The sequence below is a fragment of the Poeciliopsis prolifica genome, unplaced genomic scaffold (assembly GCF_027474105.1).
Source record: "Poeciliopsis prolifica strain line A6 unplaced genomic scaffold, Auburn_PproV2 SCAFFOLD251, whole genome shotgun sequence".
Classification (NCBI taxonomy): Eukaryota; Metazoa; Chordata; class Actinopteri; order Cyprinodontiformes; family Poeciliidae; genus Poeciliopsis; species Poeciliopsis prolifica.
The window spans coordinates 18,779-90,867 of NW_026562626.1; the positions used below are offsets into that span (position 1 = coordinate 18,779).

Here is a 72,089-nt window from a genome sequence, read left to right on the forward strand (position 1 = left end):
CTCCTGGGATTCTTTTCTTTCACAGACTCAACCTGACAAAATGCTGACATAAAAGGGAGGCATCTTTGTCTCCTTCACTGAATGTCTCAGTAACGGTCAAACAATAATAGGCACATTTTTTTACAAAGCTATGCGTTTACTGTCCATATTTCTGGTATTTTGGAACATTTGCAAAACACACTTTTATTATACATTTTATTAAAAGGATATCTGCTGCTAAAATTTCTAGTTCAAGAACCCAATTTGGGATGAGTCTTTTCCAAATTCATGCATGTGTAGGTGGACATTAACATTTCTTTCCCTGGGAAAAGAAGAGGCTAGCAGCCAGTCTTAAAGCCTTTACTTTATTTGTTAAGATTGCTTGAATGCTGCCTAAGTTATTGAAAGGAGCTTGAAAGCTAACATTTCAATTATTTTTTGTTGAATTTCCAAGACTGTTATTTTAAATGTCATGAAAATAATCTTTTGGATGGCCTTCATCACTTGTGCAGAGGCACTGTATGGTTGTTTAGCATAAATGTGTGTGCATGTCTGTTTGGCCATCGAATATCTCCAGAGTTCTGTCTACAGATCAGAATGTACTTCCTGTTTCCTGCTTTGTCGACCAGTGATAACCTGATACACCCTGGAGAAAACTGTGGTGGCAGGGTAGAGTTGAAGTGTGTGTGTGTGTGTGTGTGTGTGTGTGTGTGTGTGTGTGTGTGTGTGTGTGTGTGTGTGTGTGTGTGTGTGTGTGTGTGTGGGTGTGTGTGTGTGTGTGTGTGTGTGTGTGTGTGTGTGTGTGTGTGTGTGTGTGTGTGGGTGTGTGTGTGTGTGTGTGTGTGTGTATGCAAAGGGATGGGGTGCAAAAAGAAAAAAATGAATAAAACAAGCCATAACTGCTTGAGGTTCAAGCAAGCAAACATGTTCAAAGCACTCGCCCCCTTAGAGAGTTTTATAGACAGGAATGTTTTTGTTTAGCATTTTTGTCACACTTCATTGTTTTAGCTCATCAAACAAATTCTAATATCACACTGTTTCTAAGAGCGATTTTCATTAACAACACTCATCTGTATTTATTCTCCTTATCATCCATAATTAAACACATTTTTTGGGAAAGTTTAGTCAATTTTCTCCAGTGATGCCTGACCTTATCTATCCCTAGCTCTGTAAAATTAAATATTCACTGAAATACAACCCATCTGATAACATGAAATAAGCATAAAAATGAAAAAGGTCTGAACTAAAGAAATTCAAGAACAAAATCAAAAACAAACTCACTGACACATATCAGACTGGAAAGGTTTACAAAGCTAGCTCCAGCAAATCAGTCTGAAAACCATGACCCACAATGGTTAGACATGAAACAACAGTGCATGTTCCTGGAAATGCTCAGACAATCAAAATTAATCCAGTATTTACTCCAGTACTTGACAGTATTGCAGGCCTCACTTGTTGTAGTACAGTATTCAACAATAAGAAAGAGGTTAAAAGGGAAATTTATCGGAGATTTCTTACATTAAAGCTATTGCTAAAAACAGAAAGACCCGTCTCAATTTAGCCAAACAAAGCAGAACAAAAATAAATAAATTAGGGAGTGAATAGTTTTTTCATTGCTGTATGCACTATTGTACTTGAAAAAGGAGCAAATCAAGCAAGAACTCCTGGAATATCTTAATTTCCCTCTAAGAAAATAAATACCCATTCAGTCCCACCAGAAGTGTAAAACACGAGCATTAGATTCCATCTTGTTGGATAGAAGCATCTATCTCATGGATCCAGCTGCTGGACACAAAGCTGTTCGTTGTTCAATTCTCCTTAATTGGTGTCAAGTGTTCCTCATTTGCATATGCATGCCAGTAGGGCATCTCATTGGACGAGAGGTGGGAATGGAAACGGGCTGAAAAGCCGCCGAGAGGGAGGAAGAGAGTGTTGTTAAAAAGAGGGAGGCTAAATGGAGGAATGAATGAACAAACAAGTAAATAACAGACGGGATGTGAGTAAGTGCTTCTAGAAAAATCAGTCTCTTTGGTTGCCACGGCAACGAGAGGTGCAAGTTGGCTTTGCTCCCCGTGTAACCAATTATGCATGTGTGTGTGTGTGTGTGTGTGTGTGTGTGTGTGTGTACTGTCTATGACTATTGATATGCAAACGAGAAGGCGACTCCACGTCAGCTTGTAAAAATGTTTCCAGGTCGCTTGACTTTAACGTCGTGTGTTTGCATCTGCCGTTTGTGCCAAGCTGACTCCCGTCATTCTGTCATGAGCTGGCGCTTCTGCCATTTAATTGCACACGCAAGTGAACAAAGCCAATGATTTTGCACTGTTGGGTGACAGTTGACAAAAAGCCAGGCAAAGGGGCGCTTGAGAGCACAATCACAAGTGGCTCTCTGGCAGGAGACGCAATCCATTGTGTGACATGTTTACTTTAGGCATGGGGAGTTAAAAAAAAAAAAAAAAAAAAAAACTTCTTTCACGTCTGTCTTGCGGACACCTTGTGTCATATAATAAATACGTGGTTAATCTGTAATCCTTTTTAAAATTAGTTTAGGAAAACACTTTCAAGTATGAAACCTGTCAAAGTTCGATTAAATAAAATATTTATTTCTGTAAAAAAAAAAAAAATCCAAAGACAATGAGTTATTTACTTCAGTGTGCCACAAAATAACCACATTTTGGGTTGAGGGTGGTTTAGTTATGTTATTTGTAGAATAAAACATAAATAAGAAAAGCTAATTAGAAGGACTTTCTTGAAATATTAACCGTAAAGCATTTCCCCCTTTCATAAGTGTTGAAGAATTGTAAAAACCAACATGCTAAGGATGTAAGTATGTAGTATAAATGTGACACTTGTTAACCTGTTGAAAATATATCACTGCATCAGCGTTATGGACCACCCCAAAGTGACATGAGAGCTGCACCAAAAAAATTTAACACAAAACCTTATTACAATATAATTCTTTCCAAATTCTAAGAAAAAGAATACCTTTGTTTTTCTGACAGAAATGAGTAAGCTTTTTGACTTGCGATCCAGAGAAACTCACATTATAATTACTTGCTGGAGGCCATACTTGGCTTCCATATTAAGGCTTCATGCTGTTTGATTTGTATAGGAAATTGGTCTGAATATGATGTCACATCTCAGTTAAGCACAGTTCAGTTATGCAATCCATTGGAACTGCAAAATTGTATTTTTGCCAGTGGGAAATGCAACAAGAGTTTCCCTTGTAGTCAGGATTCTGACCTTACCAGACCTTTGACTGGCAAGGTCAAAGGTCTGCAGGCAGTTCCAAGTTTCATAACTCGTGTAGTTCTTTCACATATGAAACCACTGGGAAATACTACTAGTAATGACTATAGTGATCAGACTACATCTGCCACACAAGACAATAAGTTGCATGCATGTAACTGTGCCACTGCAAAAGGTCCCTTTGTTAGCACGTTCAGTTTTTTTTTTACATTTCGTTATGCTCTACAGTTTAATCATAGAACACTGGTGGTTCAAATTGTACTCTGATCCTATTATTTCTCTGTTTTATTGAATATTTAGCAAAACAATTAAAACATCAACTTATGTATTTCTTGGATATTATAGCGGTTGTGCATTTTTAAACAACAATATCAATCTTTCTGAACATTTTTGCTACAACTGAAACTAACTATATTCACATACATAAATAAAGTACAGTCTGTTTAAATTGGTGAATTTGATACACGTTTTTCTATCGTCAGTCATATTATAGCACATTTAATAAATATGACTGTCCCTTGCTGTTTTAAATACTGAGTAATTTGATAACTTGTTAATGAGCAGCTAATTTTTGTTAAAATCCTAGACATAAGATTTTTTTTTTTTTGAAAAGTTACGATGTCCACAAAAAACATGTATAGGAAAATGTTGCATTAATAATTCTTTATGTTGGTAATTTCACAAATAAAGTTCAAATATTTGAATCCAAAAACGTTGTTTTGTCATTTCATACATTTTTAATTTTTTGTGTTTTGCATGAAATGAAGCCGTTTGCTACCGAATGCTACGTACCACCCACCCATCATAACACCATGATTAGGACATTTTGTAGCCACTTTGACAATTAATAATTTAATTTCATACAATCTACTTAAAATCTTCTGCAAAGAAATAATGAAAGAGTTTGTTCAGTGTTGTATAGGTGTCCAGGTGAAATAGGTGTTCAGATGTTTGGTGGCTGTTTAAGCGTTTCTTTTCTTCATAATCTGCAGTGACTCCTCATTGAAGATTTCTGCACACAAATTACAATATTCAACATGCACACACACCCACATACACACACATGCAGCTATCCTTCCCTTGTGCTCTGCCATGACACGCAGCCTGTACACACAGGTCTTTGTTGGGCTGTTCTTTGTGAACTTGTACCTTTTCAGGGAGTCATTCTGTCCCTCTGCGGGACCACCAGTGAGTTAGAGAAGCTGCCAAGTCAGACTCCAGCACTAATTGGCTACACTATTAGACGCCCACAGAGCCACACTTTGACTACAGCAATGAGCTCATCAGTGTGAGGACGGAGATTGGGCAAAGTGCCTGCAAGAATGCATGAGACACAGAGAGGCAGAGGGGAGGGATTCCTAATTAGTGGTCTCCGCTGGACATGAGAAACCTGCAGCAGCACTTCAAACCATTCTACCCCTGCAGGACTCATACATTCATACGCATGCACTATATCCCCTCTTTTGACCAGTTCTCTTAATTGGTTGGATTGTGTTGATGTTTGTGGCAGTGGCTGGAGGAAAGAGGGCCGCCTTTGTGTGATGCTCTTGAGAAGCTGTGATTGACAGCTGGGACAGAAAGTGAGGGCGTGGGGCTTAAAGCGGAAAGCAGCTTTTCTCTCTGCGCTGCTTTTCCCAGATTAACATGCCTCTCCACCTCTTCAGATTCCTCTCGTCCCTCCTCTGTACTTTTGCTCTCGCTTTTCCCTCTCTGAGTCTTCCTGTCCACTTATATCCATTTACGTTGAGCATCACTCAGAGCTTATTTTCAGGACATTTGCAGAGGCTTTTTGTCACCCCCTCCTTGCCCTTGTCATTTCCTGAGAAGAAAAATATTATGTTACTCGTGCACTTAAGCAGCGGAGGTACACTGAACAAATGGTCGAACAACTGTGCCAATGAAATATAGTGATTGAGTATCTACTTATGCTCTATTAGCTGACAACAGGACTATGTAGACCCAAAAGTGCTAAATATATTCAGGAAGTTTAAAGGTTATTATAGTTTTGATACCAATGGTGCCTAATTAAAAATGACCCGCTAAAAAAGTCTTCAAAAATCCTCCTGTTTGCCTTAAAAAGGCTTTAGTGAAAACAAGAAGCTATATAAATATGGAGAATGTGACACTTTTTCAGACTAAATCAAACAAAATTCTTTGCGGTAGCAGATGCCATTTGTGAGCATAAAGTTTCAGGTTAAAAAAAAATGCTTTCATTTTGCAGTGACTTTTACTTTTATGTAAACTCTGTCAGTAAAAACTTTGTCATGCCTGGAGAAGCATTAAAACAATAAGCTTAGCTTAGCTTAGCTTGTCCTAACTGCTTAGCTCATTTTTCTCTGTGTCTGGGCAAAATGATGCAGTATGTCTGACAGATAAGCAATTATCTGTGCTTCCTTACATGAAAATTATATTTTAAATAACATATTGTGGGTAAACTAAATCCTGATAAGAGTTTCACTGAAAAATTCCTTGGAATAACAATTTAACCACCATATTAATTGAACTACCGTAGTTAAACTTTTGATAATAGACTGATTATTTGGCAAAAGGTGAGACTTGCACAATCTCTACGTGGAGGCCTTATTCTATTATGTACTGATGCACTAAGTTTAACAATGCAGAAGTAAATCAACCAATCAGAGAGCCAGCTACAACTTAAAATATTTAAAGACATCAAGTGGTTAAAACTTTGATTAAAGTTAAAATGCTATATAACTTCCTAAATCTCTAATATTGGCCTAAACGTTGTGTAAAACTTCCATATTTAAACAAAAGAAAAATTGTTTTTTATCTGTTCTAATCTTTGTTTTCATTATATATATTATTCTGTAAAAACCTCCTGATTTGACTGAAGGAGCAAAAAGGCAAATTTGAGAGAAGCATTCTTCAAAAGCTGAATTTTTAATCTTCATAGGTGTTTTTACATTGATATGCTGAGAGTCTCTTGAATGTCTGTGACCTGAAATCTGAGTTCTTACACATGTACCTGCAAGCTGGATCCTGACATTTAAATTAGTTCAAAAGCCAGATTTAGATCACCTTACTTTCCTGGAACTAGTTTAAAAATAGCATTGCACAAAAACAGAAGCATCTACTAGTGGTGTAGATTTCTTCTTATATCTTGCAATCCAAGATTTAAAAAAAAAAATGACCCAGTGTGGATATTCACAATTCTTTCTTGAGTGACCTTAGCAGAGGAGGCTCCTGGTGTAATTTTACACCTGAGGAACTGGCTAATTCTGCCAATTTGAGCAGATCTGCTGTAGCCACAAATTACAGCAGATTCTGTAAGCAACACAAACTATCTTTACAGCTGCTTGGAAGACATGTTTTATAACTGACAAGCTACAGTCATACCTGAGGCCCAGCACTGAATAACAAAAACAATACAATAGACAAATATCTCTAACTGTTGACATTTCGACTTACTTCAAGTCCTTTGTTTGTTTGTTTTTTTTTGTCTTCAAGTTACTTCTAACAACAAAACTGGGCGTCCACAGACCTGACCACAAGAAATTATTAAGATGACATTCAAATCTGGATTCCTATGGTAACATAGCAGCCAGACCATCGCGTCAGTCAATAACTGATCGCATAATGTTTACACAAGAAACCATACGTTTTTTCTCTCTGGCTGTAATAGCACTGTTTTTAAAGTATTAGTGACTGTAATAATATTATATTTTAAGCTGCAACAGCTGGTTAAACAAAAAGTTAAGCTAAATTTTGACCTTTGATATGTATCCTTAGCAAAAAAACATTCCCACCCTAGTTCTATTCAGTTTGCAGGGTTTGTTTAGATATTTAGAGTCGGTATTACATTCACATAATATTGTTCATATGTGTTCTCTAATTTACCTGAACTAAATTCAGATGTTAATTCAAAATTATTGTTTTGTTTTATTTTGTTGCAATTATTTATGTTGCAACTTACTATAATCAGGAGCTGAACATCAAAAAGTTTATATGCTTTATTAAGCGTTCATCATTTCTCTAGAACTGCTGTTTTGATAGGCAAATGCATTGAATTTTGTTAATCTAAAAACAGAGATGTTAATCAATCAGTATGCTGTTGAACCTTCTTAACTTGCAAAAACAATCCTATATCAAATAACAAGTACATTGTAGTTGGACAATATTGCTCTTAGTCTTTTGACACCATATTCAATCATGGTTGTTTTCCTTGTAACTCAATCTGTTGTAGCTATAAATTGAATACACAGGAATTTCATGGTAGCTCTCTTCTCCTCTTTCCCCCAGTTAAATAACTTTAATAAGCTGTCAAAGTTAAAATTGAAAATTGAGAAAAGAGCGTGTGAAGCAAAATTTTATCGTAATTTTTTAATGGTGGCTTTATTTATTGTAAACCATGATTTAGCTGGTCACCGTTCTACATGCTGTTGTAGTGATTAGTCTACAGAACTGAGTATTGGTCAGTGTGAATAATGCTGCCAAACAATGATTGTGTTTTTGAACTTCAGTGTAGCGTGCTTTTATTTTGTATAATGGCAGAAACTTCCCTGATCCATTTGTTGGGAGTACTGCTAAGATTCTGGATAACTCATCAACAAAGCATGACAAGGGCCTGGAATGGAAAGATTTTATTTTCAGGTTCCCATTATATTAAAATACCTGACCAAAGTTTTTAGACAATTTTGCGGTGCCAGTGGACTTTTCTTCCACACAATTTTTTGACAAAGAGGAGGGAAGAAATGCAGCAAGGGCCCCAGAATAGAAATCAAACCCTGAATGGCCCCTCAGCCTCTGCATTTGGAGCTCTGCTCTACCATTACACCTTCAATTGAAAACTGCTTTTTGATGCTTTTCTCCTTCAGACATTTTCCCTATTTGTACGCTTGTCTTTAGAGATAACCATTGCCAACACAAGCAAACTGTTTCGAGCATATCTTTCCCTGCAGCAAAGCTCGCTGATAAAATTACATTTTACTGCAGCTCATGAAGCAGCCTTTTTCAATTCACTAAAAGCTTGACATTTGTCCAACTCTTTGCAAAAATGTGTTAGTTCTAAAGATTTTGGACATGAATAAACTCATGATTTTAATAAAAAACCTGATTAAGAACAGAACATGCATAACTACCTTGACTGATCACTAATAACCTGACTACCTGAGCTAGTCTGGTCAAAATAAATGATCTAATTTCAAGGTTTATTCTAACAGGTCCAGAATTTTAGAATTTTATGTATATAGCAATAAAATATAAAATCATTATGATGATACCTGTTAAAATTATCTGAATTAAGTAGTTGGTAAGTGGAACAGTCTTATTCCATTATTTGAGTCTCATTTTCCTCTCACTATAATTCAGTCTATTCAAATAGGGCTGGTTCCCAAAGGATAAAAAGAAACTTTCCCAAGGACAAATCTTCGTGCTCATCTCGTTGATAATTCAAGAAGCAATATGTCACAATTGTATCACAATGTTGGTAACGTTAAGTTCACCAAGGCAAAAATAAAGAAATATACAACAGCTTTCCATGTTCACAATTTATTTCCTGATACTTGCCTTTTACCATCGATTTTATGCCACACTACTTAAATACACCATTTCTGCTCGTTTACAATCAAATAAAATACAGCCCACAAGGTGTAAACGTCAACTGTTCCAAACATAAATAAAATAGCACACAGTTTTACAATAAAATAAACTCACTCACACACACACACACACACACACTGTTCAGGGTTTTTAAGATGTTCATGAGTGAAACGTGAAAGGACGTTAAGTCCAAGGATAGAAGAGGATTACAGAGGTTAAGGATGGAAGAAAAGAGAGGAAATAAGATAGGCAAAAGAAAAACGACAGATCTGATAGAAGCACACTTTAAGAGCTGAGCAGAATAATGGGACAACTTAAAATCATGGGCACATTCATACACTAAAAATGAGTCATACAAACATGCAGGATGCATATGAAAGTCTTCATAAATTAAAAGTATTTCCAATAAAATATTTCAATAAGCCATGCACCATCTGTACAAATCCAAAAGAGACACATCCGCAAAAACAAAACCTCAAACTATTTCACAACTTAATAAGCAGCACCATCTGTTCTTACTGACAAGACATTCTGCAAATCAGCAAAACAAATACTCAAAAAAAAAAAAAAAAAAAAAGATAAAGTGGTGGCAAAATTCCAGTTTTATCTTTTCTTAATGTCACATCAATGTGAGCATCACCTTATACTGAGCTCAGAGATCTTCAGAGGTGATTATATGTAACACAAAACAAGTTTTTACTCTCAGGTTTGTTCTTTGTTTCAAGTGTTTACTGGTTGTAGAAACAGTGCAAATAAATGTTTTTGGTTTCTGACAATCATGCTTATTGTTCATACTGCTTTAGAATACTGTGGATTGTGAAAACAAACACTGACGGTATACATTCAGTCTAAATGTTTAGCTGCTGTGCGTGTTTGAGCTTGTGAAAGTTTGTGTGTAGATATCGTAATTCATTAGGAATAAGGTGCATTTTCATAAAGATGTGAATGTTGTACATTCATGTGATATAATACATTCACTATGGGAAAAATGTGAAGGGTTAAAAATTAAGAAAGGTGATTTTACAAACACAAGCACAGCTCACCAATCTTTCACAAAGAAGGCAGGGTGGTTCTCTCACTGGAAAGGAGTTTTTTTTTATTTTTTATCATACTGTTGCAGGGAGGAGTTTCATATACTATCACTCCGATTATGTACATGTGAATCTCAGAGGCTGTATGGTGTCTGAGGCTTCAGAGGGTTGTAATTTGGTGCTGAAACGGTGAAAACATTCAGTGAAATCCATCCTTATTCTTGCAGCTGCTAATGCTAATATAGCTGAAGAGAAAGGCAGATAGTGTATGCACCTTGAGGAGCAACAAGCTGCTAACGGAAGCCAGACCAAGACGAACCCATCACAGAATACAGGTGTGACTATTTATCTGCAGGACACAGTAGGAGGTGATGCATCTTTCTGTTTGAAAAGTGAAATCTTAAATTTGTTCAACTGATAACCCAAGCACTAATTGTCAAACCACCACATATGAGGGAGATTAACACTAGTTCCTGTGAATAGTTTCAGAGTCTGACAGCTGATCGAAATTCTCTAGGACGTCACCGCAGAGATCGCTTTCAGGCTCTCCGTCCTCGTCGTTGCTTTCCGCGCTGTAGTCGATAGCCTCCAGAAAGGATGGTTCATCCTCCTCCAACACATAGGTAGTGGTACAGCTGCTGCAGAAACAAAACAAAAAACAATTTAAATGATATAACAAAAAACTTTTGTTACAACCAGGACAAAGGGTATTCTTTCTTCTTTTAATTTCTTAAAGAAATTATTAACAATGAGCAATGACAATTATGCATAGACCAATATGCAATTCTCAAGATAATTGTGCCAAACATTTATTAAATTTCAAATTTCAAAAATAGCACAAAATGACCCCAGGCTACAGCAGTCTACCTTTCCATTTTCAGTTTTAAACTATGACCTTACAAGGTTAGTGGAGATTTTCTGAGGGAAGTTTTTAGGAAAATGCAATTAGTAAGGGTTTCTTTACCTAAAGCAGACAGGTATTATATTGCAGTGAGGTTGTAAAAACTGTTCCAGCAATTAAAAAAAAAAAAAAAAAAAAAAACAATTACCAATTTTTAAAACCTAAATTCTGAAAAGTTCAAACAACATAAAAATAAGACAAAAAAAAAACATACATATTAATGGTGTTTTAACTAAATTCATGTTGCTAACAAACGGTGCCTGTAAGCTCCCACCAATGAGGCTGTTTTTTTCCCTATGGGTCCTAATGGTTAAATGGTTGCTGGTTCTTTGAGGTTTTAGTGGCTTTAGTGGGTTTTTAATGGTGTTAATGGTCTGAAATGCGATCCTAGTGAGACAGTCGATCATATGGGTGGGAGGAGAGGGGTGTATAGACAATGAGCTCCCACTGAGCACCCCTTGGTGAGTGCATGAGATAGACAGAGATACAGAGAAACTGTGTGTCAGTAAATGTACAGTAAGTGTGTAATGACAGACAGAATATTATCGAATCGGATTGCAGAAGTTGTGGACCAACCATTAAAGCCATTACAAAAACTCCAGACGCCACTGACACTTTCAGAATTTGTCACGTGCTTTAAAACATCCAATTCAGATTAAAATCTCTGTATTTTTCCTTGCAACAAGACCTTGACATATTTCAACAGAAATAAATATGTCCTCATGTTTAGGGACTTTAGGGTAGACCTCCCAAAAGCTAAAGCCATTGTTTGTATGCCCTGATAAAATGGTAAGTGCTACCATTCAAAGACTTACACATAAAACTATAAATCAAGGATGAGAGCAACCATTTCCCAAAGGGTGCTCACACACACAAACACTTTTGGAGTCCCTTAATGATCAGCCGCTTAAATGATGAATGACTATATCAAAATGAGAGAAGAGTACTAAAGAGAGCAGGGAATGAAAACGTGAAGGAGATATAGAAATGGCAGTTTGGGTATAAACAGATTCTTTCAAATTAACAGAGTGGACAAATCCAAGAGAAGAAATGTTGGAAGTCAAGATATATAGATAACCTCAACCATGCTGAGTGAAGAATAATTCATCTGGTCTATGAGACTCTTTTCTTTCTACACAACATCTATCCATCTCTCTCTCTTTGGAGTTTTGCTGATTTATTGTCTAGTGAGCATGTAAAAAACATTGCAGTCATTTTGGAATTGTTAGAGGACCACATTGAAAAACTGTGAACACACTGGAGAATGTTTCTTCAGTGTGGTTTAAACATCTTTTTCAGCTTTGGAATGTCGGCACAGTCTGAAAAAAAGGTGTTCAAAATTATTTGAATTGGTAAAAATCTGACCTTCATTATCAATTCTGTCTGAAGAATCTGACGAAGCCTACAGAAAATCTGTCATTAATTATCCACACACTGATCGAGTTTCTTTCATAAACTGGGCAAATGTTCAGAGAAGAACTGCAGGTGTTTTGAAGATTTATCCTCTGTTCATTCACAACATTTTGTTACGTCAAGAAAAAACTTTTTATACTTTTTATTTCTAAATCCAGGTGCATTCATTTGCACCTGCTTTAAACTTTTGTATAGTACTATATGTATTACTTTCACATAGCAATGCATTCTTAACTAGAGCATTGCTGAGATTTCTATGGCAACACATCAAAACAACAAGAGAGCTTTCTATCTTCCACAAACAAAAACAAGTCTTTGTATCTGTAATTTCAAACAAGCAGATGAGATGTTTGAATATCTTTTATCTCCTCTCAGTCTCCACACAACGCTGTAGGTTTAGGAGAAAAGAAAAGTTATTCCTAAAACAAAGTCTACACTATAATTTGAACCTCCGCAAGCATCTTTGTTGAATGTCTTTCACAGAGCAAATCTAGTTTAAGAAGAAAACTGTATAAAGATGTAAGGTATGCTTGGATTGCTTAGGCGAGGCTTTATCATACAGCTATTTTATGAGGACTGCACAATTCCTTTTGAAAAGACTCCTACTTAAGTCCATAATAACATGCAAATGTATTCCGGTCGTGCAGAGGGGCTAGGCTAGTTTACATGTTCAATGTGCATTTAATCCACACTGTGCCACTGACTGCTCAATGTGGCCGTGGAAACCTCCGCTGGGAGACAGAATTGATAGAATTTCAATGATGGCCACGCCAGACCTGCATAAATGCATGTCTGTATTTGTATCTTGAGTAGTGCATCAGAGGGAAATGTAGTTTGTACTGACAAATCATAACGGCTTTTAGACTATGCTTAAAAAGCAGCCCCACTCAACCACAAAAGCAGCGCTTGTCCAGACTTGATGTTGGGAAAGTGATTATTTGATTGGAAGCCAGCATATAGGATTAGAATCAGCCTAAGAATATTCAGGATTTGACATTTTCAACAAAGACCATCCCATAATAACACATAATAACCTCAACAAGCATCTTTTCAAGGGACAGGGGACATGTGGAGAGTCTGATGTACTTCAGTTCACACCTGATCCAACAGTGTGTCTCGAGTGTCCACTTGTGATCAGACCTTCCCTCTTCAACATATATGAAAACATTTACTGAGGCTCCATGACATACAGCCACAGCCAGCTGCGGCCAAACACTAGGTAAGTAGAGCAGAGCTTTTAATGACCATTCACTGAAAAATAAAATACATTTAAGACCCCAGATGAAACTTTGCACTGAGACAATTTATGATTCAGATTTGGACAAACATTTCAAATCTGTTACCGATATAAAATGAGATTATGCATAATTTGTGATATTCTGGTCAGTACTTCTATAGATTTAACAGGAATTAGACATAAAATTTAACCAACAAAGGTAGTCGGCTGGCCAGTAGTTTTGCAGCCTCATTAAAAAAAACTGTCCACTGTGTATTCTGAGTCCTCAATCAGAACTGGCTTTAACTTCATTAGTATTTGAGCCAACAGAGGCTCACCTGTTGGATCAGAGCACATCAGCCTGTCTTTGCTCCCCATGTTCATGTGTGTGCCTTGTCTACTTTGGACCAATTTCAATAGATAAAGAGGACTGTAGACCAGAAACAGACCACGATAGCTATGGTTCTGGAGATCTGATCCAGTTATCTAATCATTATAATTGTATCTTTGTCAAATTTGCCCATTTTTTTCTCCTTCCAACACATCAACTTTGCGGACAAAATGTTCCTTCCAGTCTTATACTAATCAATAGCAGAAATATTTAGCCTTATTGTAGCATACAAGACAGACCTGACGTTTTTGGATTGTGTTCCAATGATATCGCTCTCCAAATCCAGCAAATTCTGGTGATTACGGAGACTCGTCAACCTCTTCAGCCTCAGCATGGCCATACAGAACTGGGCTCCCATCTCTTCAAGCTCTCTGGTGCTGATCTGAAGTCCCTGGAAGGAACATACACACCAAAGGTGCAATGATATTAGAACGAAGCAAGAGACAAACATACACAAATGCTGATATTAGCCTAAATATAGTTATTTTAAATTTTTTGGTGTTGATAAGTACGTCCAAAAAGCTTATTTTTTAATGATACAACATATTTTGTGGCAAAAACCTTGATGTAAAACCACAGAAGGACAGATTCATGCAGAGAAAATCTTCCCAGAGAGTGGGCAACACACACAAATCTAACCTCTCTCTTACCCAAAAAAAACTTCCAAGTTTCTTTTCTCCAGAGGAAAACTGGAAACATCTAAACTTGGCCTGAACACTGACGTACAAAGCCACAACTCAATAGACAATTGTTCCTGCACATCCTGCCAAATATTTTCACAGGGTATAAGAGAGACATCCTTGAACTTTAAATACATTAGATGTTGACATTGGCAAAATTCAGATGGAAAGAAATCAGCTGGGATGGGAAAACATGTAGGCAAAGAAATAAGATGGTAATGATTCCAGAAAAGATGGGAATTCATCAGAAGAAAATAGAACCAAAGCTCCCCCTGGTGGACACTTGGGATGTTCAAGTGATGCACTCAAAGCCCAGATAAGTACAGCCAAGATATTAACATTTAAAAACTAATTTTTTCTTAGTAAAGCATTAATGTATTTAAAAATGTACACTTGCAAAAAAAAATTATTGACTTATTTACAGAAGAAACTGGTCAAAAGAAAGTCATGAATTATAAGATTTAATCATCAAAGTCAGCTCTATTATTGACCCTTTCTATATAAAAATATAAAATTTATACCTTATATTTGCCCTGATCACAGCCACAGAGTGTGCTTTCCATGGTGTAACTGCGTTTTACTCCAATCTCTCTCCAAACAACAACTCGCGCGGTTGACTCTTTGGAGCGCTCCACAACAAAACTGGAAGCTAGCCATACTGAAGGCAGGAGCGATCTGGGACAGGATCTTGGGAAGTCTGTAAAATAAACCAATCATTGTCTCAGTTTTAAGCAAAAATAACTGTGTCCAAAATGCCTCCTTTAGCCCTTGATTATCTTAATTATTATCTAGTTATCATGGAAACTGAAGATGAACCAACACGGTGATGCCCATAGAGCTGCACTGATCTCAGTAAATTTGAGATATTCAAATCGTAGACATGGTTTGACAGAAAATTTTAGTGGTTTTGGGATTTAAACTTTTTAAAAACCTTGATATTTATACCTTTATACAGGTAAAAGGCCAATGCTTGATCATATAAAGGAGACAAATGAAATATTGGAATTGCTTATCTTAAATAGAAATAAGATGACCCATACAATTTCTCACTGCTGAAGGACAATTAAATTCCATAACACAATATGATTGTGTTATAATATAAATGAGCTACATGATAGCAGGTTTAAGGTAAAAGGTGGGACTCAGTACTTATAACCTTTTCTAGAGTTACATGCATGTATCCTGTCCTGTGTGCAAGTATTTCTTTACCCTGTATCCAAGGTCCTCTTGTAAGTCGCTCGAGGTTGCACTGATATTGGACTGCCAGACAGTCTCCTTCACGCTGCAGCCATACATGAATACATTTTTCTTTCTGGAATGACCATGGTAATCACAGAAGACCTGTGGATTTACAGACACAGAGGATGAACAGAGGTTCATGACGCATGATGTTACTTCTTCCGTAGAATAGAAGTAATAGCACTCAAGCAAATAATAAATAAAGACGGACTCTACTATAAAAATAAATTTTAATTCCTGAAAATAAAATAATTAGCCTCTTTTTAAACAATCATGCTTTGTAAACAAGTTTACACACACACAAAAAAACCAAAAATCAGAAAGTGTAGCACAAAAGGCCAGAAGAGTGAGTTGTTTGGAATGAATTCATAGATGACTTGTCACCAAGTTTTCTATACACTGTACATTTATGCTACACTGCTCAGTTACACTGTAGTGTGGCACTGAACTCAAGAACTGTTAAAGGAAAAAGGATGATGCAAAGTGCAAAATGCCCCAAAGTAATTCAAGTGCAAGTAATTAGTAATTAGTTAATTATAAGTCATACCAGAGGTGCTCTTTGTATGTATGCAAGATACTGCAGCAGGCCCTTTGTATGGTAGATGGTAGGGTGGAGCTCAGGGTCGGGGTTCTGCCACTGGCGATTCAAGTCCTCTCCACTCAGTGAACAACGGTGACTGCAGAAACGAGATTTGGAAAGGAAAAGAAGGATGCTGAGTGAAGATGTGGCTACAGGAAGAAGGCCACCGCTGCAGATTTCTTCCAGTAAAAGTTTATTATGTGCCGTAAACTAGCTATGACCACCCTGCAGGTGCAGCTACATCAGATGAGTGAATACTTTAAAGTTTAAAACGTTACTTTTATTCCATCTCTGTGTACTCACTTTCCGTTAACAACTCCGTCAGGGTTGAGCATTGGGACTATCTTGAAATGTAGGCCTCTCTCAGGTTTACTGCCAGTGGACTGGTCCCCATGAGGAACTCTAGCGTTCCCTTCATCACCCAACTGGCATTGGTCTCCCCAGGATGGACTCTGGCAGACAGGAAGATAAATGGCCGATTCCCTGGCGTAGGAGAAAAAAAATAAAGATAAAGAATAAACAATCTGAAAAATTGAATGTGCTCATATTACAAAATGCTAATTAATCCAACTATCTATGTTGACCTAAAAGCCTCTTTCCTGCAAAAGGTTACCTAGTTCACATTTCACAGTAACTTGGCATGACAAACAGCAAAAGGTGGAAGTTCGCTAGAGTGATTAATCTACTCGATTGATAGCACTAGATTAAACAAATGTAGTTTGTTTAATCTGTTTAATCTTTTCCTTGTTTGTCACTTCAAACAAGGAAAAAAAATCACTAGTTTTACCATCTTGCAGTAATTTATGTAGAATATTCTATGATCAAGAGTTCTATAACTATAACTAATAGACATGGGCAATGTACCAGAATTCATTCACTTACTGAACTGACAGATATGATCACTGGATTTGGACTCTGGCATGGCAGTGATGGTGAGAAGTGGACAGGTGTTTCCGCCAAGGGTTTCAGAAAGAACATCCTGCCTCAAGTAGATCTGAGGAGTCCTCATATCCTCCAGTTTGGACAGGTGCATCTGTAAGAGGTAAAAAAGTCCTTAGTTCTCTCTTTCTAAAAAAAAAAATTATGAATTTATTCTAACTCTGATTTAATCTGACTTTCTGAAATATGTTCGTGTACCATTGTATCAATTTTGACTGACTCATCTATGAAACTCTCCTAAGTTGCTCAATATAAATGGATATAGTTTAAAACATTGAATGCTGTACAAACTTAGTATGGAAAGGACAAAATAGTTTGATATTTAACAACATGAGCATAAAGTGATTCTAGCTGTTAGAACATATCAAAAAAGTACCAAAACAATATACATGTACTCATATTTCTCATGCAAAGTGTATGTTGACAAGCAAAACATTTAGTTGCGAGACTTCAAATGGGACTGAAGTAGTACCTTGAGTGTGGAGTATGTGTAAGGGTAATGATAGGCAAAGTAGCAGACATCATCCTTATGAATGAAGGTTACGCTAAAGGTCAGAGTATAATATGATTTTCCTTTTTGTCCCCCAGTTGCAATAGAACTTCTTGCAAAGTGATTCCTGTGGATATAAACATTTTAGATGAACAGTACAAAGGAAATCAATCTAAAAAAAAACTCAAAGCAGGTATTGATTAAAGTTATGTTGCATATTTCTGAAATAAAACAAATCATTGACAAAGTCTACTAAAGGATCACTTTCAGTTTTGGGAGATTAAGTGAGGTCAGCATAAACATCTAACAGTAAAAAATCTCCAACATCATACATGGATATTCTTTCTAAAACACTGGAGAAAGTGAAGCAGTGATACTCTTTCTAAAAGAGGCCTTTTAAAAATGGCTGAGCACTAAGCCGTTATTATGAGCTCATAATTTTTATTAATGCAGCAAGTATAAAATATAATATAGTCAAGTGTGTGCTCCACGGCTCAATGAAGTGTGTTACATTAAAGTGTAAAACTGCTGTGGTGTTATGGAACTCTAATACTAATTGCAAAGTTTCTTTAATGGCTTCTTTAAAAAAACATCCTCTGCATGGCCATTACAAATTGTTGATTTCACTTACTTATAATAACAAATGTCTGCTCCTGTCCTGACCCAGTGAGGCTTGCCGCTGATGGCCTCTTGGACAGAGTACATCAATGGTTGCATGCCTGTACACAGAAACATGTTTAAACAGAGTGATGCAGAAAGTTTCACTACACCATACTGCATCTCCTTTGCCAGAGTCTGTTTCTTTTTCTTCAGATGATGCTTCATGTCTCACCATAATTAAAACTGGCTGTTTGACTTCTCACAGTTGATGATGTTGAAGCGGTACGCAGTCCCGACTCGCATGCCACTCACTTCAAAGTAAAACCACTGGTGGTAGTGATTACTGTTGATATCCGCATTCAGAACAAGATCGTACTCGTATCTGGAGAAATGAAAGAGCAGAGACAATAAATATGAACCTAAATATCAACTACTAGAAAAAATACCATGCAATTAATTATATCAAATGTATTTATACAAAATATGTAAAAGAAAATGTACAAGGGGTCATACAGTCAAGCCCAAAATTATTCATCCTTCCTCAATCAAAAAAAAAAAAATGACTTTACTGTTTTAATTGAAACCACTCTTAAAACAACTTTTTTTTTTTAAATAATGAGCCCTGTCCCATTTGAAGGGCAAAGAAATATTTAGATTTGCCATTAGATTCCAGTCTGGATTCTAGCTGGGTCACTTCCAGTTGAAAAACCAAGTGGCCAAAACAGAAAGATTTCTATACACATATACCTGGCAGGGAGGTGAGTACTTTTAGGCATGCTTGTACCTTGTGCAAGTCTGTAAGGCTACACTGCTAATATTTATCATGAAAAGACAACTTACTTCCTAACTTGAATGGCTTTCCTGAGGTTTCCTGACTCAAACTGAGAGTTGAACTTCAGTGATTCGCTGTTTTCTTCAATTATAGGACTGAAACAAAAATGGTGGTCAGTTTCTTAATGCATGGATAATGGTCACAAAAAAAAATTGCTCTCTGATAATAATTCAATACAAACACTTAAGACACTGGATGGAAGTCTATTGAACTCTTTCACCTAAGAAGAAACCTTTCGCAGCCATGTAATAACTCACCTGGGATGATCAATGTCATAAACTGCTTTATCTAGGATATCATTAGGATGAATCAGTCGCTCAATGTCCTGAAATATCTTGGACCTACAGAAAGAGTGAACCACTTGCATTATTACAAGATAAATACATATTAAATTTAATACTCACGCTCAAGATAAAAAATATTTTGGTAATCATGCAATGGATTGACTTTTCGAGTAAACATTTCTTTTAGCCACTATTGCAGTTGTCTCACCTTTGTACACCATAAATTCTCTCCAGAAGAGGCTCCTTTAACATTGGAGCTACATGTCCAAAGTAGTCTGGGTAAGCCACTTCAGCGTACTGTGGGACTGACTGTGTCCCTTTCACCATTTCCACATAAAGGTCAGGGTCATGCAGTGGCAGGAGTCGAGCAGTGTCTGGCACCTCCAGAAGTGGAGCATCACCTCCTTCGTCTTCAGTACCTTCTGACCCACAATCTGAGCCCACGATGCTGCCTCCTCCACCTGTGCGACGTACTGGGAAACCCCCAAGGAGCAAAGGTGGTTGGATGTGTCTGAAGTTGTTAACTGGAGAGCCTTCGTGTTTGGCCTTCTCAGAACCAGCTTCTGCAATCTGATTCCCTTTGTCCTCAAGACAGACACCCTCCAGTGGAAGCGATAGTTCCTGCTCCATCATGTGAGCTTGAGAAAGAGACCTTGAAAAGGAGGTCGGAGCGGCGCGTCTATCTGGGGTTGGAATGTTGATGCCCTCTTGTTGATCTTTGTTCTTACTGAGGTGGATCGTGTCCAGGTCCAGAGGAGTTTGAGAACTAGTGAGGGAGGGAGACGACAGAGTCTGACGTTCTTTGACAGAGGTGCAAACGTTCTGAGAATCTGGTATTTGCTTTGGAGACAGGGTTTGAGCTGTGGGCACTTCAGCTGGCTGACTGAACCGAGCAGACGATGATGAGAAGAGATATGTTGATGAAGATGTTGTAGAGACGCTCTTTGAAAAGTCAAAGCTATACCTCTGTAAAAATTGAAGATACGTACATTTTATTCAAAGAAGTGTAAGTTTTGAGTGATCAAGTTGGAAAAATATGTTGGATTTTCTTGGGCACACAACAAATCTGCCAGTAACCCAATAATATTGCATTACATTTTTAAGGTTAAAATACCATGCTCAGTCAGTACAGTAGGGCTCACAAAACTTAACCAGTGGTTCAAAGACAAAGGCACCACTTGGCCTCTTCATAACTGAAATTATTGTAGTACTGCTGAGCATAGTGTTAAATACTGTCAAGAGACCAACTCATTGACATGTGGTTTCAATGAACGGAGGCTGAAGAGTTAGAGAGCTCTGAACATTAGTGGTGAAAGGAAAAGTTTGTAGAGGTTTCATTTTTAATGCACAACTATCACAGTCTGTTCTGTGAATTTTACTGCGTTCAGTTTCACTTAATCTTATGAAACACTTGACAAAATTATATATATTTCTAAAAATAGGACAGAAAAAATTATTTACCTTATTATTCATGATTATGAAATGAAAAAAATGCACTGCTAAAATATTTTCCAGTATACTTTAGCCATTTCTCATTTTTTGTAAGAACTTTAACAGCCTACAAAATAGTTATTTGTAGCATTTCTGAAGTGAGCTGAGCTGTTATCTTTTACATTTGAAACAGGAGTGATGTCACACACTATGTCAGAGCAAGCATAGTTGAAGAACAGGCATGGTTTCAAACTTTACACTGTTTTTAGAATCTTATATTAGTAATTAGCACAATTAGAGCAGCTAAAATACATCTGTCTCTGCATATTCCCTAAAGCCATGGTTTCAGACTGTTGCACAGGTACAGCTGGTTGAATTTGCACCAACTTCAGTCCTGCACAAATAAAATTTGGGTCAACAAGTTTTAGGCTTACTATTATCATATGAATGTAGAGTTTATGAGCTATGTAGCCGTGACAGTTTGGGTGTGACTCTTTAAAATTACAGTTAAAAGCAGACAACTGAGACATTTTAGCCAACTAGACCAACATTAACTACATTACATTTATTTTGTGAGAAAAAAAAAAGACCAGGGATCCTAAAATTAGACAATACCCACCTGAAAGTCTTCAGAAAGCTCAGAGAAAAACTTCTGATAGACCTTCAGCTCCTCAAACGGGCGTCCAATGTTCCTATCGGGATGTAGCTTGTTGAGATCTGTTTCTATGTCATCATTCTGATTGAGAGGAGACAGTAGTAAAATTATACCAGAAAACAACACAAATGGAAACAAACATAGTTGAAGAAAAAAGCTTCATGTTTATTTATTCAATTTAACTGAAGTGACTTCCATCTGCTGGAAACTAAAGGAACTGCAAATACAGGGAGTGGCATTTCACTAAAGTTTGGACTTCAAAAAGCTATTTCAGTTCAATTAGCATGAAAAACAAAAGGGAAAAATGAGACACTTCACCATTAAAATAATATATCAGATTGTCATATCAAAACTTTGTATATCAATTTGAAACGGGGTATCACCAGGCTGCACTGATCCTTATCTTCGTCGTTCTCAGTGTCTGTGTCTCCCTCGGCCTCCTCGTTGTCATCGCTTTCATCCACAACATCATCCACTGTGGAAAAAATGGAAAAATCAACACGTTTATTGTTGTTCTTTGTCCCAGCAAGTGTTTTACCAGTTTAATGTAAAAATAATTACTTACAAAAAGACAAAAAAATTTTTAAAATTTTTATAATACAAATCCATCTTCTATACATTTTGTTAGTTTTATTATGGGATAGACCACAAGAAAGTAAAGCAAAAATGTGATGTGGAAGGGAAATGGAAACATTTTCACAAATGAAAATCTGAGAAGTGTGGCATACATTTGCATTTAATGAATGTTGTGCCATCCTCTTTCCATTGTCAGATTAATTAACTGCTATGTGAGATGTTGAAAATTTGAGATATCTTTGGTTTTTATGATGCAGGTTGTTTACTAAAAGGGAGTATTGTGTAAAATCAATACCTGGAATGTTGCTTTGATTCTTTCATGCATGTCTGAGAAATCTTTTAATTTCCCCTGGCAACCAGTCAGGGTACCTAAACACTTGCTCTCACCAATCGCTGCCTTTTCTACTCAGCTCCTAATCAGAGATGCAGTCTCCAGCTGAGAGTATCCCATTCAGTTCCTCAAGACTAGTGGCAGCAGCAATAAGCAAACATCTGGAGGAGCTGCAAGTCTCTGAGCGCATAAGAACTACTTGTCAGTGCAACACTCCTGTTTTTAAAGGCTTATTAGACAAAAGTTGTTGAAGAAAGGCCAGAGTTGTAAAGAGCTGGAGCTTTTTAAAGAGACAGAGAACCTAAACTATGTTAACTATAGTTAAAATAGTTACATGATTGTGCTGTAAAATGGTACCTTTAATGTTCTCTAAAAAGTGAAGGACAAATACAAATAAATCTCACAATAATTTTTTTTATTTCTAAAAAAAAAGCAGAAGACAAATTATGAAAAACCTGCATCATTTTCCTTTCATCTGCTTTGCTCCTCTCAGGGTTATTTTATAAAATCACAGTAATTTGTACATATCCTGTTTTAGAAGCCTGCTAATATGATGTTTTTTGTCTTTTTTTTTTTTACTGAAAAGACACATCTTGCTAACCTGCTATGTAGGTTAAGTGTTTTTGTTGCATTCAATACTAAGTTAGGTATTTTGCAAATTGTGTGAAGTCCTGAGAATATTGATAATCTGAGAACCCTAACTGCAAATCCACATAAGGTTGTGAATACGTTGTGTAACCTCACCCTCAGAAAGCTGGCTGTACATCTGATCCACAGGCCCACCCGGAGGGACCTGAGGCAGCTGAAAGTGGAAAGCTGACTTGATGGTGGGCAAAGGCAGGCGATTCTTAGGAAAACACTTTCTCATGATGAGGCTTGAAGTGTTGATCAGTGGATCCAGTGTCCGCACAGGTAGACACTCCTGAAAACCAAATACAGAAAGCATAGCACAGTCCCAGACCGTACATCTGTACTGTTTGCTTTCGATTCTTCTCATTTAGATTTTCTTACTCACAGTGGAGGAGTGGTACAGGATTCTCATGCCATCGGCCTCCAAAAATGCCCTACGGCCCAGTTTAGATTGGTAATGTTTCTGAGGCATACCAGCAATCCTTTACGAATCAACATGCAACGGTGTCGAGTGTCATTGCGATGCCAATCCAGATACAAAGCAAGCAAGAGGGGCACATGGCCACTGTCCACTGCACGACGGGCATTAGTTTCTGCACAGGGAAGTAAAAGGAGTAGCCGATAAAGTATTGCCAGATATAACTTCCATACTGTGAAATGGACTATCTAAAGGTGTAATGAATTAAAATAAGCGTCAATTGCAGGCATAATATACAGGACAGCAGGAGAATCCAAAGCAAATTAGGTTATTCAGAGTAACGATGAGAAAAAGAAAACAATAAGCTACACTACATGAAGAAGCTGCTAATAAATTACCACAAATTAAAGCTTAACTCGACAAAAATAATTACTCACTGGATTTGAGCAGAGCTCCCAGTGCGTCCAGAGCTACCCCTGTTAATTTTAAAGCAAGGCAAAAGGGTTACATGATGATCGAGGACTCTATCAGAAAAAGCCAAGGAGATGTAGCCTGTGCATACCACTGGTATCTTTTAAATATTAGTTCATGCTCACTTAAAGAGGCTTGTGTTCTTCTTGCTATAAGGTCCAACAATCTTGAACATGATATCCAGCATTCCAGTCTTTCCCAAAGAAATAGCATTCACAGCTTTATATAATAAGAAAAAAAGTTAGAAAATTGTGCTACATGTTCAAAAGAGACAAAATCATTTGTGGTAAAATACTTTCTTTGCTCAACTCTCAGAAACAGAGGATGCTTTTTAACTTACAGTTGTTAGAGTAAACCCTGAGAACCTGCAGGCAGGGCAGAAGAACTTTTGCATTGTGTAGACTCTGTTTCATTACATCGACCGTGACGTTCAGAGCTCCACTTAGACGTGCCTTCACCCCAAACTTTCTGTCTGAACATACACAAGGTTCAATGTCAATGCATAAGAAAGAAATAATGTGCTTATACTGTGCCTCACTGCAAATTAACGTCACCTATGTTTCAATGTGTGATACTGTTAATTTTTAATCATTTATATGATCAACATGTTAACAGTGTAGGACAAGAAAACTGATTTTGTTATACATCAAGAATTAAGAGTGCATATAACTATGCACTTAATATGTAGTTATAATTAAATGTTTTTGCAAATTGAATTATCCACACCATGCCAGTGTTTTTTTTTTTAATCAGGCATTTGCAGTTTTCCATTTTACATCTATATAGCTACATCATTGGTAGTCAAGTTGACATAAAAAGTTTCAAACATACCTAATCAACTTTTCTCCCTTCAGAAAGCATTTAAATGCCGTTTGAAGAAATGCACAAACAACAGTATGAAAATTCATAGGTGAAGGTGACAAGCTATGGTATTTTAAATATTTTTTACACCCCTCACCAAACTGCAAATCGATGGATCTTTTGCAAGGCTCAGAAAAAGGACAACACCAAAGCAGATTTTCAATTAGACTCATCCGTTCCTAAAATACTGAATCTTTGGCTTATATTCGGATGCAAAACTGACATGGTTGTCATTCAACATAATTTTGAGGAGACAAAAGAGAAAGTGAAGCAACAATAAGTCATAAAGGATTTCAAAAAAGGAGGCTGAATTTGTCATTCCGAGTGATCAACACATTTGTGGTAGATGGTTTGAGTTTTCTGTGATTTTTAAGAAGTTTTAAAGCAAATGCTACTCCGATTCCTCTCAGAGCCGCTGCTTCTCCCTGGAGAGAAGCAGCGGCTTTACTCTGACTCCTCTGAGAAACTCATTTTAGCTGCCTGTGTTTGTGATCTTGTTCTTTCGGTGATGACCTAAAGCCCTTGATATTAGTTGAGGGTAATTGTAGATTGACCAATAAATCAAGAACTTTGCCTGAGCTCATTCTTCACCACAACAGACTGGCACAGCACCCACTTCACTGTAGGCACTACAGCAATCTGCCAATAGATCTTCATCTACATTTTTCCACAGAGGGAAAATCGAGATCCAGACACTTAAATTCTTCCACTTCGGGGAGGACTTCTTCCCCAACCCAGAGAAGGCATTCGACCGTCTTACAGCTCAAGATCATGTTTTAGTTGGTAATAGATGGTGATAGACTGCGAGTGTAAAAATACCTTTTGGTCCAACCTTGGCCAGTAGTGAGTGAAGCTGCAACATAAGTTCCTCACTGGGAGGAAGTTCTTTACTGGCGTTTATCAGAATCTGGAATAAAACCCCAGTTCCTCCTTTGGAAACAAACACTCCCACTCTGCGGCCTCGGCCTAAGACAGAAAACCAAGAATAGAACTGTATTAACTGAGCTGAAACCTAATTCAGGACAAAATTAGAACCACCTGGGTTAACATTGATACAATTTATAACCACCACATCATTAATTGTGGAATCACATTATACTGTGTATGCATCAAGAACATGTATCAAGTTTTAAAATCATTTATTACACTTATAAATAAATGCAGATATTCACACTTTAAGCAGCTTGATTTAATGTGAAGAAAATAAATAAGAGTCTTCTTACCAACTGTCAGCAGCTCACTGAGGATGTACATGATGTTCAAGGTGGTCTGGACATCCCTGCTGTTCTGTCAAAGTGACACACACCACACATGTTAAAACGATACATACAGTTTACAAATTGGTGAAAGAAGCGCAATTCTCTCTAAACTTTTTTCAGAAGTTTTCTTTGGGGTTAGATGGAGAAGACTTTGGGATCAATGTGAAATCACCTCCAGAATTGTAGTTTTTAAAGGAGACTGGCAAAGATTGTCCACTAAGAGCAAGATAAATTAATTGCTTTGAATAAACCCTTATAACTGAGAACAGTTTTGTGATTTTATGGTTACAAAATCATTTTCAGACATATAAATCAGATGTTTCAAGTGAAACTTATTTATTCTAAAACTTGCATCTAAGAGGTCAAAAACCTCCATTATGTGGTTGATTCCAAAAGGATAAATGTAAGATTTCATGCAAAGTAACTTAAACGTACGGTTGTTGGATTTTAGAAAGGGTGGTGCATTTAACAGATTGTGTTGCAATGCCGTTAAGGAAAGTGTGGTTGAGTGAACATGTGCTAACCTCCAGAGAAGACAGGATGACCTCCATTCCACTGGAGCCTTTGGACATCACCTCTTTCCCACTCTTCTCTGCAACACCACACAGAATAAAAATAATCAGAAATGTAAAAAAAAAAAAGAAATTTGTTTAGTTCAATTGAAGTAAGGATTTTATGAAAAAAAAAAAACAGCAGCACTTTCTAATCTTAATTTTTCTAAGAGCAGGTGATGACCACCATTTTTAAACTCCTGTGATTTCTAAAGCTAAGAAAAACTGAATAAAAGTGCAGAGTCCTTCAGAGCCTGCAGATGTATCTCATCAGTCGACATAATGCAAGGTCTTATCCTTTCTGTATAGCAGCCATCTTAGTCCTTGGTTTGTTTTCAGGAACTGAAGTGTAGAGGATTGTCGCTGGTTAAACGGCTCAAACTTTAAAGGTCTCCCATTCAAAAATATGCATTGCAATTACACTGGTTGCCACAACAGTGGCTCATGTTACAACAAAGAAAGTGACTTCATTCTCTATGGCGGACACATTTAATCCACTGTAACTTTACATAGCAAAGCGTTGTTTACGTCTATATTAGTTTCCAACAGCTTATATGTTCAACTTTTAAATAATTTTTATAACAAACTTAAAAAACGACTCTTCAAACATAAGATTATATTTCAAGTCAACTGAAGAAGACTTAACGTATCAGAACTCAAATTACTCGACCTCTCCATTTTTGTCGGACTTCATTTCTTTGCAAAGCAAAAAAGATATTTAGTCTTGTTTTGCGAGTGCAAAACATATAAAAATTAGCACAGTAGAACTCCCAAAAACAAGAAAATACCTAGAACAGAAACTGAAGGCTTTGCAAATCTTTATAATATGACTTCTTATAAGTTTTAATGACAAAAAGCAAATAAATGTAGAAGAAAAAAAATGCACACACAAAAATAATGACAAAAAGGGAACTGGATGTGACGTAAATGGCATCATTAGATTTCTTTTAAGTCAGCAGTTTATGACAGAATGCAGACCTTAAATAAAAAAACCAAGTGGAGGATTACATTACCTGATGGAGATTTTAGACTTTATGTCTGGTAGCTTTGCGTGTTTGGCACAACATGCAATGCGTCATTAGCTGGTGCAAGTGGGGATAAAATGTGCCAAGTATGCAGCTCTTACAACTTGCAGTAAGGAAAACATGCCAAAGTTACACTGGAGACCAAAGAGGAATCGTGTCTGTCCCAGTCTGTCCTTGCACATACTTTAGACCAGTGGAGAGGGGAGCAGCATCTTCTGAAAACATTTATACCATGCCAGACTTTTAAAAGAGCTTCTAAACAAATCAGCGCCTCGACACCTAGAAGGTGATTGATGCCTTTCCGTAAAAATGCATCCCAGAACAAAATTACTTTTGTTTTAATCTCAGCACAGTGAACTTCTATGTTTTTATTCAAGTAAAGATGCACAGAAATTTAAACTATTGACTGGACTGGGTTGGGAATACAAAGATCTGATCATTATTGATCAATGAACACATTGTCATTTTTGGTATGAGTGAGGTGTTTAAAATGCATTCAGAGGAAGCAGAAAGAATAGAAAGCAATTTAAAAGCAAATAATTTTCTATGACATGTCCAGATATGTCTTCAATTCATTCAAGCAATTACAGGGAGATGTTTAAAAAACAGATAACAGGAAGGGTAAATATATTACATAAGAGCTGCTTGGTTTTAGCTTTTAAGCTTTAAACTATATCATGGAATATGACTGAATTGGAAACACTGATGACCTTCAGAAAACCTTAAAGCTTCAGAGTCTAAATTCTGGAAAGAATGCACAAGAAAACCAGTTTCATAGTTAATAGTGTCAAGCTATTGCTAAGATTCTAATTAAATCCAATTTTAAATGTAAACTCTGTAATAACTTAGTTTTCAAATATTTTCAAAAGTCTGATTCCACCTCTACATCTAATATTATTAATGGTCACTCAGCAAAGTAAGGCCAGAAGTATACATTGTGAAAGTTGTTCTTATATCTCAGTTTTTACACAGAAATTGGGATCTTGTAAGTCTGTGTCATTAGGTCAAAAGATGAGGGAAAAAGAAGATAAAAAAAACTCCACCACAAAATCATTTCAAATCCAACATTTTGTCACCATTTTTGGTATCTGCTGCTAGTGCCTATGACTATGACAAATTTCACAAATGAGTAAGGAAAAATAGAGAATTAGGAACATATCCATATTTCAAATTTTACACTCAATTCCAACTCTCTAAATAACTTATGGTATATTTTGTCATTTGTTACCTTACCTGATGAACCTGCATCATCCAGCGATGGATAGTATCTCTTGGTGTAGTGATAATCCATTTTAAAAACAAAAAAATCTAATACTTCTCAAATGGGATGAATGAAAATGTACACTGTTCTCCTAATTACCAGCTTTACTTTACTGCAGTAAATCAAAGCCCTTCTGAGTTTGATATGCTATAGTAAATAAAGAACTCCCAAAGCTTCATTGGTATGTCTGCATCCCTTCACGGCAAGCAGAGATCTCCTTAGATGTTAACACAATCCATCTGCTCTTCTACCATGTGTGCACAGATATCCACACTTAGTAACAAGCACCTCCCTTTAAACTCTGCCAAAAACTTAACTACTTCTTGCTTCAACAGAAAATTGTTGTTTAAAATGCATCCCTTCAAGTAAAACTTTGCAAGATGTAAGGGAATGCACAACTCTGAATAGGACACTATAATATGTCTTAGCTTTCTCTTGTTCTTTCTTTAGGTTCCTCTTCACTGCCTCCTAAGCCCCTAAGACTCTGAACTTAAGACAGAGTACAGAAAAGTCCCTCGTGGAGTGTATAGTTACTGTGAACAGGGTCAGAGCCCCCCTTCCACTTCCCTCTGACCAACGTCATACTCATACACGTTTCAAGTTGGAGTTGCAGGGGAGGCACTGACAGATAGCAAAGCAGGATATGAGAAGAGGAACAGCTGTATATCATGATTGATTGAGTTACAGACAGACGGTTTTCCACTGTGCCCGTCAGTCAGAATGGATTAGCTGCTCGACTTTGGAGAGAGGAGAAGAACTAAACTATGGGAAGAGGAAAGATGATATTCAGGAAAGACGAGATGGAAACAAGGTCAGAGGGAATGCAAAGCATGTTGGCATTTGAAAAAGAATGATTTACCAAAATCTTTCCTTAATTACGTAAAATAAGCATTCCCTAGTTGTTTCTCTGAAAGTTGTTCTTGTTTACAAGTATTTAGAGAAGGACTGAGAAAGTGGTTGGTGACCAGATTATTTACAGCATGATTGGCTGATTGGAAACTCAGAAAATTTTTATATTTTAACAACCAATGAACACAAAGTAAGCAGGTTGTGCCAGGTCACCTTGAGTTCCTCAGTATAGAAGTTGCTACTGAAGGAAGAAGAGCCAGTTAGCTATTTTCAGTATCAGTGAGGTGTCTAATACCACATGATTTTGCAAGTTTCAATAAGTTTGAATTTAAGCCTTTATAAGACTAATATTTTATATTTCAAAATGTTATAAACTCAGACTAATTGTGTTTATTACTTTAAATTGTGTAACGTGTTCAGCAAGTTAACATATCCTAGTCATTATTTTTTAATTGAAATTTTATTGAAGTGTTTCATACCTTGGTCATCCAACTTTAGCACCTCCTTACAGTAGACAGTGAGATTCGTAATGGAATGGTTAACTGCAGCAGGTGTCATTGAAATCCCATTTCTTAAGCTGAAGTCCATTACATTTATACCTCATAAAAAAGCATCAAATAAAATTCAAAGAATGTTTTTGTTGTAATAGCCTAAACATACAGCATGACAGTACCAGCAGAAACAGAGTTGGCATTCTACAGAGAAGTTAACTAAAAATAACTAAAAATCATTAATGAGCTAGTATAATTTCAAGGTCTAACATTTTCAGGCCTAATACGGAGAAAAGTATAAAGACTCTAAGATTCTGCAGAGGCCATGGTTTAAAAATAAAGTCAGAGGAAGCACAGCAGTATAAGAAGCTATTTAAAAGGCTACTGTATTTTCTATGGCGGCATGTGGGATGTTCAATTAGACAGCTGGAGCGGAGAGGCAGTCCTTGGTGGGTGCCTGTGATTTCTTATCTTTCTGAATTTTTGGTCATTTTATACCTGAAATGCCCTGGGAGTGATTTTAACAGGAGCACATTTTATTAGACACCGGCATGCTCAAGGCTTCATTTTACTCCTTTGTGTTCAGCCTGGAATTGGAAATGTTAGACCTTTGCAAATCTCTTACGTCACGGCTTCCCGTGACGTAAGAGATTTGTGACCTCTTGAGGTCACAAGCAGACTGATACCAGTTAAGAATGCAAATCACTAATGTGAGACAGTAAAGACAGCTCAAAGTATTAACAGCAAATACATTTTCTGCAAAAAAACCCCCAAACAAACAAAAAAAAACTTTGTTACAGTGACTGTCCCATCACAGAGTGTTATTATTTTGGTTCCCACACAACATAACAGAATGGGCAGATTTTTTTTATGTCGTTTCTTGTCACCTCAAAAAGAAACCAGTTAAATTATAGCAGATTTTAAAGGAAATCTTAAATTGGAAATTGATCTGTGATCGAGTAGGACGATTTTTTTCATAATTCAATAATTATTTTTAGATGACTCAGCCAAATGTTGTTGAAAAGTACACTTCATATATCCAAGAGCCTGAGTTTATGTCTTTACATTGTAAGTTTTGTGAGTGTGCTTGTTATTTACAGCGATGTCAATTGCAGAATAGCAGGCAATCCTGACATGTCACAACCAGAACGCTGAGAATGCTCAGCATATTTACTTGATAAACGACCTTAACAAGTATCAAAATTGTCAGTTAGTTTCACCACTTGGACAAATGCATTTATTGAGAGTAAGAGTGCAACAACAACGTGAAACTGATATTTGAACTAATCCGAGCTTACAACAGAGGCTGCCTGCTAACAAGGCCGCACTCGTGTTACACTGTGTTCAACACCGTGAGGTGGCACAATGCCTTCTCCTTCCGCTGTGAGATCAAGACTACTCTTTAAGAGTAATCAGAAACCGTGAGGCTCAAGATCAGTCAATCTACACCTCGGCCACTGCCGCACCCATTTATACACACAGAGCTAAAACAAGCTTTTAATTTACTTAACTACTCCTGATTAAAACTTTTTGAAGGTGTAAAGGAAAAAGTAACAAGAAAAATATGGTGTTTTAATGTTTTAAGTAAAAAAGCTGATCAAGTCTGCAGAGATGTCAATATTACAAACTGAAGACCACATAATTTAGGACAGCAAAAGGGAAAAAAAAAAACTAAATAAGTGGCTTTTAGGAAAAAGTGAGCTCATCGGATCTCATCAGTCGGATATTTATCTCTGCTGGAGTTTAGCTGCTCAAGGTGACAAGTATCAAAACAAAAAAAGAAAGAAAGAAAAAAGGGCTAAAACATTACTTTGTAAGTTTATATGTATAAATATTTGGCTCCCTAGCAACACTGAGCTAAAAGTAAATCAGACTACAACCTCATATATGCAATCAGCAAAGACTGAAGTTAATCATGTTCGGATTTGAAAACTGAAGGTGGACGACGATCATTTTGTGTGATGATTTTCTTTGGAAGGCTCTTTATTTTGGCCTCTTCATTTTACTACCATTTATTGAATTCAATGCAATCTTATTTTGAACTGTGTTCAGTACAGTTCATTTCAAGTTTCAACATGCTGTGTAGTCATTGATTGCTTCTACATATCTTGGCTTTAACAAGGAATTCTGCTGTTGACTTTCTACCATCCTGATCCTCTGACAGAGATGATAGCATCACACGGCAGTTACAGATTTCTGGCCTGTCCTGTTCTATTTCATACCTATGGTACTACTGGAGTCAGAAAACTATTATAGTACAGTGAACTCACTGTCATGTTCAAGAAACTAGTTGAAATTAGATCTAAACAATATGTGTATTATGATATATGAAAACATATGTCACGATATGTGGATATAGACAATATATAGCAATGTGATCTAATAGAACTCCAATCTGAACCGCACAGCATTTTGGGGGATGTAGGCAGGGAAAAGGCTGAAGCTGTTCAACCAACCAGCTAAGTAAGGTGAGTGGCACAAACTAACACACTCACTCACTCACTCTTTGGTTACCTAGCATAAACTTGTTGAGTTGCACAGTAACAATGGCGTGGAGTGAAAATTGTGGATATCAAAAGCAAAGTTACGTGACTAGTTTGGTAATATTTCAGATATTTAAAACAGAAAACTAATGACTAATTATTGATAATGACTGATGAGAAAAGCTTATATCGTGATACTAGGGCTGTATCGTCCAGTCCAAGATGAAATTATTTGACTTTGTTACATGATGCATTATCCTGCTGAAAGTAAGCATCGGAAAATGGGTAGATCAGGTAGCCCAGAATTGGACAACTTGAGCAACACTTTGCTAGGATGTGGCGTTTAAACAATGCTCAAGTGATATTCCCAGGCTAATAGTGTGTCATGAGAATATTCCCCAAACAGGTAGAATAGATCCATGCTATTCATGTTGTTTACATCAAGTTCAAATTCTGACCATACCATTTGAATATTGCAGCAGAGATAAAGATTAATCAAATCAGGCATTTATTTGTCTAATTTTGGTGAGTGTGTGAACTGTAACCTCGGTTTTCTATTCTGAGCTAATTGAAGAGACACCCATTCTGATTTTCTGCTGTTGTGGACCATTTACTTCAAGTTTCAAACATGCCGTGTTTTCAGGGATCATTTCTGCATATCTCGGTTTTAACAAGGGAATTATTTGAACTGCTGTTGCTTTTCTACCTTCTTGATCCAGTCTGCCAAACTCTCCTCTGACAGCAAGAAAAGTATTTTCATCCACACATCTCCTTATTCCTCATCTTCCTGTTCAACCACTGCTTGTAAATCTGCAAAGATGGTGAATATTCCTGAAATACTGAGACCAGTTTTTCTGGAACCAGAAAATACATTAAAAGTAACGTAAATATTTTTCTTCCCCATTGTGATGCTTGTTTTCAACTGTTACAATTTTTTGAATACCTAAATTTATTGAGTTGCTAACATGTGATTGGCTGAATTGGTATTTGTGTTAACAGGAACATGTGTACCTAATAAAGTAGTCAGCGTATCTTAAGTGTCTGGCTTTTTTTCTTTCCTTACCCTGTGTCTGTATGAGATGAAGGATCTTCGCTGTGACTAGTCTTGCTGTTTCTACATCTCTCAGCATGACCTCCCCGTCCATCTTCTCCAGCTGGCCGAGGAGCATTACTACCCTGGAGTTACTGGGAACACTGGGAAAAAAAAGATATCGAAACTTGAATTCACAAAGTTCTCAACAGCTCCATGTCATACCGCTTCTGTCTCCCATGTAATTGGACACACTATGCTGTACAACAGAGGAACTGGGGTCAAATAGACAAATACATTTATATTTGATGAACTTCACTGTATTTCTTGAGGTTTTATTTGACCCAAAGTAGCAAATACATTTAGGTCTGAGGTTGAGGATGACAACGTCAGACCTAATTTATCAGAGTGAAAAACCTAAGTGGCATCACTGCTTTTGCAAGGCACTGCATGTCAAAAACAAAGAAATAAATAGGAACAGTCTCACTGTCCCTCCCATCGATACCAAAAACACATCAGGTCTACTTTAAGATTTATTTATTATTCTACTAAAGCTGACTTAATGGCTGTTCCCAAGAGATTAGCTATTTCTGGGGTGACCAATATTTTTCTAATAATATGAACTTCCCTGGCACTGAACTAGAAGCAAGAGATTAGGGGTCACTTGGTAGAGCAAGGGCAAACAACGAAAAATCTAAACTCTGATTATACCAGTAGAGCAGAAGTTCTCATTCCTTATAAAGAGAAAGAGAGAGACAGAGACGAAAACAGAAATAGAAAGTGAGTGATCAGGACAGAAAATTAAAGAAAAATGTCAAGAATGATGGGAGAATGTAATGCATGAGCGGACAAAGAAACAAAAAACAGATGTAGAACCTAAATAAACCTGAGACAGAGATGAACAAAGATTATTTTTAGCCGTGACAAATTCACATGGCTACTTCTGGAGGCCATGTAATTATCTCTGCACAGGCTCTCTGGTACAAATACTGGCAGTCTCTCTTTCTCACATTGTTATGTGGTGCGACCAGAAGATAAACAGAGGGATTGGACGCTGCCGAATAAGAAAGCTACAGAGCGGCCAAATGAAAAAAAACACAGAACAGGGACAAAACAACATCATAAAAGCAAATCAGGAGCAAAGGAACACATAAACCAAAAAAAAATGTTTCTCTAAGCTACACACAATCCCACACATCACTGCCCCTGGTGTGGCTGTGCACGCATCAGCTCACCCTTCTCTGTGGCCATTTTGGGCTTGTTCATTTTTCCCCACGTCAAAGGTCATGTCGACTGCAAGAGAACAAAAACAAAGTCCGCATTACTAAAAGAGAACAAGTCAAAACATTGTGCATCATTTGGAAAACAAGCTGATAACCTTCATACCCATAAGTTCCCACAGGACTCTCAACTGGAGCCGGCCAAGCAACTACGGCAAAACCAGCTGACAATAAAGCTCATCTGTCCCAGCTTTGAATGTACTAGTCTATAAATATGTGCAGCGTTTTCCAAATTGGCAACCTGTGTATGGTCATGAAAGAGTAAAATCTTTTCAGCATAAAATATATGCAATTGAATATAATTGATTTCAGACTGAGAAAATGTCTGCACATGCATATTTATTTCTATCTCAAAACATTGGAAAAGTCCAGAGACTATGGTAAAACCTAAATACTTCCTCTTTGGGTTTCAGGAATTTTATGCAAGGCCTTCTTTTACTGTTATCTTGATACTATACATTATATTTTAACATAGGCTGCACTCAAATGCAGAAACACTCCATTTGAGTGAAACACTGCTGGTACAACCATGAGAGGTATATAAATGGTTGAAATATTTTTTTTCTTAATCATATATAAATTATATTGAGATTTGCAAACATTAGCAAGTGCAGAACTCTCTTAAAATCTACATTCCAACTAGGAACATTCATTACAATACAGTGACAACTAATTATGAAGTGATATTTATTATATATGTTAAACCCCAAAATTGGTTAAGATAAGATTGCTTAATTTTGCTTTTCAAGCTATTTGTGTCACTGTCAGTTATAGGCATAAATATTGCATCTGTGTTTAAAAATAAACTGCTTTGTGTCATAGTCGCAGTATTTGATGTCTTTGCAATAGTAAAACAGCCTATTTGATATTGGGTAAGATTATATTTAGAGCATTGCTTGAGGTTTAGGGTCAGGGAGTGATAGATTTGTAGGTAAAACAGACTGCAATGAGTTGTGATATTGAATGAGCACTGCAACACCCCATTTCTTTTCAGTAAAGCCATTCAGGAGTCTTCTCAGGACAACACAAACTACTGCCTAATTTACCATAGTTTTGGAAATAAATTCCTGGTTGTCATCGCATTTCAAGTCATGTAACTGTGACAGGAAATGTAGCAGACCCAGTGTACTATGATGAACTCATAAAATTGTTTGGATATTGATTGTATAAAGTTTAAACCATGCCAAAATGAAAGCAATGGCCGCTTCTCTAAAATTATCAAGTAGATGTGCCTTCTACTGGGCAATGCATTAAGAGGCTGAACATGTTATCAAAAAGATTAGTCTTCACAACTTCATATCCAGACTAGTATATGGGTGTAGGTCTTATGTTTAGCCCCATTTTGCACTACTCTAGATTCATTTTCTAAAATTATTCTTTTATAATTTTTCTCTTTTTTTTTTAAATAATTAATTAAAAAAATTAAAACAAAATAGGTTGGAATGACATTGACATTAACTACATAAAATGTTTAAAAAAAAAATAAAAAATCCTGGGCATGAGCAGAGCAAGGCAGAAGTTTCAAAAGTTTAGTTTCCCCTAAAATAATCGTCATTGTATTTTCAGAGTTTTTATTCTTTCCTATCACTATTTAAGTCTTGCATTTAAAGCTAAATGTGAACTGAATGAACACAAAGCTAAATTATGTGCAAATTACTGAGAAAACACTAGATTTAAAAAATAAATACATTTAGAAAGGAATTTTTTTTTCCACCTAAAGTTTTGTGGCAATATGGGCAGAAAGTGCAGAAGCAGCTGAGAATCAGGAAACTTGCTCAACAGTTTTGGGTTTTATTATGATTTTTTTTTTCACAACATTTCTCATATTCATACTGAAACAGCCCTTCATCGTCACTATATGCAGGAAGATTTATCAGATAATTTAGAGGGATAATTATGATTTGAGGGGAGTAAAGCTGCAGCCAAAGGGTAGCTCATACTTTCAAAAACCAGTTTAACAGCTGACACATTACCCATTCTTCTCTTCGCCAAAAACAGGCAGTAGACCGGTCTTCTCCCACAATGTAGAATTTATTAAGGACGCAGTTTTGCCTCATCTTTAAACAAGGCTTCTGACAGCAAGTTCAAATTTGTATTTTACTTCATTGTTTATCTTATAGATGCCAAGTTGGATAACCCAGTTGAGGATTATGGCCTCTGCACCTGCTGTGCTGGTCACTCATTAACGGCCGCCTGTCTGCACCAGCAGGCCGGCTAACGGTGAAATAAGCTAGCAATGCTCGATTTATAACCCAAAGCGAGCTAAGACAAACAGCATATTCTTACAATAAAAGCAAAATTACCATTTCTCAAACCTGCACGAAATGGAGATGCCGTCCAGCTGAGAGAGGACCAAGTCTGAGATAAGGGGGACTGCTACTGTTTCCCTGAAACGCCCTGCTGATGTGATGAGAGCAGAGGGAGTAGCAACGCGAGAGTAACGACGTCTTTCTATTTTGTTTGTTCGATGCGTAATTACAATAAAAAACGAATGTAAATCACGTCTTATAATACAACTTCTACGTTATCTTCAGTTTTTACATTTTAATTTAGTCAATTCAGCGCTACATTGTGTATAGGAGAGTACCCCGTACCCATTTGGACTACAAATCCCAGGTCGACTGCAGCCTATGACGTAAAATTTATGTTCCAGACTTTACAGTGTTCGAAGGAATTAAAAAACAAGGTTAGTGCTGGTTTATAACAATTTAATGATTCGTGAGTCACTGATTTCGTGTTTGTTATATTGGAGATGGTGAAACAACATATAAAAGATTCATAATTATGTTTTATTTGCTGTAAATACGTCGTTACAAGTATTAGTTTGCACACGGTATCTGAAACTGGCGAAAGCTAGCTAACATCATCACGCGTCTTTACCATTATTACACTGTCGCGTTGGCTTCATCTTTGTGTTTGTACGTTTTAGGTAAAATGTCACGAGGTTTTTTCTGATAGCACTAGGAGAAAGCCCAAATACGCAGTTAGCGCCATGCATGTGCCTTACATACTGTGCTCAGACTTTCTGAAATCATATTCAATGTCCTCCTGAACACAATGTGAGATCGATTTAAATAAGCCCAATAACCACTTATTGATCAAGTGTGCTAATATTTAAAGAGTCCACTCCTTAGCCAATTTAACGCGCCAGTGAATCGGTCTATGAACCGATTACTATACTAATGAAGCTAATTTTTTTAAAATTAAATTATACTTGGTTGCACTTTTTAAAAGTACTTCAAAAATCTCTTGCAGTCAGTTTTGGAGGTGGACTGCAGGTCTCTGTCGACCAGGGGAGCTCAAGTCAAGTCCTCCAGAGCTACCATCCTGCAACTATCAGATGCATCTCTGCTCCAACACACCTGAATCAAATGAATGGCTCGTTTCCAGGCCTGTTCAGAGCTGATCCCGGTCTGTTGGAGTAAGCTCTCTAGGACTGGACTTGAGCACCCCTGCTGTAGACAAAGTCCATCAAACCCAAATATTACTTCAAAAAAAGTCGTGGGGGAAACTGATTATTGAGTAAACAGTTTTTAAGCTCTGGTAATGTTACATTGTCAGATCCTTGACATAATCTTCTCTTTTCGCTTTAAGTTATTATTGGTTACCATGGTGATGAAGTCAGCAGTTGAGGATGATGATACTGGCTGGGTGCTGGGCATACCAGAGAAGATGAAGAACAATGCCAATTGGGTTGATATCACTCATGAGTTCAAGGGTGCCTGCAAAGGTAAAACATTTTATTGATATTTCACTGATTGGAAATTCAGCAGATCCAGAAGGGATGATTATTTTTACAAACATGTTCTTATCTTGTTTTTGCAGAGTTAAACCTCGGAGAATTGCTTCACGATAAACTGTAAGCATGACAAAATTGCATTCATTATTACGTGATTAGGTACAGCTTCTCAAAAAACTCATCAGAATTAAGATTTAGCTCACTGGAAAGAGGATTTGTTGTTTGTTAATATTCCTTAACACTTTTCAGTTTTACATTGTTTGTAGTTTAGTTGTTTAATGAAAACAAAATAATTTTCATATCATTTTCTTCAGAAGAGAAAAGAGTGAGTTTTCTCTTATGGTGCAGGTTTGGCTTGTTTGAGGCCATGTCTGCAATCGAAATGATGGATCCTAAGATGGATGCAGGAATGATTGGAAACCAGGTCAACAGGAAAGTGCTTAATTTTGAACAAGCAATTAAGGTACAGCAGTTAAAAACACAAAGGCAAAATTGCTACCATGCAACTTACACATTTACTTTATCTGCTCTATTGTATAGAAATCTAATAAAGCAACTATCTTTGTGTAACTTGATTTACTATTTGACATTAATTTCAGGAGGGTGCCATCAAGGTGAAAGAGCTCAGTCTTCCTGAGCTCATTGGGATCATTGACACTTGTTTCTGCTGTTTGGTGAGGGTTTTTTTTTTATTTCTGGTAAATTGCCTATTTATAGTTCCTTAAGTTCAAGTGGGCATGCAATATTATGGGATTTCTCTTAAATTAAAGCAGTGATTGGCCAAGAAGATGCTATGGTCCAGAGGTTTTCTGAGATTTCACGGGATGTAGAAAAATGTATATTAAAAGTTGATTACATCAACTACTTGCATTTATTTACTTACTGAAGGATTGAAGAATCTGATCCAAGAAAATTTATCAAGACAATTGGTCCACAAAATTCTTAGTTCTGATGTTTTATTCATCCATGCTTGAGTGTCCTATTAATTTGAGGCTTTTTAATGATGAATTTATAAGTGGATTAATAATATATCAGAAAATGATGGTGTTTTTGACTTGTTTTCTTCAATCCCAAATATATACATCAGCCCCCAAATAATGTTTGGTTATATTACCTTTAGCAAGTATTACTTTCAAGTATCCATCAGCAACAATTCCCCCTGGACATTTGACCACTTTTCTTCAGTATTGATGGAGTTGGTCTTAGCTGAGCATCCTTGAAGCTTTATGTTGGCCTCTTTTGTCTAATCCATAACTATTTTTGATGTATTTGAAATCCTTGCCTTGTGAGAGTCCTTTGGGAAAACGTTTTATGGCCAGAGGAAGCAAAGATTGAGCTACTTGACCACAGTGAAACTGGTCCTTGTTTTTATATTTTTTAAAGTTACTTGTTTTAATATCAGTCTAGGATAATTAAGAAGCATTTAAACAATTAAAAATCCCCAATTAGCGTGACATTTATTCTAATAAGAATATATACAAAGTTTTTGTACTTATAAAAACTTGTAAAACTATAAAAACATAAAATTCAGTGTTCATACATTGTGTGTTTTTACATGCGTTTACCTAGATAACATGGCTGGAGGGTCACTCGTTGGCACAGACCGTCTTCACCTGCCTGTATGTACATAACCCCGACCTCATTGAGGAGCCAGCACTCAAAGCCTTGCCCTGGGTTTACTAAAAGTGTGTGACATCGCACGAGAAAAAGTAAACAAGGCAGCTGTGTTTGAAGAGGTGAGCTGTTTTACCTCTCGTGCTCATTGTGGGGATAAATGTTAGAGAAAGCTACAGGTATGAAGTCTACTCAGAAAAGCCTTGAGGAATGTATTCTAAGTCACTCATTAACACCGCTGTGGTGCATTACATCTCCACTGGAGCTCCTCATTGAAGAGTAGGCCCAACTGCGACTGTACTTGGCAGCTTCCAGGTGTGAATGTGTGTAAATAACTGAATGTGGTCAGGCCATTACCTCCGAGAAAAATGATCCCTTGATAAATTTCAAGATTCCTGTGCAGGAAATTTAGTATGGGATTTGATTACTGCATGTTTCAGGTATTTACTAATACAGGAAAAAAATAGGAGTGTAGAAAAATACTCATATTTTCATTCCCATTGAATAAATGTTATCTTTTGCTCCTTAATTTTTTCATTCCTTCATTCTATTTTTACCTCCTTTGTCTTCTAATTTTCTTCTCTTGTTTCCATATTTTCGTCCTTAAGTTTTTCTTGTGTGGTCCTTTCTTCCTGATCTCCCTCTTTGCCCTTCTTTCCTTATTTCCATCCATCTTCCCAGTTTCTTGCTTTTTTTCCAAGTTTCAAAATGTTTAGCCACTGAAGAAAGAACAAATTAAGATACAAATTGGTTAATTAATTTTAATGTGTTATACCGTTTGAAAGAGAGACGATTTGAAACATTTTAATTTCATTAATGTTTAATTAATGATTTTTAACTCATGTTTTCTATAGGAGGATTTCCAGGCGATGACTTATGGGTTCAAGATGGCCAATAACATCACTGACCTGCGGGTGACAGGTGCTTATTTGTTGTATGTTGTAAACATGTGCAGTGTGTTCAGATAAATAAGATGTTTCTTTCTCTCATGCTGATCTTTTGTAGGCATGCTCAAAGACGTGGAAGACGAGTTACAGAGGAAAGTCAAGGTATTTTACTTTTACTGCAGCCGATTTTCATATTTAGGATCACTAGATCAAGTGAGAAAAAAAAAACAAGGAAGACATCAGAATGTTTTAAGTGGCCTTGGGAATCAAACATTAACATTTGCTTAGCTTCTTTCTTAATATGTTTGAAAATTTGAAACTCCTTGGCATCTGAGGAAATCCATTTCGCCTATCATTTTCAAACGTGCGTTTTCTTTTTTTGTCAGTGTATGTTTTCGGTGTCACTCTGTCTATTTCGTAAGCTTTACTGCTGATCCAGTAGACTTCCCGTCTCCAATGTCACTGGTGGCTCTTTGAAGAAACAATTGTTTTTTGTTTACATGCACAATACATGATGTCCACTCCGCAATCATGTAAATGAAAAAATTTGATCTAATATTGACGGTAGGGAGACTACAGCCAAAATAACTGCATTAAGTGTGTGGGGCAAGTTGAGCCAGCGTATGGTTAAATGGATCAACTTTCGACTTTATTTGCTACACTTATCTTCAGTTTATGACCTCATGTTGTAGCTCATACATATTACAATTGACATACGAAACTAATTTTAAAAATTTCTGAAATGCAATTCTTATAAAAACTTATAAATTCACTTTTAAAACTGAAAAACAGTTTTTAAGAAACAGAAGACGAACCGCTTTACCCATAAGGTTCTTACTTTCAAAAACGTTGACAAATGATGCCTTCTCAATTATTTGGTTACATCATCAATGCTTTTTCATTTTTGTTATTTATTTTTTTTACCATTTTAGAGAAACAAGGGGGTGGTTCAGCTTATGCGTTGACTCAATTAAGCCCAATGTCCCCTGCTTTCTATGTCCTGATATATGTTGCTTCTCCTCGCAGAGCACACGCAGCCGGCAAGGCGAGCAGAGAAACCCAGAAGTTGAGCTGGAGTGAGTTTACTGTGTTATACATATTTAGTATAGACATTTAGCTGTGCTACCTTCTGATGGGTGTGGGATTGCATGCAGTGAATCATATTGCCCCATTGTTGTTAATCTAATAGCTTTACACTTTTGCATATATCTCACATATTGTTTGCTATCTCATTTGTGGTCGTGTGAAATTCAAATGAGCTTTAAAACTGGTTTGAAATTTTCAGTAGCTTTGTTGTAATAAATATGGGAAATGAAATTGTCCTGAACATTAAAAATCATGTTCGTTGTTAATTTAAAGTAAGAAATACATGCCAGGAAAACACTAACATCTTGTGTATTTTCATTTTTTTTTTTGTAGCACCAGCAGTGTCTGGCACTTTTCAACAGAATCAAGTTTACACGCCTGCTGCTGACTGCTCTGATTGCCTTCACCAAGAAAGAGGTAAGGTGCAAACAAAGAAACGTGCAAGACCAGGAAAACAGCCACATACAATTCAGAAGCACACAGACTGGAACATTAAATATCATTGACAACTGATTTGGGCAATTCAAAAACCTGATCAGATTGTTATAAAACCAATGGAAAAGTCTAATAACTAAACAGAATCTGAATAAGATATTTATTCCTGTAAATAAATAAATAAGCTTTTTTTTAGGTTGAAAACATAGAAATGCACAACCAGATGTGAATGAAAGAAAAAACTTATTGTAATTGTATATTTACCAGACCAGCTCAGTGTGTGAGGCCCAGAAGCTTGTAGCTCAGGCAGCTGACCTCCTGCCACCCATTCATTCCAGCATCCAGTATGGCATCCAATCCCAAAATGACACCACAAAAGGAGGTAACACACACCTTGAAGCCACCAAGTCAAGCTTAAGCTTTGATATTGAAATCATTTACAAGCTTTAAGTAAACTGTGCATGAAGTTATGTATAAATTATTTGCATTTTTGTGTTCTAGATTTTTTTATTTAGCCAATATTGTTTTTATCTTGCTCCATTCTACCAGATTTGATCTTTACAAGCTTTTTTCAGGTTTTTAGTAAAAAAAAAAAAAAAAAAATGATGAACTTGTTTGTGTGTGAAAATGTCAGACCACCCCATCATGATGGGCTTTGAGCCTCTAGTGAACCAACGACTGCTGCCACCTACCTTTCCTCGCTACGCCAAGATCATCAAGAGGGAGGACATGGTGGCTTACTTCAGCAAGCTCATAGAACGCATCAAGACGGTTTGTGATGTGGTCAACACCACAAACCTACACGGCATTCTGGTAAACACAGTACAATAAGCTACTTCAGAACACAAAATGTTCTATTCCGTTTTGTTCATAACTTTCTTTCAGTAAAAAACACAGAAAAAGATTGTTTTTTGTCACTATTTTTCAAATGATTCTTAGTTATTTATTCTTGGCTTCTCTGGAAACCGTCCTGTAAATATGGTTTCCGGGATGTTTTTGGATGAAGGAGCTCTGACTCTTGTTTTTTCAGGACTTCTTTTGTGAATTCAGTGAGCAGTCACCCTGTGTGCTCTCCAGATCTCTTCTCCAGGTATGAAAATACGAGTCTCCTCTTTTGTCCTCACAGCTAGTGTTGAAAACGTACCTAAAAAGGATTTAACAAAATTTCTCCAAACTGAACTTATTGGATCTCATTTTGTAATTTCTTATGTACTTTTTGAACTAGAACAGGTTTTTTCAGTCATTTGACGACAAGCAATTATTTCCTTTTGAAATTGGCATGAGTATCAAGAAATTTGAGAACCAGGTCTTTTACCTACTCTTGAAATTGGGAAAGACAAGTGTATTCTGTTCAGATAAGACAGATGAGTATTGAGCTTCATTATTGAAGCTCAATACATTTTTCTTGTGGCCACTTACTGGGAGGAGACATGGCATTATGTATGACATTAATAATCGAACTAATAATCTTTCTGAGGTTTGTATCATGGAAATGTCCAGTTGTGTCATTAGGTGGACTTAGTTGCTACATAAATATGTTGCTATTTGATTGCAAAATATGTATGTAGATGATTAAAAACCTACATACAAATTTTGTATTTGTATGTAAATATATAACCCCATGACTAATGAATTATTGGTGGGGTTCCTCATGGTTCTGTACATGGGCCACTTTAAAAAGAGCACCACCCACGTGTTGTGGCAATCACTGAATCCATATTTATAAATTAACATATTTAAAGCTCACATAGCTGACTTCTTTGCCTGGACTTTTCTAAACGATAAAAGATATAATAATCTTGGTGTAGGAAAACTTCTGACTTTAAAGAAAGTCACAAAACATTTTTTTGTTTTGTTGTTTATTTCCGTAATGCTTTGGCATTTGGCAAACACAAATGATATTGATAATCCTAAGTGACCTGAAACAGGAAATGTTTCATCTGATTTAATGTGAAGAAGGTGAGGAAAAAATGTAAGTGTGTTATTTTTTGTTTTGTTTTGAAGTGCATGTAAGTCTCTTCTTTTCAGACGACGTTCCTGATAGACAATAAGAAAGTGTTTGGCACTTACCTGATGCAGGACATGATTAAAAGATGCCCTGAGATACTTTGTTAGTCCACCAGTCCTCTCCTACAAGTAAGTTTTTGTTAAATGTAGGGTATTATCATCATTACAATATTATAATTAGTAGATTATGCGTAATGTGTACAGTCTTTGCTTCTATCAGCAACTTAGCTGCCTTTAAGGTTAGAATTAATGTTGTCTTTAGTAAATAATGTGATTTTTGTGTCCAGATGTTGTCTCTCCAACAACCACCAGGCTAAGGACTACATCGACTCCTTTGTTACTCACTGCTCCAGGGTACATTCTAGACATTCAAATTTGTGCATTGATGTACTTCCTGGGATTTTAGAACATTAGCTTAGATCATTAGTGCGGTTACCGGGAGCTGTGCCTCGTGAGATGTGATTATTACATATCAACTGCTACGGTTTCATAACACCTCCACTGAAACCTGCTGTTTTCCGGTGCAGCCTTTCTGCAACCTCATCCAGATCCACGGACACAACCGAGCGCGGCAGAGAGACAAACTGGGCCACATTCTTGAAGAGTTTGCTACGCTACAGGATGAGGTGAGATTCAGTCATTGTACAGGTTAAACAAAATATCAGTGATTTGTTGTGCATATCACAAGCTAGATTAGCTTGGGGAGTTTAGGTGCTTTATAAGATGTTCATTTTTTTGTGCTCTTCAGGCTGAGAAGGTGGATGCAGCACTGCACAGCTTACTGATGAAATTGGAGCCTCAACGGCAACATTTGGCCTGTCTCGGCACCTGGATCCTGTATCATAACCTGAGAATCATGATCCAGTATCTCTTGAGTGGTTTTGAACTGGAGCTTACAGCATGCAGAATACTATTACATCTACTGGTCGGTGCTAATGTATTATTTTTAATTTGGCTATATCTAAAGAAAAAAAAATATATGAACTAATCAACTGTTTTTGTTTTTGTTTGTTTTGTGGTTGTAGGTACTTGTCAGAGTTCCTCTATGCATGGCTAATGTCGACACTAAGCAGAGCTGACTCCTCTCAGATGGCAGAAGAGCGGATTCTGGAGGAACAGCTGAAAGGACGGAGCAGCAAAAAGACCAAGAAGAAGAAGAAAGGTGCAGTTTTCAGTCTAACCTAAGCATGATTCGGAATATTAGGTTTCCATGTGGAAGTGACATGAGGCTCCAGAGCACTGAAACTGCTTTATTGTGCTTTGCAGTTCGCCCCCTTGGCAAAGAGATCACCATGAGTCAAGCATACCAGAATATGTGTGCTGGCATATACAAGGTAGGAAACAATAAATTATGTTTTTGACACCCTTCAATTTGTCCATGTCCTTCCTCATTCTCTTCTGTCAGACCATGGTAGCTTTGGATATGGACGGAAAGGTGCGAAAGCCCCAGTTTGAGCTGGACAGCGAACAAGTCCGCTACGAGCATCGCTTTGCTCCCTTCAACAGTGTAGTTACTCCCCCGCCTGTGCACTACATCCAGTTTAAGGTAAAGTCAGTGTGTGACCTATTCAGCAGTCCGCCTATCCTACCGCAAATCGTTTTATTTTGTTTTTCTTCCCATCTCCAGGAAATGTCGGATCTGAAAAAGTACAATCCTCCACCAGGTTCTGCAGACCTTTACCTGGCTGCCAGCAAACACTTCCAGCAGGCCAAGATTATCCTAGAAAGTGTGCCAAACCCAGACGCTGAGGTCAGGAAGTCAATCTGTTGTTCATCTGTTATGGTGGAACATTTTTCAGTTTTTGCAAGCTCTAAAAGCAGATAAATATTAAAGTATCAGTAAATAATTCAGTTTCTACAGTAATGAAATTTGATGCCTAGAAGAATCAGAAGTATTTTAAATAAAAATACCTGGTGGCTTAAAATGTTTTTGATCAAACATTAATCCCTATTGCCAATCTATGAGTGCAATTATTATCCTGTTGGAATGACAACACATTTATTTCTTCTCTATTATTTATGGCTATCAGTATCAAATAATAAATTATTGATGGCAGGTAAAACGCATACTGAAAGTGGCCAAGCCCAACATAGTAGTGATGAAGCTTCTAGCCGGGGGCCACAAGAAGGAAACAAAGGTAACACGATTTATTTACAATGAAAAACATCTTAGATCTATTTTAAATGTAGACTAGTTTATGTTTTTAAAAAGAAAGCAGTCTGTTTTCTGTCAAGTAAGTTTTTAGCTGTTATGCATCAGCTGTACTTTATTGGAGTGTGATAAATTTTATTTTCCTGTATCTCCAGGTGCTGCCAGAGTTTGATTTCTCCGCTCACAAATATTTCCCTATTGTCAAGATAATTTGAATCCCACAGTCTGGCACCAGAAGGACTCAAACACCCTGACCTAGTCCATGTTGGAACGATAGTAAAATCACCCAGCTGTAACATCACATAGAGCTGTGTCTTGTCTTCTATTTCTGACTTTACTGAGGTTTTTTTTTGTTTTGTTTTTGTTTCATTATCCCATTAAAAAGCATCTTCTGAACACTGGGATTAATGTGTATATCTTTATTAAATCTCTGTTTTAATGTTGGTGATCGTGTCGAGTCAAATGAAAGCATGAGTTTTTACACTGAAAAACTTAGCTTCATAATCATATTAAGGACAACAATTATTCAGTCTGCTCATAAAAACATTCACAGATAAGGCAGGGGAGTTTATTTTCTAGCTGTAACCTATGCAATAAGTCTCTGACTAATTCTTAATGTGTAAAAAAATAACTGTGGTTATAGTTTCTGTTTTTAGCTCCATTTGTGTCATTTCTGGAACTATTTTGTAAAAGGAGATATTTTTACAGTAACTTGAGAGCTGACCTTGAGTGTCATGGCCTCATATTGACCTTGAATATTAAATTCAGTTCAAAAGATCTTGTTTGGCTGACCGTCCTGTTGACTTTACTGTACAACTGTCAAGTTAGTCTCCAGTTCTCTCCATAATGACATTTCTGTATTAAAAATTATTTTTTGGTGGACTAGGTATACTGTTAGGTATACTAACCTATCTCTTAAGTTTATTCAGTAAGCTTAAGAGAAATTGGTCACTCGGTGTATATAATTTATCTAATATTTGACATTCATGTCAATATTAGTAATCACAGTAAGTGTGATTACTAGGAAAAAGTAATCACACTTACTGTTTTCTGTCACATTTCAGATCATCACACAAATATCGGTCAAAGACAACATAAGTAAATACAAAAATAAATTTTCAACTAATTAAAGTTACTCAAACTCAGCTGGGAAAAAATAATTGCCTTCTAAATCTAATAATTAATGTCAGCAACATCTGAGTTTTTACTGATCCAAGTTTGAGAATTAGCTTGTTTAAGATTACACTACTGTATCTGAACTAGATTTGAGCCTTACCTTCACTAACATTGACCTTAACTGAGGCAGGTGGGACTATTTACATCTGTCAAAAAAGAATAAACATAAGGGTCTGTAACAATAAGATGCATGTTAATGTGAGGAACTGCACCCCTCCACTCTACCTCCTTTCATTGAGAGGGCCCAACACACTTCCTGCTCAGAAAGGTTAACACTTACCCAGCTATCTGCGCCTGAGGTACTTAAACCCCAAGTCTGCAGTGTTCACCTCTGAGAATCTGTTGAGCTGGTTATCAGGGAAACTCGCCTGAAAGGCAATCCACATGTTTGGCATTAATCGGACTAAAGCTTTGATCAATATGAAAAACAGCTAAGCCTCCATTCAGTGTCTTTATCCTTGCAGGACACAGGCTGGTGTCTTATCTCCAGCAGTCACTGGGTGAGAGGCGGGGTACAGAGACTGGCTGCCATTCCATCACAGAGCAACCATGGTCTGTGGAAGCATCCACAGGGAGAACATGCAACACTCCAATGCTGTACAACCACAGGTTAGATCAGAATCAGAGACCTTGTTATTTCCTCCTCCATCAGACAGACCAATAAACGGGCTATTTATAATGCAGAAAGTTAAGGCCTTGCAGAGAATCATGTCGAACCGCAGAGGTTGCCTGTACTTCAGAGCCCTCTGCTGGCTAAAGTGTGCTACAGCAATCATTCTGATCTCTTGACACCCGTGACAGTATTTCACACCCTGAAACCCAACAAAGGTATGCACATAACTGAGCTCTCAGCTAGTCGGGTAACCATTACACGTGTCGACACATTGTCAAATCTTCTAATTTTTAGCAACATGGACATGCTCTAAATTTAGTCCAGATAGTGCCAGGCCTTCAAATGTGTTCAATGAAATGTCATAGTCTCTTAAAGAAGGAAATAGATTTCCTGTGCTTCCTGTAGATTTATTAGCACATAAACAGAATGATCCATATTTCACAACTGAGAGACTGAACTTCTAACATCAGAGAAGGAATGCATCTAAAAGTTGCAGGACAGTAACTCTCAAACACTGGAGTTGGACACCTCTGCTCAAGTAAAACCTTCTGTTTTTTAGATTTCCCTAGGTCTATACTGCAAACACTCAGGTGTTGTGTTGGAATGTTTTCCTTTTCCCCCGTTACCTGTAAGTCGTGTTCATAGTGTTGGGATTGAGACAAGGCATCCTGCTCTGCTCCATGGTAGGTTGAGCTGAGCTAGTATTTAAAAATGTGGGGAAATGAATTGTATGATGTGACACTGGATATTAGAAAGAGTTTGACGCTCCAGTTTGAAAACTGGAAGTGAAACTCAAACATGATAATGGTTTTTCAGTTATGGAAATGAGACCTTGAATGTTCAGATAGCAGACAGATAGCACACCGCAGACAAAGCATGAAGTTATGATAGTTCTATCTTTTTATTTATGGAGATGAATGATGGGAAAATGGGCAGCTGGACAAAAGTACTGTATTTTACTATGGTCTTAACTCATACTTTTGAAATATTTATCTAAGATTACAGGCTATAGTTTGACTAATAAGCACAAAGAATAGGTAAATATGATAGTCATTTTAATGATTAAATAAGGAATATCTGGAAAGTATTCATCAGTTTTCCTTCATTGTTTTGCCAATCCACTCCATGTACTGGCAGATGTCCAGCATTACAATGGAGTTAGCACATGTATCCGCAGGCTGGCTAACAATAATTCCTTGCAGATATCCTTCGTACTCCACAGCTGAGCCTGCATCGCCCTGAGACACAGAAATCAGAGGCAGGATGGTTTTACATGTGGAACAGTGTCAAAAAACAAAGCTACAGTATTAAATATGTATATGTATCAGTGAAATGGTTGTCTTACAAAGCAGGTCTCCACTCCAGGTAAGAAGCCACAGATTGTAGATTCACCGTTGCTGTATTTTCTGTCAGGTTTATCTTTCTCTCCACACTCAGAGATCTCTGTGGTGGCACATCTGACCTCACCAACCGGTTTACCGCCTGATAAAAACAAAAATCCTGAAATGTCATTTCCTTCACTAAAAATAAATTGTTTCATTTATGACTATATTTTTTTTTTTTAAATATTCCTACCTTTTGCCTTTGCTCCCATTCCTCCAATCTGCACTTTTGCTCTTGGCTCTAGCTTGGTGCATTCTCCTGAAGGGAGGCTGATGGTGGGAAGTTTGACTGACATATCCTCATTCAGCTGGATGAGCATAATGTCATGGGGATTTCCTTCTTCATCTTTGAAGGTGTGCTGCTGTTTGGCCGGAATAGTTTGTTGGAGTTTTTTGGATTTGCCTTTTAACCAAGAGACAGTTTTTGTAAAAAAGGACACATCATTGTTTATGCCGAGCTTCACTGTGACTGTCCTGCAAAAAAAAACAAAAACAAAATTGTAGTGAAATTAGTGGATGCTCAAACTGTCACATCAAACACACTGCTGCAAAGTCAGTAATTCAAAAAAATAAAATAAAGCGCAAATAGAAGAGATCTGCGGATGTCTTACTGCTCTGCACAGTGAGAAGCTGTGATGACCCAGCGGGGATTGAGCAGAGCGCCTGCACAGGACTTCCCGCCCTGAGCGGACTCTATCTGGACATGGTACTGGCGATCCTTGTCACAGGATCTACTCCCAAGAATCCTCTTCTCAATAGTGTTTGATGCAGCACCTGAAAAGGAAGAAACAACAGCCATCCAGCGTGCTGCAAGTATCAAACACACAAAGCAGAATGTCTACCGAACAACTTTCAGCCGAGGTCTAAGGCCACTTTTTTGCCTGTAAGCTGCTGGTAACTTCAATTTCCTGAGGGAGTCTTCCCAAGGGATCAATAAAGTACAAGTCTAAGTCTAAGTAGCTGGAGAAGGAAAAAAACTCACCTGCAACCAGCAAAAGGAGTACAAAGCAATGCTCCATCGTGGTTCTTGATGAGGATCACCTCTGGTGTCTGACTGACGCTCTGTCTTTTATAGGCCTTATCAGCGTCTGGGGGACTTTTTTTTTTCTTTTTGCCATAGGCTAGCCTGGTTAGGCAGCCAATTACAAGTTCCCCTAAAACCTGTTTTATCATGGTGCATCAGTCAAATGAACTTAACAGCACAGAAGATAAATGGACGAATGGATGTGTTAAATGAACAGTAGCAACATTTTAGCAACAGGAAACAAATGAGGACAACCTCGTTCTAAAAGAAGTTCCTGTAAAGGTCACAGTAAATTTTGTCCTGTTGTGTGGTACATTTTATGTCATTATTATAGCTGTGAAGCTTGTCAAAACGTATATATTCTTCAAATTTATGACTGCTCGTCCCCTCTTCCTGTCACCATCTGTACTGTTGATGTTAACCACCAGCTTGATTTCCTCTTTTGTCAGAATAAATACAATGAACCTGAATGTGTCGGCCATGAAATCAACCTACTGGACCGATGAACAAAAAAGTGTTACATACATTCAAAAAATTTTAATACCTAGTCATATGCAATAAATTAAAATATATTTTCTAATTAAGTTTGTCAGATTAAACAAATTTTAAAAATAGCCTTATAGCAAGAGTTAAACCAACTTTTCATATATATCCAAGTAAAAGTTACTATATGACATAGTATTTTATTTTGCAGAGAACTGTATGTGTGAGTTTCCAGAGTTCAATAAACCTATTATTCATGCAGCAGCATAAAGTTCACACTTTATCCCTCTAGCCTAAATTTATTGCTGCATCTGGCCAAAGGAGGGTCAGAGTTGATGGAAAGTAAAACTACTCGGAGAGTTGTTTACTTAAAATGTGAATCAAATGAAGATCAGTTCACTCCCAAGTTAAATTAAAGTTAGAACTTTCAGAGATGAATGAAATCGAGAGCAAAAAGCGTAGCTGACAATTTATGGCTGTGAGTACACTGTTAAATACTGCTAAAATATATCCCTGTAGACCTTTTGAGAAGTAGGCTTTCAGTTCATAGTCCCACTTGCTGAGCTTGAATTTTTTAAACTGAAAAAGCAATGAGCTAGCAAATTTTCTTTGTACACCTTGCTTTGCATTTGAACTAACTATCACTAAAATACTGTGGTACATTTTTATCTGAACGCACGCGTAGATAATTATTCAAATGTTTTTTGACCCAATAGATTGTGTGCTTTCACATTGCCATTAAAAGTTGGAATTTTGCTCAGGCAAAATCCCATAAAAGGTAAACGAGTTCAGTTATTCTGATGATGAAACATGTTGCATTTGCTAGTTATAGGATATTCCTCTTTGACAATCTAAATAAAATGTTTGGTTTTTTTCAGACATCATTAAGAAGAACAACGTAGTGTGAATGAAAAGCAAAGTTAAACTAAAATGGTGGGGAAAAAAAACTGAAAACTTCCCTTCGAATTGAAGACAGACCAACTAAAATGGAAAAACTTCTAATCTAATGATCAAATGTTGGGTAATCAGTGAAGGCATATGGTTAATTATGTTTCTTGCTATCAGCGGAAAGACCTCAAAATGTTACAAGAACATATTCGCTGGTCAAATAGAAACGATGCAAATAATTGTGGAATGATGGAAGGAAAAATATCATTTTTGGTCATGAGAAATAGCACAAAAACCAATACTAATAAAACATTTTTTATTCAACTCTATTGTAAATAAAACAACATGATTATTTAAATCTTTCATTTTAGAAGTAAAATGATGTCATAGCAACAAATCAAAACAAAAAAATAAAACACATTTTCTTTTAAGGTTAGCACATTTGCATTTTAGAAAACTGTCTTTTTTATTTATTTTTTAAATACAGATAAAGTATTTGAAGATCACAATTAAACTGTCTAATGTCTAAACTTTACATTAACAGACAGTAGTAAAATATGTAAAAGCAGAAAGAAAACAAAAAAATCTTGTACTCGAGGATTTTCATTGGCAGTTTTCCATCAAGGCTGACATTAAATAATTCTGGTAAAAATTATTACATTACAGCTTTCTGCTTGTTAGCAGGTACGTTACTTTGTGATTCCAGCTAAACTGCTTGACATTTTTCTTGAAACTGTGGCAACTCCTTACTTCGGATTATGGAAATAAACAAAGCTGCTTAATGAATTAACAGATCTCCAGTTTGCTAGGGTTTTGTGTCAGATCTTATTATTCAGCATAATAAAATGACAAAATTTTAACACTATGAAGTTTGTGAGTCCAAAAATGCTGCAAAAAGGTTTAGATAACAAAGAAACCTATGAGTTTATTTACATTTACAACATTTTTGGAGTTTTGTTCTGTATTTCAAAATGTCACTAGAAAGTGTGCATTTCCCATGAAAATGCAAGTGTGAACGCTGAATGCGTTTGGTAAAAATGGCAAAAGCGTTTGAAGCCAACTATTGAAGATTTGCAGAAAGGTAAGAACTAGTTCATGCAGTGTGAAAAACCCATGTAAAAGCCAAAATTAGCTAAAAAGCTAAAACTAGCTAAAATACTAACGATGGCATCTAGGCTACCACCAGCATGTCTGCCTAGGAAGAGAGGCAGACATGGAAAAGTGGCACTTCCACTCGCAGGTGCAGGAGTCATGTGGGGGAGGAGGGAGTGACGAACATGAGGAGCAGATAGTCAGAGAAGCTTTTGCCTGGCAAAACGATGTGAAATACCTAGTCATATGCAATAAATTAAAATATATTTTCTAATTAAGTTTGTCAGATTAAACAAATCTTTTAAAAATAGCCTTATAGCAAGAGTTAAACCAACTTTTCATATATATCCAAGTAAAAGTTACTATATGACATAGTATTTTATTTTGCAGAGAACTGTATGTGTGAGTTTCCAGAGTTCAATAAACCTATTATTCATGCAGCAGCATAAAGTTCACACTTTATCCCTCTAGCCTAAATTTATTGCTGCATCTGGCCAAAGGAGGGTCAGAGTTGATGGAAAGTAAAACTACTCGGAGAGTTGTTTACTTAAAATGTGAATCAAATGAAGATCAGTTCACTCCCAAGTTAAATTAAAGTTAGAACTTTCAGAGATGAATGAAATCGAGAGCAAAAAGCGTAGCTGACAATTTATGGCTGTGAGTACACTGTTAAATACTGCTAAAATATATCCCTGTAGACCTTTTGAGAAGTAGGCTTTCAGTTCATAGTCCCACTTGCTGAGCTTGAATTTTTTAAACTGAAAAAGCAATGAGCTAGCAAATTTTCTTTGTACACCTTGCTTTGCATTTGAACTAACTGTATCACTAAAATACTGTGGTACATTTTTATCTGAACGCACGCGTAGATAATTATTCAAATGTTTTTTGACCCAATAGATTGTGTGCTTTCACATTGCCATTGAAAGTTGGAATTTTGCTCAGGCAAAATCCCATAAAAGGTAAACGAGTTCAGTTATTCTGATGATGAAACATGTTGCATTTGCTAGTTATAGGATATTCCTCTTTGACAATCTAAATAAAATGTTTGGTTTTTTTTCAGACATCATTAAGAAGAACAACGTAGTATGAATGAAAAGCAAAGTTAAACTAAAATGGTGGAGAAAAAAAACTGAAAACTTCCCTTCGAATTGAAGACAGACCAACTAAAATGGAAAAACTTCTAATCTAATGATGAAATGTTGGGTAATCAGTGAAGGCATATGGTTAATTATGTTTCTTGCTATCAGCAGAAAGACCTCAAAATGTTACAAGAACATATTCGCTGGTCAAAATAGAACGATGCAAATAATTGTGGAATGATGGAAGAAAAAATATCATTTTTGGTCATGAGAAATAGCACAAAAACCAATACTAATAAAACATTTTTTATTCAACTCTATTGTAAATAAAACAACATGATTATTTAAATCTTTCATTTTAGAAGTAAAATGATGTCATAGCAACAAATCAAAAAAAAAAAAAATAAAACATTTTCTTTTAAGGTTAGCACATTTGCATTTTAGAAAACTGTCTTTTTTATTTATTTTTTAAATACAGATAAAGTATTTGAACATCACAATTAAACTGTCTAATGTCTAAACTTAACATTAACAGACAATAGTAAAATATGTAAAAGCAGAAAGAAAACAAAAAAATCTTGTACTCGAGGATTTTCATTGGCAGTTCTCCATCAAGGCTGACATTAAATAATTCTGGTAAAAATTATTACATTACAGCTCTCTGCTTGTTAGCAGGTATGTTACTTTGTGATTCCAGCTAAACTGCTTGACATTTTTCTTGAAACTGTGGCAACTCCTTACTTCGGATTATGGAAATAAACAAAGCTGCTTAATGAATTAACAGATCTCAGTGTGCTAGGGTTTTGTGTCAGATCTTATTATTCAGCATAATAAAATGACAAAATTTTAACACTATGAAGTTTGTGAGTCCAAAAATGCTGCAAAAAGGTGTAGATAACAAGAAACCTATGAGTTTATTTACATTTACAACATTTTTGGAGTTTTTGTTCTGTATTTCAAAATGTCACTAGAAAGTGTGCATTTCCCATGAAAATGCAAGTGTGAACGCTGAATGCGTTTGGTAAAAATGGCAAAAGCGTTTGAAGCCAACTATTGAAGATTTGCAGAAAGGTAAGAACTAGTTCATGCAGTGTGAAAAACCCATGTAAAAGCCAAAATTAGCTAAAAAGCTAAAACTAGCTAAAATACTAACGATGGCATCTAGGCTACCACCAGCATGTCTGCCTAGGAGAGAGGCAGACATGGAAAAGTGGCACTTCCAGTCGCAGGTGGAGAGGAGTCATGTGGGGGAGGAGGGAGTGACGAACATGAGGAGCAGACAGTCAGAGAAGCTTTTGCCTGGCAAAACGATGTGAAATAATATCTGCAAACAAATGTTGGCTATCATTCCACCACCATTTCTGAGATAACATTTGTTTGGAGGCATCGTTTAGCACGGTGACTATAAAAACCATGTCACATGCAGTATGAAAAAAAAGCAACAAGAAAAGCTCAAAATATTCCCAGGTGTTAAACTGACCAACTTCAAAATGGCCACTGCCTTTGTGTCCTCCATGACAGTCCTGAAACTGGATGATTGATTGCCATTAATAGGCCGGACCGAAATCATCCACTGTGAAACACAACGGACAGTGAAACTGGTCCTTGTTTTTATATTTTTTAAAGTTACTTGTTTTAATTTCAGTCTAGGATAATTAAGAAGCATTTAAACAATTAAAAATCCCCAAATTAGCGTGACATTTATTCTAATAAGAATATATACAAAGTTTTTGTACTTATAAAAACTTGTAAAACTATAAAAACATAAAATCCAGTGTTCAGACATTGTGTGTTTTTACATGCGTTTACCTAGATAACATGGCTGGAGGGTCACTCGTTGGCACAGACCGTCTTCACCTGCCTGTATGTACATAACCCCGACCTCATTGAGGAGCCAGCACTCAAAGCCTTTGCCCTGGGTTTACTAAAAGTGTGTGACATCGCACGAGAAAGTAAACAAGGCAGCTGTGTTTGAAGAGGTGAGCTGTTTTACCTCTCGTGCTCATTGTGGGGATAAATGTTAGAGAAAGCTACAGGTATGAAGTCTAGTCAGCCTTGAGGAATGTATTCTAAGTCACTCATTAACACCGCTGTGGTGCATTACATCTCCACTGGAGCTCCTCATTGAAGAGTAGGCCCAACTGCGACTGTACTTGGCAGCTTCCAGGTGTGAATGTGTAAATAACTGAATGTGGTCAGGCCACTACCTCCGAGAAAAATGATCCCTTGATAAATTTCAAGATTCCTGTGCAGGAAATTTAGTATGGGATTTGATTACTGCATGTTTCAGGTATTTACTAATACAGGAAAAAAATAGGAGTGTAGAAAAATACTCATATTTTCATTCCCATTGAATAAATGTTGTCTTTGCTCCTTAATTTTTTTCATTTTTATATTTTTACCTCCTTTGTCTTCTAATTTTTTCTCTTGTTTCCATATTTTCGTCCTTAAGTTTTTCTTGCGTGGTCCTTTCTTCCTGATCTCCCTCCTCTTTTGCCCTTCTTTCCTTATTTCCATCCATCTTCCCAGTTTCTTGCTTTTTTCCAAGTTTCAAAATGTTTAGCCACTGAAGAAAGAAACTAAATTAAGATACAAATTGGTTAATTAATTTTAATGTGTTATACTGTTTGAGAAGAGAGATGATTTGAAACATTTTAATTTCATTAATGTTTAATTAATGATTTTTAACTCATGTTTTCTATAGGAGGATTTCCAGGCGATGACTTATGGGTTCAAGATGGCCAATAACATCACTGACCTGCGGGTGACAGGTGCTTATTTGTTGTATGTTGTAAACATGTGCAGTGTGTTCAGATAAATAAGATGTTTCTTTCTCTCATGCTGATCTTTTGTAGGCATGCTCAAAGACGTGGAAGACGAGTTACAGAGGAAAGTCAAGGTATTTTACTTTTACTGCAGCCGATTTTCATATTTAGGATCACTAGATCAAGTGAGAAAAAAAAAGACATCAGAATGTTTTAAGTGGCCTTGGGAATCAAACATTAACATTTGCTTAGCTTCTTTCTTAATATGTTTGAAAATTTGAAACTCCTTGGTATCTGAGGAAATCCATTTCGCCTATCATTTTCAAACGTGCGTTTTCTTTTTTTTGTCAGTGTATGTTTTCGGTGTCACTCTGTCTATTTCGTAAGCTCTACTGCTGATCCAGTAGACTTCCCGTCTCCAATGTCACTGGTGGCTCTTTGAAGAAACAATTGTTTTTTGTTTACATGCACAATACATGATGTCCACTCCGCAATCATGTAAATGAAAAAATTTGATCTAATATTGACGATAGGGAGACTACAGCCAAATAATTGCATTATGTGTGTGGGGCAAGTTGAGCCAGCGTATTGTTAAATGGATCAACTTTCGACTTTATTTGCTACACTTATCTTCAGTTTATGACCTCATGTTGTAGCTCATACATATTACAATTGACATACGAAACTAATTTTAAAATATTTCTGAAATGCAATTCTTATAAAACTTATAAATTCACTTTTAAAACTGAAAAACAGTTTTTGCGAAACAGAAGACGAACCGCTTTACCCATAAGGTTCTTACTTTCAAAAACGTTGACAAATGATGCCTTCTCATTTATTTGGTTACATCATCAATGTTTTTTCATTTTGTTATTTTATTTTTTTTACCATTTTAGAGAAACAAGGGTGGTTATGCGTTGACTCAATTAAGCCCAATGTCCCCTGCTTTCTATGTCCTGATATATGTTGCTTCTCCTCGCAGAGCACACGCAGCCGGCAAGGCGAGCAGAGAAACCCAGAAGTTGAGCTGGAAGTGAGTTTACTGTGTTATACATATTTAGTATAGATTTTCTTTTAGCACATTTAGCTGTGCTACCTTCTGATGGGTGTGGGATTGCATGCAGTGAATCATATTGCCCCATTGTTGTTAATCTAATAGCTTTACACTTTTGCATATATCTCACATATTGTTTGCTATCTCATTTGTGGTCCTGTGAAATTCAAATGAGCTTTAAAACTGGTTTGAAATTTTCAGTAGCTTTGTTGTAATAAATATGGGAAATGAAATTGTCCTGAACATTAAAAATCATGTTCGTTGTTAATTTAAAGTAAGAAATACATGCCAGGAAAACACTAACATCTTGTGTATTTTCATTTTTTTTTGTAGCACCAGCAGTGTCTGGCACTTTTCAACAGAATCAAGTTTACACGCCTGCTGCTGACTGCTCTGATTGCCTTCACCAAGAAAGAGGTAAGGTGCAAACAAAGAAACGTGCAAGACCAGGAAAACAGCCACATACAATTCAGAAGCACACAGACTGGAACATTAAATATCATTGACAACTGATTTGGGCAATTCAAAACCTGATCAGATTGTTATAAAACCAATGGAAAAGTCTAATAACTAAACAGAATCTGAATAAGACATTTATTCCTGTAAATAAATAAATAAGCTTTTTTTAGGTTGAAAACATAGAAATGCACAACCAGATGTGAATGAAAGAAAAACTTATTGTAATTGTATATTTACCAGACCAGCTCAGTGAGTGAGGCCCAGAAGCTTGTAGCTCAGGCAGCTGACCTCCTGCCACCCATTCATTCCAGCATCCAGTATGGCATCCAATCCCAAAATGACACCACAAAAGGAGGTAACACACACCTTGAAACCACCAAGTCAAGCTTAAGCTTTGATATTGAAATCATTTACAAGCTTTAAGTAAACTGTGCATGAAGTTATGTATAAATTATTTGCATTTTTGTGTTCTAGATTTTTTTTATTTAGCCAATATTGTTTTTATCTTGCTCCATTCTACCAGATTTGATCTTTACAAGCTTTTTTCAGGTTTTTAGTAAAAAAAAAAAAAAAAAATGATGAACTTGTTTGTGTGTGAAAATGTCAGACCACCCATCATGATGGGCTTTGAGCCTCTAGTGACCAACGCTGCTGCCACCTACCTTTCCTCGCTACGCCAAGATCATCAAGAGGGAGGACATGGTGGCTTACTTCAGCAAGCTCATAGAACGCATCAAGACGGTTTGTGATGTGGTCAACACCACAAACCTACACGGCATTCTGGTAAACACAGTACAATAAGCTACTTCAGAACACAAAATGTTCTATTCCGTTTTGTTCATAACTTTCTTTCAGTAAAAAACACAGAAAAAGATTGTTTTTGTCACTATTTTTCAAATGATTCTTAGTTATTTATTCTTGGCTTCTCTGGAAACCGTCCTGTAAATATGGTTTCCGGGATGTTTTGTGATGAAGGAGCTCTGACTCTTGTTTTTTCAGGACTTCTTTTGTGAATTCAGTGAGCAGTCACCCTGTGTGCTCTCCAGATCTCTTCTCCAGGTATGAAAATACGAGTCTCCTCTTTTGTCCTCACAGCTAGTGTTGAAAACATACCTAAAAAAGGATTTAACAAAATTTCTCCAAACTGAACTTATTGGATCTCATTTTGTAATTTCTTATGTACTTTTTGAACTAGAACAGGTTTTTTTTCAGTCATTTGACGACAAGCAATTATTTCCTTTTGAAATTGGCATGAGTATCAAGAAATTTGAGAACCAGGTCTTTTACCTACTCTTGAAATTGGGAAAGACAAGTGTATTCTGTTCAGATAAGACAGATGAGTATTGAGCTTCATTATTGAAGCTCAATACATTTTTCTTGTGGCCACTTTACTGGGAGGAGACATGGCATTATGTATGACATTAATAATCGAACTAATAATCTTTCTGAGGTTTGTATCATGGAAATGTCCAGTTGTGTCATTAGGTGGACTTAGTTGCTACATAAATATGTTGCTATTTGATTGCAAAATATGTATGTAGATGATTAAAAACCTACATACAAATTTTGTATTTGTATGTAAATATATATAACCCCATGACTAATGAATTATTGGTGGGGTTCCTCATGGTTCTGTACATGGGCCACTTTAAAACTAGAGCACCACCCACGTGTTGTGGCAATCACTGAATCCATATTTTATAAATTAACATATTTAAAGCTCACATAGCTGACTTCTTTGCCTGGACTTTTCTAAACGATAAAAGATATAATAATCTTGGTGTAGGAAAACTTCTGACTTTAAAGAAAGTCACAAAACATGTTTTTTTTTTTTTTGTTTTGTTTATTTCCGTAATGCTTTGGCATTTGGCAAACACAAATGATATTGATAATCCTAAGTGACCTGAAACAGGAAATGTTTCATCTGATTTAATGTGAAGAAGGTGAGGAAAAAATGTAAGTTTGTTTATTTTTTGTTTTGTTTTGAAGTGCATGTAAGTCTCTTCTTTTCAGACGACGTTCCTGATAGACAATAAGAAAGTGTTTGGCACTTACCTGATGCAGGACATGATTAAAGATGCCCTGAGATACTTTGTTAGTCCACCAGTCCTCTCCTACAAGTAAGTTTTTGTTAAATGTAGGGTATTATCATCATTACAATATTATAATTAGTAGATTATGCGTAATGTGTACAGTCTTTGCTTCTATCAGCAACTTAGCTGCCTTTAAGGTTAGAATTAATGTTGTCTTTAGTAAATAATGTGATTTTTGTGTCCAGATGTTGTCTCTCCAACAACCACCAGGCTAAGGACTACATCGACTCCTTTGTTACTCACTGCTCCAGGGTACATTCTAGACATTCAAATTTGTGCATTGATGTACTTCCTGGGATTTTAGAACATTAGCTTAGATCATTAGTGCGGTTACCGGGAGCTGTGCCTCGTGAGATGTGATTATTACATATCAACTGCTACGGTTTCATAACACCTCCACTGAAACCTGCTGTTTTCCGGTGCAGCCTTTCTGCAACCTCATCCAGATCCACGGACACAACCGAGCGCGGCAGAGAGACAAACTGGGCCACATTCTTGAAGAGTTTGCTACGCTACAGGATGAGGTGAGATTCAGTCATTGTACAGGTTAAACAAAATATCAGTGATTTGTTGTGCATATCACAAGCTAGATTAGCTTGGGGAGTTTAGGTGCTTTATAAGATGTTCATTTTTTTGTGCTTTCAGGCTGAGAAGGTGGATGCAGCACTGCACAGCTTACTGATGAAATTGGAGCCTCAACGGCAACATTTGGCCTGTCTCGGCACCTGGATCCTGTATCATAACCTGAGAATCATGATCCAGTATCTCTTGAGTGGTTTTGAACTGGAGCTTTACAGCATGCATGAATACTATTACATCTACTGGTCGGTGCTAATGTATTATTTTTAATTTGGCTATATCTAAAGAAAAAAAAATATATGAACTAATCAACTGTTTTTGTTTTTGTTTGTTTTGTGGTTGTAGGTACTTGTCAGAGTTCCTCTATGCATGGCTAATGTCGACACTAAGCAGAGCTGACTCCTCTCAGATGGCAGAAGAGCGGATTCTGGAGGAACAGCTGAAAGGACGGAGCAGCAAAAAGACCAAGAAGAAGAAGAAAGGTGCAGTTTTCAGTCTAACCTAAGCATGATTCGGAATATTAGGTTTCCATGTGGAAGTGACATGAGGCTCCAGAGCACTGAAACTGCTTTATTGTGCTTTGCAGTTCGCCCCCTTGGCAAAGAGATCACCATGAGTCAAGCATACCAGAATATGTGTGCTGGCATATACAAGGTAGGAAACAATAAATTATGTTTTTGACACCCTTCAATTTGTCCATGTCCTTCCTCATTCTCTTCTGTCAGACCATGGTAGCTTTGGATATGGACGGAAAGGTGCGAAAGCCCCAGTTTGAGCTGGACAGCGAACAAGTCCGCTACGAGCATCGCTTTGCTCCCTTCAACAGTGTAGTTACTCCCCCGCCTGTGCACTACATCCAGTTTAAGGTAAAGTCAGTGTGTGACCTATTCAGCAGTCCGCCTATCCTACCGCAAACCGTTTTATTTTGTTTTCTTCCCATCTCCAGGAAATGTCGGATCTGAAAAAGTACAATCCTCCACCAGGTTCTGCAGACCTTTACCTGGCTGCCAGCAAACACTTCCAGCAGGCCAAGATTATCCTAGAAAGTGTGCCAAACCCAGACGCTGAGGTCAGGAAGTCAATCTGTTGTTCATCTGTTATGGTGGAACATTTTTCAGTTTTTGCAAGCTCTAAAAGCAGATAAATATTAAAGTATCAGTAAATAATTCAGTTTCTACAGTAATGAAATTTGATGCCTAGAAGAATCAGAAGTATTTTAAATAAAAATACCTGGTGGCTTAAAATGTTTTTGATCAAACATTAATCCCTATTGCCAATCTATGAGTGCAATTATTATCCTGTTGGAATGACAACACATTTATTTCTTCTCTATTATTTATGGCTATCAGTATCAAATAATAAATTATTGATGGCAGGTAAAACGCATACTGAAAGTGGCCAAGCCCAACATAGTAGTGATGAAGCTTCTAGCCGGGGGCCACAAGAAGGAAACAAAGGTAACACGATTTATTTACAATGAAAACATCTTAGATCTATTTTAAAATGTAGACTAGTTTATGTTTTTAAAAAGAAAGCAGTCTGTTTTCTGTCAAGTAAGTTTTTAGCTGTTATGCATCAGCTGTACTTTATTGGAGTGTGATAAATTTTATTTTCCTGTATCTCCAGGTGCTGCCAGAGTTTGATTTCTCCGCTCACAAATATTTCCCTATTGTCAAGATAATTTGAATCCCACAGTCTGGCACCAGAAGGACTCAAACACCCTGACCTAGTCCATGTTGGAACGATAGTAAAATCACCCAGCTGTAACATCACATAGAGCTGTGTCTTGTCTTCTATTTCTGACTTTACTGAGGTTTTTTTTTTGTTTTGTTTTTGTTTCATTATCCCATTAAAAAGCATCTTCTGAACACTGGGATTAATGTGTGTATATCTTCATTAAATCTCTGTTTTAATGTTGGTGATCGTGTCGAGTCAAATGAAAGCATGAGTTTTTACACTGAAAAACTTAGCTTCATAATCATATTAAGGACAACAATTATTTAGTCTGCTCATAAAAACATTCACAGATAAGGTGGGGGAGTTTATTTTCTAGCTGTAACCTATGCAATAAGTCTCTGACTAATTCTTAATGTGTAAAAAAATAACTGTGGTTATAGTTTCTGTTTTTAGCTCCATTTGTGTCATTTCTGGAACTATTTTGTGAAATGAGATATTTTTACAGTAACTTGAGAACTGACCTTGAGTGTCATGGCCCCATATTGACCTTGAATATTAAATTCAGTTCAAAAGATCTTGTTTGGCTGACCGTCCTGTTGACTTTACTGTACAACTGTCAAGTTAGTCTCCAGTTCTCTCCATAATGACATTTCTGTATTAAAAAATATTTTTTGGTGGACTAGGTGTACTGTTAGGTATACTAACCTATCTCTTAAGTTTATTCAGTAAGCTTAAGAGAAATTGGTCACTCGGTGTATATAATTTATCTAATATTTGACATTCATGTATATACTACTAGAAAAAGTAAACACACTGTTTTCTGTCACACATTTCAGATCATCACACAAATATCGGTCAAAGACAACATAAGTAAATACAAAAATAAAGTTTCAACTCATTAAATTAAAGTTACTCAAACTCAGCTGGGAAAAAATAATTGCCTTCTAAATCTAATAATTAATGTCAGCAACATCTGAGTTTTTACTGATCCAAGTTTGAGAATTAACTTGTTTAAGATTACACTACTGTATCTGAACTAGATTTGAGCCTTACCTTCACTAACATTGACCTTAACTGAGGCAGGTGGGACTATTTACATCTGTCAAAAAAGAATTAACATAAGGGTCTGTAACAGTAAGATGCATGTTAATGTGAGGAACTGCACCCCTCCGCTCAACCTCCTTTCATTGAGAGGGCCCAACACACTTCTTGCTCAGAAAGGTTAACACTTACCCAGCTATCTGCGCCTGAGGTACTTAAACCCCAAGTCTGCAGTGTTCACCTCTGAGAATCTGTTGAGCTGGTTATCAGGGAAACTCGCCTGAAAGGCAATCCACATGTTTGGCATTAATCGGACTAAAGCTTTGATCAATATGAAAAACAGCTAAGCCTCCATTCAGTGTCTTTATCCTTGCAGGACACAGGCTGGTGTCTTATCTCCAGCAGTCACTGGTGAGAGGCGGGGTACAGAGACTGGCTGCCATTCCATCACAGAGCAACCATGGTCTGTGGAAGCATCCACAGGGAGAACATGCAACACTCCAATGCTGTACAACCACAGGTTAGATCAGAATCAGAGACCTTCTTGTTATTTCCTCCTCCATCAGACAGACCAATAAACGGGCTATTTATAATGCAGAAAGTTAAGGCCTTGCAGAGAATCATGTCGAACCGCAGAGGTTGCCTGTACTTCAGAGCCCTCTGCTGGCTAAAGTGTGCTACAGCAATCATTCTGATCTCTTGACAGTATTTCACACCCTGAAACCCAACAAAGGTATGCACATAACTGAGCTCTCAGCTAGTATCGGGTAACCATTACACGTGTCGACACATTGTCAAATCTTCTAATTTTAGCAACATGGACATGCTCTAAATTTAGTCCAGATAGTGCCAGGCCTTCAAATGTGTTCAATGAAATGTCATAGTCTCTTAAAGAAGGAAATAGATTTCCTGTGCTTCCTGTAGATTTATTAGCACATAAACAGAATGATCCATATTTCACAACTGAGAGACTGAACTTCTAACATCAGAGAAGGAATGCATCTAAAGTTGCAGGACAGTAACTCTCAAACACTGGAGTTGGACACCTCTGCTCAAGTAAAACCTTCTGTTTTTTAGATTTCCCTAGGTCTATACTGCAAACACTCAGGTGTTGTGTTGGAATGTTTTCCTTTTCCCGTTACCTGTAAGTCGTGTTCATAGTGTTGGGATTGAGACAAGGCATCCTGCTCTGCTCCATGGTAGGTTGAGCTGAGCTAGTATTTAAAAATGTGGGAAATGAATTGTATGATGTGACACTGGATATTAGAAAGAGTTTGACGCTCCAGTTTGAAAACTGGAAGTGAAACTCAAACATGATAATGGTTTTAGTTATGGAAATGAGACCTTGAATGTTCAGATAGCAGACACATAGCACACCGCAGACAAAGCATGAAGTTATGATAGTTCTATCTTTTTATTTATGGAGATGAATGATGGGAAAATGGGCAGCTGGACAAAAGTACTGTATTTTACTATGGTCTTAACTCATACTTTTGAAATATTTATCTAAGATTACAGGCTATAGTTTGACTAATAAGCACAAAGAAATAGGTAAATATGATAGTCATTTTAATTATTAAATAAGGAATATCTGGAAAGTATTCATCAGTTTTCCTTCATTGTTTTGCCAATCCACTCCATGTACTGGCAGATGTCCAGCATTACAATGGAGTTAGCACATGTATCCGCAGGCTGGCTAACAATAATTCCTTGCAGATATCCTTCGTACTCCACAGCTGAGCCTGCATCGCCCTGAGACACAGAAATCAGAGGCAGGATGGTTTTACATGTGGAACAGTGTCAAAAAACAAAGCTACAGTATTAAATATGTATATGTATCAGTGAAATGGTTGTCTTACAAAGCAGGTCTCCACTCCAGGTAAGAAGCCACAGATTGTAGATTCACCGTTGCTGTATTTTCTGTCAGGTTTATCTTTCTCTCCACACTCAGAGATCTCTGTCGTGGCACATCTGACCTCACCAACCGGTTTACCGCCTGATAAAAACAAAAATCCTGAAATGTCATTTCCTTTCACTAAAAATAAATTGTTTCATTTATGACTTTTTTTTTTTTTTAAATATTCCTACCTTTTGCCTTTGCTCCCATTCCTCCAATCTGCACTTTTGCTCTTGGCTCTAGCTTGGTGCATTCTCCTGAAGGGAGGCTGATGGTGGGAAGTTTGACTGACATGTCCTCATTCAGCTGGATGAGCATAATGTCATGGGGATTTCCTTCTTCATCTTTGAAGGTGTGCTGCTGTTTGGCCGGAATAGTTTGTTGGAGTTTTTTGGATTTGCCTTTTAACCAAGAGACAGATTTTGTAAAAAGGACACATCATTGTTTATGCCGAGCTTCACTGTGACTGTCCTGCAAAAAAAAAAAAAAAAAAAATTGTAGTGAAATTAGTGGATGCTCAAACTGTCACATCAAACACACTGCTGCAAAGTCAGTAATTCAAAAAAATAAAATAAAGCGCAAATAGAAGAGATCTGCGGATGTCTTACTGCTCTGCACAGTGAGAAGCTGTGATGACCCAGCGGGGATTGAGCAGAGCGCCTGCACAGGACTTCCCGCCCTGAGCGGACTCTATCTGGACATGGTACTGGCGATCCTTGTCACAGGATCTACTCCCAAGAATCCTCTTCTCAATAGCGTTTGATGCAGCACCTGAAAAGGAAGAAACAACAGCCATCCAGCGTGCTGCAAGTATCAAACACACAAAGCAGAATGTCTACCGAACAACTTTCAGCCGAGGTCTAAGGCCACTTTTCTGCCTGTAAGCTGCTGGACCTTCAATTTCCTGAGGGAGTCTTCCCAAGGGATCAATAAAGTACAAGTCTAAGTCTAAGTAGCTGGAGAAGAAAAAAACTCACCTGCAACCAGCAAAAGGAGCACAAAGCAATGCTCCATCGTGGTTCTTGATGAGGATCACCTCTGGTGTCTGACTGACGCTCTGTCTTTTATAGGCCTTATCAGCGTCTGGGGGACTTTTTTTTTTCTTTTTGCCATAGGCTAGCCTGGTTAGGCAGCCAATTACAAGTTCCCCTAAAACCTGTTTTATCATGGTGCATCAGTCAAATGAACTTAACAGCACAGAAGATAAATGGACGAATGGATGTGTTAAATGAACAGTAGCAACATTTTAGCAACAGGAAACAAATGAGGACAACCTCGTTCTAAAAGAAGTTCCTGTAAAGGTCACAGTAAATTTTGTCCTGTTGTTGTGGTACATTTTATGTCATTATTATAGCTGTGAAGCTTGTCAAAACGTATATATTCTTAAAATTTATGACTGCTCGTCCCCTCTTCCTGTCACCATCTGTACTGTTGATGTTAACCACCAGCTTGATTTCCTCTTTTGTCAGAATACAATGAACCTGAATGTGTCGGCCATAAAATCAACCTACTGGACCTGAGATGAACAAAAAAGTGTTACATACATTCAAGAAATTTTAATACCTAGTCATATGCAATAAATTAAAATATATTTTCTAATTAAGTTTGTCAGATTAAACAAATCTTTTAAAAATAGCCTTATAGCAAGAGTTAAACCAACTTTTCATATATATCCAAGTAAAAGTTACTATATGACATAGTATTTTATTTTGCAGAGAACTGTATGTGTGAGTTTCCAGAGTTCAATAAACCTATTATTCATGCAGCAGCATAAAGTTCACACTTTATCCCTCTAGCCTAAATTTATTGCTGCATCTGGCCAAAGGAGGGTCAGAGTTTATGGAAAGTAAAACTACTCGGAGAGTTGTTACTTAAAATGTGAATCAAATGAAGATCAGTTCACTCCCAAGTTAAATTAAAGTTAGAACTTTCAGAGATGAATGAAATCGAGAGCAAAAAGCGTAGCTGACAATTTATGGCTGTGAGTACACTGTTAAATACTGCTAAAATATATCCCTGTAGACCTTTTGAGAAGTAGGCTTTCAGTTCATAGTCCCACTTGCTGAGCTTGAATTTTTTAAACTGAAAAAGCAATGAGCTAGCAAATTTTCTTTGTACACCTTGCTTTGCATTTGAACTAACTATCACTAAAATACTGTGGTACATTTTTATCTGAACGCACGCGTAGATAATTATTCAAATGTTTTTTGACCCAATAGATTGTGTGCTTTCACATTGCCATTAAAAGTTGGAATTTTGCTCAGGCAAAATCCCATAAAAGGTAAACGAGTTCAGTTATTCTGATGAAACATGTTGCATTTGCTAGTTATAGGATATTCCTCTTTGACAATCTAAATAAAATGTTTGGTTTTTTTTCAGACATCATTAAGAAGAACAACGTAGTGTGAATGAAAAGCAAAGTTAAACTAAAATGGTGGGGGAAAAAAAACTGAAAACTTCCCTTCGAATTGAAGACAGACCAACTAAAATGGAAAAACTTCTAATCTAATGATGAAATGTTGGGTAATCAGTGAAGGCATATGGTTAATTATGTTTCTTGCTATCAGCAGAAAGACCTCAAAATGTTACAAGAACATATTCGCTGGTCAAAATAGAAACGATGCAAATAATTGTGGAATGATGGAAGAAAAAATATCATTTTTGGTCATGAGAAATAGCACAAAAACCAATACTAATAAAACATTTTTTATTCAACTCTATTGTAAATAAAACAACATGATTATTTAAATCTTTCATTTTAGAAGTAAAATGATGTCATAGCAACAAATCAAAACAAAAAAATAAAACACATTTTCTTTTAAGGTTAGCACATTTGCATTTTAGAAAACTGTCTTTTTTATTTATTTTTTAAACACAGATAAAGTATTTGAAGATCACAATTAAACTGTCTAATGTCTAAACTTTACATTAACAGACAATAGTAAAATATGTAAAAGCAGAAAGAAAAAAAAAAAATCTTGTACTCGAGGATTTTCATTGGCAGTTCTCCATCAAGGCTGACATTAAATAATTCTGGTAAAAATTATTACATTACAGCTTTCTGCTTGTTAGCAGGTACGTTACTTTGTGATTCCAGCTAAACTGCTTGACATTTTTCTTGAAACTGTGGCAACTCCTTACTTCGGATTATGGAAATAAACAAAGCTGCTTAATGAATTAACAGATCTCCAGTTTGCTAGGGTTTTGTGTCAGATCTTATTATTCAGCATAATAAAAGAAAAATGACAAAATTTTAACACTATGAAGTTTGTGAGTCCAAAAATGCTGCAAAAAGGTTTAGATAACAAAGAAACCTATGAGTTTATTTACATTTACATTTTTGGAGTTTTGTTCTGTATTTCAAAATGTCACTAGAAAGTGTGCATTTCCCATGAAAATGCAAATGTGAACGCTGAATGCGTTTGGTAAAAATGGCAAAAGCGTTTGAAGCCAACTATTGAAGATTTGCAGAAAGGTAAGAACTAGTTCATGCAGTGTGAAAAACCCATGTAAAAGCCAAAATTAGCTAAAAAGCTAAAACTAGCTAAAATACTAACGATGGCATCTAGGCTACCACCAGCATGTCTGCCTAGGAAGAGAGGCAGACATGGAAAAGTGGCACTTCCACTCGCAGGTGCAGGAGTCATGTGGGGGAGGAGGGAGTGACGAACATGAGGAGCAGACAGTCAGAGAAGCTTTTGCCTGGCAAAACGATGTGAAATAATATCTGCAAACAAATGTTGGCTATCATTCCACCACCATTTCTGAGATTTAGCACGGTGACTATAAAAACCATGTCACATGCAGTATGAAAAAAAAGCAACAAGAAAAGCTCAAAATATTCCCAGGTGTTAAACTGACCAACTTCAAAATGGCCACTACCTTTGTGTCCTCCATGACAGTCCTGAAACTGGATGATTGATTGCCATTAATAGGCCGGACCGAAATCATCCACTGTGAAACACAACGGACAGTGAAACTGGTCCTTGTTTTTATATTTTTTAAAGTTACTTGTTTTAATTTCAGTCTAGGATAATTAAGAAGCATTTAAACAATTAAAAATTCCCAAATTAGCGTGACATTTATTCTAATAAGAATATATACAAAGTTTTTGTACTTATAAAACTTGTAAAACTATAAAAACATAAAATCCAGTGTTCATACATTGTGTGTTTTTACATGCGTTTACCTAGATAACATGGCTGGAGGGTCACTCGTTGGCACAGACCGTCTTCACCTGCCTGTATGTACATAACCCCGACCTCATTGAGGAGCCAGCACTCAAAGCCTTTGCCCTGGGTTTACTAAAAGTGTGTGACATCGCACGAGAAAAAGTAAACAAGGCAGCTGTGTTTGAAGAGGTGAGCTGTTTTACCTCTCGTGCTCATTGTGGGGATAAATGTTAGAGAAAGCTACAGGTATGAAGTCTAGTCAGAAAAGCCTTGAGGAATGTGTTCTAAGTCACTCATTAACACCGCTGTGGTGCATTACATCTCCACTGGAGCTCCTCATTGAAGAGTAGGCCCAACTGCGATTGTACTTGGCAGCTTCCAGGTGTGAATGTGTGTAAATAACTGAATGTGGTCAGGCCACTACCTCCGAGAAAAATGATCCCTTGATAAATTTCAAGATTCCTGTGCAGGAAATTTAGTATGGGATTTGATTACTGCATGTTTCAGGTATTTACTAATACAGGAAAAAAATAGGAGTGTAGAAAAATACTCATATTTTCATTCCCATTGAATAAATGTTGTCTTTTGCTCCTTAATTTTTTTCATTCCTTTATTCTATTTTACCTCCTTTGTCTTCTAATTTTCTGCTCTTGTTTCCATATTTTCGTCCTTAAGTTTTTCTTGTGTGGTCCTTTCTTCCTGATCTCCCTCCTCTTTTGCCCTTCTTTCCTTATTTCCATCCATCTTCCCAGTTTCTTGCTTTTTTTCCAAGTTTCAAAATGTTTAGCCACTGAAGAAAGAAACTAAATTAAGATACAAATTGGTTAATTAATTTTAATGTGTTATACCGTTTGAGAAGAGAGACGATTTGAAACATTTTAATTTCATTAATGTTTAATTAATGATTTTTAACTCATATTTCTATAGGAGGATTTCCAGGCGATGACTTATGGGTTCAAGATGGCCAATAACATCACTGACCTGCGGGTGACAGGTGCTTATTTGTTGTATGTTGTAAACATGTGCAGTGTGTTCAGATAAATAAGATGTTTCTTTCTCTCATGCTGATCTTTTGTAGGCATGCTCAAAGACGTGGAAGACGAGTTACAGAGGAAAGTCAAGGTATTTTACTTTTACTGCAGCCGATTTTCATATTTAGGATCACTAGATCAAGTGAGAGAAAAAAAGACATCAGAATGTTTTAAGTGGCCTTGGGAATCAAACATTAACATTTGCTTAGCTTCTTTCTTAATATGTTTGAAAATTTGAAACTCCTTGGCATCTGAGGAAATCCATTTCGCCTATCATTTTCAAATCATTTTTCAAACGTGCGTTTTTTTTTTTGTCAGTGTATGTTTTCAGTGTCACTCTGTCTATTTCGTAAGCTTTACTGCTGATCCAGTAGACTTCCCGTCTCCAATGTCACTGGTGGCTCTTTGAAGAAACAATTGTTTTTTGTTTACATGCACAATACATGATGTCCACTCCGCAATCATGTAAATGAAAAAATTTGATCTAATATTGACGATAGGGAGACTACAGCCAAAATAACTGCATTAAGTGTGTGGGGCAAGTTGAGCCAGCGTATGGTTAAATGGATCAACTTTCGAATTTATTTGCTACACTTATCTTCAGTTTATGACCTCATGTTGTAGCTCATACATATTACAATTGACATACGAAACTAATTTTAAAATATTTCTGAAATGC

The 72,089-nt window shown here is 36.8% G+C and overlaps 3 protein-coding genes and 3 pseudogenes across 3 annotated transcripts; 3 read left to right on the forward strand and 3 right to left on the reverse strand.

The window, feature by feature from the left end:
• Nucleotides 1–8,720: 8,720 nt before the first annotated feature.
• Nucleotides 8,721–35,095, reverse strand: LOC129357375 (cytosolic carboxypeptidase 1-like). Its single transcript, XM_055026670.1, is given in 29 exon segments — nt 8,721–10,456; nt 13,979–14,130; nt 14,941–15,066; nt 15,068–15,139; nt 15,629–15,760; nt 16,206–16,335; nt 16,542–16,590; nt 16,593–16,721; nt 17,121–17,271; nt 17,650–17,794; nt 18,299–18,388; nt 18,503–18,649; nt 19,108–19,194; nt 19,357–19,440; nt 19,592–20,349; nt 21,434–21,550; nt 21,853–21,944; nt 23,121–23,298; nt 23,392–23,456; nt 23,459–23,599; nt 23,862–23,899; nt 24,021–24,114; nt 24,236–24,367; nt 25,576–25,722; nt 25,980–26,043; nt 26,540–26,607; nt 33,739–33,869; nt 34,941–34,998; nt 35,092–35,095. Coding segments are annotated over 29 exon segments (3,753 nt in total). The 3' UTR covers nt 8,721–10,284.
• Nucleotides 35,096–37,307: 2,212 nt separating this feature from the next.
• Nucleotides 37,308–47,309, forward strand: LOC129357379 (N-alpha-acetyltransferase 35, NatC auxiliary subunit-like; annotated as a pseudogene).
• Nucleotides 47,310–49,571: 2,262 nt separating this feature from the next.
• Nucleotides 49,572–51,128, reverse strand: LOC129357380 (trypsin-like). Its single transcript, XM_055026673.1, has 5 exons — nt 51,059–51,128; nt 50,688–50,850; nt 50,270–50,550; nt 50,040–50,176; nt 49,572–49,932 (listed from the first exon to the last, which is right to left on the reverse strand). Exons 1-5 carry the CDS (start codon nt 51,093–51,095, stop codon nt 49,786–49,788), a joined length of 765 nt encoding a protein of 254 aa, XP_054882648.1. The 5' UTR covers nt 51,096–51,128; the 3' UTR covers nt 49,572–49,785.
• Nucleotides 51,129–55,796: 4,668 nt separating this feature from the next.
• On the forward strand, nt 55,797–63,468 carry LOC129357381 (N-alpha-acetyltransferase 35, NatC auxiliary subunit-like; annotated as a pseudogene).
• A 2,232-nt stretch (nt 63,469–65,700) lies between these two features.
• On the reverse strand, nt 65,701–67,233 carry LOC129357377 (trypsin-like). Its single transcript, XM_055026671.1, is given in 6 exon segments — nt 65,701–66,062; nt 66,170–66,306; nt 66,399–66,638; nt 66,641–66,678; nt 66,816–66,978; nt 67,185–67,233. Coding segments are annotated over 6 exon segments (762 nt in total). The 5' UTR covers nt 67,222–67,233; the 3' UTR covers nt 65,701–65,915.
• A 2,581-nt stretch (nt 67,234–69,814) lies between these two features.
• The window catches only part of LOC129357382 (N-alpha-acetyltransferase 35, NatC auxiliary subunit-like), a 7,531-nt pseudogene continuing 5,256 nt past the window's right edge, over nt 69,815–72,089 (forward strand).

Coding starts and splice junctions, on each gene's coding strand:
- LOC129357380 (XM_055026673.1), bottom strand. CDS start 51,095: ATGGAGCATTGCTTTGTACTCCTTTTGCTGGTTGCAG. Junction 50,851..51,058: donor ACTCCTTTTGCTGGTTGCAG/GTGAGTTTTTTT, acceptor CTTCCTTTTCAG/GTGCTGCATCAAACACTATT. Junction 50,177..50,269: donor AATGGGAGCAAAGGCAAAAG/GTAGGAATATTT, acceptor TGTTTTTATCAG/GCGGTAAACCGGTTGGTGAG.